The 60,948-nt window shown below is 45.5% G+C and overlaps 3 protein-coding genes and 1 long non-coding RNA gene across 7 annotated transcripts; 1 reads left to right on the forward strand and 3 right to left on the reverse strand.

The window, feature by feature from the left end:
* Nucleotides 1-17,369: 17,369 nt before the first annotated feature.
* TRIM72 (tripartite motif containing 72) lies at nucleotides 17,370-28,643 on the reverse strand. The gene is given in 9 exon segments (XM_042971673.1): nucleotides 17,370-19,445; nucleotides 20,377-20,495; nucleotides 21,273-21,295; nucleotides 21,969-22,174; nucleotides 22,177-22,198; nucleotides 22,286-22,381; nucleotides 25,596-25,992; nucleotides 26,962-27,121; nucleotides 28,604-28,643. Coding segments are annotated over 9 exon segments (1,623 nt in total). The 5' UTR covers nucleotides 28,629-28,643; the 3' UTR covers nucleotides 17,370-18,870.
* Nucleotides 28,644-28,735: 92 nt separating this feature from the next.
* Nucleotides 28,736-32,630, reverse strand: LOC122234604. Its single transcript, XR_006212449.1, has 3 exons — nucleotides 32,410-32,630; nucleotides 31,179-31,272; nucleotides 28,736-28,767 (listed from the first exon to the last, which is right to left on the reverse strand). It is a non-coding gene; the product is annotated as an uncharacterized LOC122234604 (long non-coding RNA).
* Nucleotides 32,631-36,736: 4,106 nt separating this feature from the next.
* LOC102965910 (apoptosis-associated speck-like protein containing a CARD) lies at nucleotides 36,737-38,212 on the forward strand. 2 transcript variants are annotated; one of them, XM_007092182.3, is made up of 3 exons: nucleotides 36,745-37,292; nucleotides 37,552-37,608; nucleotides 37,853-38,212. In XM_007092182.3, exons 1-3 carry the CDS (start codon nucleotides 37,019-37,021, stop codon nucleotides 38,107-38,109), a joined length of 588 nt encoding a protein of 195 aa, XP_007092244.1. In that variant the 5' UTR covers nucleotides 36,745-37,018; the 3' UTR covers nucleotides 38,110-38,212. The 2 variants fall into 2 exon arrangements, with proteins under 2 accessions (XP_042827609.1, XP_007092244.1); XM_042971675.1 differs by lacking the exon at nucleotides 37,552-37,608 and having other exon boundaries at nucleotides 36,737-37,292.
* A 9,360-nt stretch (nucleotides 38,213-47,572) lies between these two features.
* Nucleotides 47,573-57,963, reverse strand: FUS (FUS RNA binding protein). 3 transcript variants are annotated; one of them, XM_007092180.3, is made up of 15 exons: nucleotides 57,857-57,963; nucleotides 56,289-56,313; nucleotides 56,044-56,195; nucleotides 55,222-55,363; nucleotides 54,832-55,022; nucleotides 54,424-54,634; nucleotides 52,787-52,821; nucleotides 51,281-51,313; nucleotides 50,408-50,511; nucleotides 49,875-50,004; nucleotides 49,025-49,126; nucleotides 48,767-48,890; nucleotides 48,334-48,434; nucleotides 48,063-48,210; nucleotides 47,573-47,775 (listed from the first exon to the last, which is right to left on the reverse strand). In XM_007092180.3, the coding sequence occupies exons 1-15, from the start codon at nucleotides 57,867-57,869 to the stop codon at nucleotides 47,736-47,738; spliced, it is 1,551 nt and encodes a 516-aa protein (XP_007092242.2). In that variant the 5' UTR covers nucleotides 57,870-57,963; the 3' UTR covers nucleotides 47,573-47,735. The 3 variants fall into 3 exon arrangements, with proteins under 3 accessions (XP_007092242.2, XP_007092243.2, XP_007092241.2); XM_007092181.3 differs by having other exon boundaries at nucleotides 54,856-55,022; nucleotides 55,222-55,366; XM_007092179.3 differs by having other exon boundaries at nucleotides 55,222-55,366.
* Between the last annotated feature and the right edge of the window lie 2,985 nt (nucleotides 57,964-60,948).

The raw sequence follows: 60,948 nt of genomic DNA on the forward strand, positions 1-60,948 counted from the left end.
GTGCCTTCTTTAAAATCTTTCAATATTTCCTACCACCAACTGTTAAAAGCCAACTCCTTAGCCCCTGATAATTTAGTACATAGGTAACTTTCAGCCTCATTCCTAACCATTTACATAACCCAAGCTCACTGCATCAGTTACATTTAGCATGCCGTATGTGGTAGCCAGCATTCGAGATGTCTCCTGATTTTCCTCTCTTAATATTCACACCCCGTCCATATTGAATTATGGCTGGCCTGGGTAACTAATAAAATGCAAAAGAAGTGAAGGTGTGTGGCTTCCAAGGCATTTAAGCTTCTGCCTTAGTCCCTTGGATTGCTAGCTCTGGACTCTGGAGGAAGCCACCCACCATGCTGTGAAGACATTTAAGCTACCCTGTAAAGAGGCCCTGATGGGGAAGAACTGAGGTCTCCCATCAATAGCCAATACCAACTCACCTTCTATGTGAGTGAGCTACTTTGGAAATAGATCCTTCAACACCAGTCAAGCTTTCAGATATCTGCAGCCCTGGCTAACATCTGACCACAACGTCATGAGAGACACTAAGAACTGCTCAGTCACACAATCCCCAATTTCCTGACCCACATAAATCATGGAATAAATCATTATTTTGGGGGGGGGGGTTTAAAAAGCTTTTATTTTTTAGAGCGGTTTTAAGTTGACAGCAAAATTGACAGGAAGATAGAAAGATTTCCCATACATCTCCTATCTGTACATGAGTATAGCCTCCTCCATTATCAGCATTTTCCACCAAAGTGATATATTTGATGCCTCCATAGATTTGTACTTTCCAAAATGTCATAGAGCTGGGATTATACAGTATGTAACCTTTTCAGACTGGCTTCTTTCACTTAATAACAAATGTTTAAGAAACCTTCATGTGTTTTCATGATTTGATAGTTCATTTCTTTTTAGCACTGAATAATATTCCATTGTCTGGGTGTACCACAGTTTATTTATCCATTCACCTACTGAAGGATATCTCAGTTGTTTCCAAGTTTTGACAGCTATGAATAAAGCTGCTATAAGCATCCATGTTCAGGGTTTTGTGTGGACATAAGCTTTCAGTTCCTTTGGTTAAATATCAAGAAGCATGATTGCTGCATTGTATGGTAAAGTATATTTAATTTTGTAAGAAACCACCAAACTGTCTTCCAAAGTGGCTGGGCCATTTTGCATGTCCACCAGCAATGATTAAGCCACTCAGTTTGGAGTCATTTATTTGGAAGCTTTATGTAACTACAACCTACCATTGAACATATGTAGAATGCCTTCCTTCTGCCTCTCTTTGTTATCCCTATTAACTCTTACTTCTAGAAACTTGCTAGAAACTCCTCCAAAGGTCAATCAAACTGTCACCTCTTCTGAGAAGCTTGCCCTGATTTCCCTATTCAGACCCAGGCTCTCTTGTTCACAGCTCTATTAGCAGTTCTTACACTGTATTCTCATTAAGTGTTTATGAGATTATTTCTCCCACTATAGCTTATTGAAGGCAACAATTTTTTTTACATTTTTAAGAAGTATTTTAATTGTATTTTATATGTACATGTGTGTGTATCATTAGACATAATTCACATAAGATAAGAACTAAAGCTATCTTCCCAAGAAGTATTTGCTGATTGCATTTCCTTGGCAAAGAATCTAGAAAGTAGTGATTTTTAGAAATATTGAAATATGAGCAAGTAAAATTTTTTTCTACTTTATGATTATTATTATTTGAGAGAGAGAGACAGAGAGAATCCCAAGCAAGCTCCACACTCCACGTGGAGCTCTACTTGGGACTGGATCCCAGGACTCTGGGATCATGATCTGAGCAGAAATAAAGATTCTCCCCCTCTGGCCCTCCCCAGCTCGCTTGGGCTCTCTCTTTCTCTCTCAAAATGAATAAATAAACATTTTTTTAAAAAGAAAAAAAGATTTGTTTTCATTTCATAGCACTCCAGTAGAAGACTCATCACTGAGACCTTTGTACAAAAGAGCTATAGACAGACAGAGCAGTAATACCAGCTGCTTTATGTTGATGTCTCTATTGGTTGGATTTTAATTCCTTAAATTCTTTAAAATTCTTAATGACTTTTTAAAATGTTTATTTTGGGAAAGAGAGAGAATCCCAAGCAGGCTCCCTGTGGTCACCGCAGAGCCCAACACGGGGCTCAATCCCACTAACCATGAGATCATGACCCAAGAAGGCAACAATTTTTAATTATCCAAATGTATATACTCAGGACTAAGCATGGTACATGACACATTAAATAGAGCTTAGCAAATGTTGATTGAATAAATAATAACTGAAACTTCAATTCAGGATAAGACAAAGAATGTTGCAAATAAGGAGTAAGAAAAAAGGAAACAGTAAGGAAAAGTACCAAAGATATTGTTGTAGAACTGGTCTCACTCTTAACTCTTTAGCTCACACTGAAAACTCCTTTCCTGGGTCATAAAAATGTCAATGAAGCCTAGATAAGCTGTAGTGGGTGGTTCCATAGTGTCTTCTGCTCTCAAAAAAATTAGTCTGCAGATATAAAAGTGTAAGAACCATTGCAACAGAGAACTGGAGCAATAATGTGGCCAAAAGCTGAATGCCCGGAACAATGTGGGGGGAGGGAAGGAGGCTAAATTTTGACAGCATATAGAAAGGAGGAACATCTGGTTTCAGACACTTCCTGCTCACAGAACAAAAAGAAGTGTGGTTTAACAAGGGGTCCAAAATAAATATATAGATAAAAATAAGAATAAAATGGGGTCCACTAGTGATGCTAGAAAAGCCATAGCTCCAAGTCTTCTTCCAGAATCTTGATAATGAAAGTTATTTTAAGAGTATAGAACACAAAGGTCTTAGAGGTAAAGCACTGAGTCTAGAAACAAACTGGAATTTGAGAAGAAGTTGAAATAATGTCCATTTAGAACCTGGAAGGGAGAGGTGAATCTTGGAAAGATTTAGAAAGTAGAAAAGGTAGAACCAGTTCAGATTTAGTTATAGACATGGAATGAACTGATTGATCTAAATTAATAGGCAGCATTAATAGACATATATTAAAGATTAATTTTCAGAAATAGAATATAGTTTTTTAAACACTGAAGCACATTTTACAAAAACCATTCCAATTTTATGCCACAAAAGAGCAGAAATAATGCCCTATTCTCTGATCATGATACATTAAGGTAAAAATAGAAAATACCAAAAATAGAAAAATGCCAAATTCTGAAAATTGAACATTTTAATAACATAGGACAAATAGTGAACACATATTATAATAACACATTATATTTTAAAATAATAATAATAAAACACCAATTACAACCAACATTGATTGTTTATTCTGTGCCAGTTCTAAGTGTGTTAACTCTTCCAATCTTCATAGAAATCTTATGAAGAAGATATTATAACCCCCATTTTAGAGGTTAAGAAACTGAAGCACATAAAAGTTATATATAATTATATACCAAGTTTTTTGCAACAGTGCTTATGTCTGTCGGGATGCTTTGGACTACAAATAACGGAGATACAAATTCAAACCTTAACCAGTGTATCATATCACAGAACAAAACCAGAGGTGGGTTCCAGAGTTGGGTACTCAGCAGCTCAGTGGCATTATTAAGAACTCAATGGGGCGCCTGGGTGGCTCAGTCGGTTGAGCGTCTGACTTCGGCTCAGGTCATGATCTCTTGGTCTGTGAGTTCAAGCCCGGCATCGGGCCCTGTGCTGCCAGCTTAGAGCGTGGAGCCTGCTTCGGATTCTGTGTCTCCCTCTCGTTCTCTGCCCCTCCCCCGCTCATGCTCTGTCTCTGTCTCTCTCTGTGTCAAAAATAAATAAACATTAAAAAAAAAAAAAGAACTTCAGTGATTCCAGGGTGCCTGGCTGTCTCAGTTAATAGAACATATGACTCTTGATCTCAGGACCATGATAACAAGCCCCACGTTGGATGTCGAAATTATTTAAAAAGTTAGAATAATGATAAAGTTTTTAAATCTTCCTCAACCTTAAAATAAATAAAAATAAAAGTGTAAAAACAAGAACCCAGTGATTTCATGTCATTTTATTTTAATTCCATGGTTATGTTAAACTGAATTATTCTCAAGTTTTCCTCTTTACAAGGATTCCCCTTGCTTCCTCTTTTCCATGTGTATATGAGGCTCATTTGCCTAAAGTGTTTAGCTTCCTCAATATCTACTGCTACAGGTTTTGTTTTGTTTTGTTTTGTTAGTTTATTTTCAGAAAGAGAGCAAAAGGACAGGATCTGAAGTGGGCTCTGCGCTGGCAGCAGCAAGCTTGATGTAGGGCTCGAACTCACAAACCGTGAGATCATGACCTGAGCCGAAGTCAGACACCCAATTGACTGAGCCACACAGGAACCCATCTACTGCTACATTTTTTAGCTTCTTGCTAAACCCTTACAACTGAATCCATGAATTCCTCATTCATTCATGTGTTCATTAAAATTCAGTATCGTGTATTAAGCAACTATTATGTGCCAAACATTAGAGATCTAGAAGTAAGCAAAACATGGAAAATCCCTGCCCTCCTAGACCTTATGTTCTACAGTTGACCCTTGAACAATACACAGGTTGGGGCACTGACTGCCATGCACTCAAAAATCCATGTATAACTTTTCACTTCCCAAAAACTTAATTAGTAATAGCCTACTGTTGACCAGAGGCCTTACTGACAACATAAACAGTCAATTAATACATATTTTGTATGTTATTTGTATTATATACTGTATTCTTACAATACAGTAAACTAGAGAAAATAAAATATTACTAAGAAAATCATAAGGAAGAGGAAATACATTTACAGTACCATATGTATATTTACTGAAAAAAATCTGGGTGTAAGTGGACCCATGTAATTCAAACCTGTGTTGTTCAAGGGTCAGTTGTAGTTGGGGAGTGTAGCAGACACTGTCAGCTCCCTATCCTCAAATCCCTCAGATGCTAACACCCTTCAAACCCACTGGGCAACTTCCAGAAGGCTGCTAGGGCTGCAACCCATTAAGCTGGAAGTGCAGAGAAGTTAATGCCCACCTCACCCCAAAAGCAGCTCTCAACCAATAACTTTCAGAAGTTGGTATATAAATGCCCTCGGTCCTTCATATCTTACGTGGCATAATTCTGAGGTATGTTTTTCATTGTTTCCCAGCATTTCCCCTCTGGATTAAGGTCCAGTCACCCACTAAGGTAACTGACTTAATGCACCCTGTGTACAAAGTTTCAGTTATACAGGATGAATAAATTCTGGAGATTTAATGTACAATAAAGTGAGTATAGTTAATAATACTATATTGTATACCTGAAATCTGCTAAGAGGGTAAATCTTAAATGTTCTCACCACACACACACAAAGATAACTCTGAGGGGTACTCAGTAAGAACAGCATGTGGCTCTTGATCTCAGGGTAATGGTTTGAGTCCTACATTGGGTGTAGAGATTACTTAAATAAGTAAACTTTAGGGGTGCCTGGGTGGCTCAGTTGGTTGGGCATCTGCTTTCAGCTCAGGTCATGATCTCGCAGTTCATGGGTTTGAGCCCCATGTCAGGCTCTCTCTCTCTCCCCTCTCTCTGCCCCTACCCTGCTTGCACTATCTCTCTCTCAAAATAAATAAATAAACTTTAAAAAAATTTTTTTAATAAAAAATAAAAATAAAAATAAACTTAAAAAAGATGACTATGTGAGATGATGAAAATGTTAATTAGCTTGAATGTGATAATCATTTCACAATATACACATATATAAAAGCATCTGTACACTATAAATATATACAATTTTTATTTCTCAATTATACCTCAATAAAGCTGGAGGAAAAAAATCTTAATGTACCCTTTATTATCTGCCTTTCCTCTATGACCCTCTGCGAGTAATCCTTACACCTTTCAAACAAACTCCCTTACCCAAATCTTTCCTCAGGGTCTGCTTCTGGAAGAACACAACACAAGGTAGATACAGATGATAAAATAAAAAAATAAAAAATAAAAAACTGCTTCAAGGAAGTCCAATGTCCAGGGTGTGAAATGCAGCTGAGACATAAAGATGAAAAAGAAAAGTGCCCATCAGATTTAGCAACACAAACCTGACCTTGACAAAGGTCACTGCAGAGCCGTGGGGCATGTGGAAACCAGACTGCTGTGGCTTGAAGAAACAAAACAAAGTAACTATGGTCTCCACACCAGGAAGAGGAAGCAGTGATGGCCTTGGGCATGTGGCCAGGGAAGACAGGGAGATAGATGAGATGCACAGACCACTGAATAGAGTATCTACCTCTAGGACATGTCTGGACGTACCCAAGAGATTTAGACAACTCACAAAGAGGTTGGTAACTGAATTAATAGTAACCACTAAGAAAACAAAGAAAAGAAAAAAGACAATTATTACCTATAGAGAAAACAAAAGTTACACAAGAGAGAAAAACAAATCAGAACATTAGATGGCTTGGCCATGAATAACATGTACACCATCATAATAGATAACAAAGTCGTCAATTTAATCAAAAATAAAGCTTTCACTGTATTGGGAGCATAGAAGAGAGGAGTGGTAAAACAGGAGAAAGCCCACCTTCCATAGCAGGAAATCCTAATAGGTCATGCCTAAAAGTTGAGTAGTCACTTTATATGGATGTTGCTTACAGTTACGAAAATAAATGCCAAAATTATCAAAAGTGATGGCTTGAGGTGGGGGGGGGGGGGTGGGGGGGGTGGAGGGGACCAAAGGACTGTAGCTTTTGTGACAAACCTTGTATAACCATTTGATTCTTAAGCCAAGCTTCTTCAAACATTTCTGAATGTAACTATAGTAAAAAACTGAATTTTACTTTACAACTCAGTCCATACATACAAGTATTAGGGGAGTTGTGAACCAATGGGATCTCTAATACACTGCTGGTTAGTGTGAAAACTGATGGAACAACTTTTGAAGCACAGGCTCAAACACTGCATAACTTGTCCAGCAATTCTACTTTTAGGTATTTGTCAAGGTAAATCTAGCACATACGCACCAGAAGACAAATGTAAGAATATTCATATTCACACTATCTATAATGGCTAAAAAAACGATCCAATGTCTGTGATAAGAGAATGAACAGATGTAATGTATAAATAGAATATATACAGCCAAATGAAACACCATCGATGAATCCTAGAAACATAACGTTAAGTCAAATTATCAGGTCCCTGGTATTGCATGGTGCTAAGGAGTAACTGCTGATTTTGTTAGGTGTGATGATAGTAATACGATTATGTAAAAGCCTCAAAAGTTTTTAGAAATGAGTACTGAAGTATGTATAAGTAACTGTATGTAGAAGTACAATTTTTTATTTATTTTTTAATTCAAGTGTAATTAACATACAGTGTTATATATTAGTTTCAGGCATACAATATAATGATTCAACAATTCTATACATTAGTGTTTACCACAATAAGTTTACTCTTAATCCCCTTCACCTCACCTATTTCACCCATCGCCCTACCCACAGCAAGCACACTTTTTCTGACAGCTGAATTATAGCCTTTATTAAAGTTATTTTTATAAACTTGTGTTTCCTAATATGAGAAGGTAGCTTTTTACTTTAACACATGCCTTGCAAATTTACATCCCCAGTAACAAGGGCTTTGGTGAAACATAATAAGATTTCTAAGATTTGCTTTAAAGTATTCCAGGGAGGGGTGTCTGAGTGGCTCAGTCAGCTTTTTGACTTTGGCTCAGGTCTGATTTCAGGGTTCGTGAGTTCTGCGCTGACTACGGTGAAGCCTGCTTGGGATTCTTTCTCTCTCTCTCTCTCTCTCTCTCTCTCTCTCCCTCCATCAAAATAAATAAATAAACCTTTTCTTTTTAGTATTCCAGGGGCGCCTGGGTGGCTCAGTTGGTTTAGTGTCTGACTTCGGCTCAGGTCATGATCTCACCACAGTCCTTGAGTTCAAGCCCCATGTTGGGCTCTGTGCTGACAGCTCGGAGCCTGGAGCCTGCTTCAAATTCTGTCTCCCTCTCTCTCTGCCCCTCCCCCCATTCGTGCTCTGTCTCTCTCTGTCTCTCAAAAATAAATAAAAACATTAAAAAAAATTTTTTTAAATATTCCAGGGAAAGGGTGCCTGGCTAGTTCAGTCGATAGAGCATGTGGTTCTTGATACACAGGTTGTGAGTTCGAGCCCCATGTTGGGTGTAGAGAATACTTAAAAATAAAATCTCTAAAATAAATACATAAAATATTCCAGGAAAAAGAAAGAAAAATGTGATAGGTGAAGCAAGAGTGGCAAAATCTTGATAATTGTTGAAGTTGAGTGATGAGCATATTGAGGTTCATGATGTTCCTACTCTCTCTGTTTTGTGGGTTTAAAATTTTCACAATAAGAAAAATTTTAATAAACAAGCCAGTTCCCAGAAGACAGAATATTTTCATGCCACATTCATATAGCTCAAAAACAAGTCAAATGAAACTAACAACATATGTGATAATTAAAAGAAGGACCAGGAAAAATGAAAAACAAATCCAGGTGAATTGTCACCTCTGGGGATAGGGGAGAAGTCCATTCATGAGTAAATTCTTTGAAAAAAATCTTGGGTTAGATACTGGATTCATGGTTGCTCAGGTTTTTCAATACATAAGTTACAGAATACAAGAGAGGCATTCATAGACCAACTGATGATAGTGTACAAATGAAGGCTTGCACATAATCCAATTCTGTGTGCACCTGAGGTTTAACCCAAAATAAGTACGGTATATGTTTTCTGTACCAGGGATCTTACACTTCCAAAAGTGGGAGTAGTATCTCAAAAAGATTTCTGAACTAGGAATTGGGAAAGAGAGCTCCTGGCCTTTGTTCTGCCACTAACTTGCCACATTGCTTTGGAAACTAATTCCTGTGGCTAACTCAGTTTCCTCACCTATAGAATGAGCAATTTGGCCAAACCGTTGCTGAAGCTCCTTTTAAGACAGAAAGGATGGTCAGATACTGGGCCAAGAGGCAAAACACAACAGGCTTCTCTGGCAATACGCTTACAGCCCCTCCCCACAGCAGAGAGACCTCACCCCTCACAACCTCCCCCAGGGCCTCACTTCTCCATTTCCAGTCACCTTCCAGGACCCTGGGTCTGGCCTTCATTCTTCCCTGGTTCCTCTCTCTTGTAGAACAAGTGCTGAGTCCATTTCCTGATGTTCCCAAACCCAGCATCTGCCCCTTCAACTTCCCTTCCCCCTCCCCCTTCCTACTTCCCACCCAGAAACCCAGACACCCTGGCCTAGTCTCTAATTATTCTTGGGAAATCCATTCAGCCTTCAGTACCTGTAGAACCAGGGCAAGGCCTGGTGGCTCACAAAGCCACCTACACACCACCTTCCCCAGGCCCAAATGTTTGTTCCCAGGTGCAGGCAGGGTCAGAGTGTAACTTGGCCTCACAGCAGGGGTGACTCAGCCTGAAACAGGAAATACTCAGGGAACCTGCTTTGCTACTGTGTTCCTCCCAAGCCAGTTTCATGTGTCCTCCTGCCTCTCTCCTGTCTTGCTCACATCCAGGAACTGAGCCCACATCCAGCCCTTTCACTGCCTCCATCTTTCTCAGGAGCCTCCAAGCACAGAGACTCTAAGCTAATCAGAGTTGGAGGGTGTGACTGATGCTGGCTGCTGGCTGGGCCCTCACACTTCTCTGTGCTCCAGAACTTGTCACCACCATAGCTGCTTCTCCCTGCCTGAGGACTTTCTCCCAAGTGTCAGAAAATGACCTGCCCTTGTGAAAAGCAGGCTGGAAGTGCAAGGGAATTATCACCCCTTGGGGGCACCCTCCACCAGGACTGACAGGAGTCAGTGTCTAAGTGCCCAAATTCTTTAACCCCATGTGGGATGAGGGGAGTGCTTTTCCCTGTTTCTCAGCAGGAGGGAGCGCCCCTCCCCACAGTGCTAACCTGCTTCATAATGCACCTTCCCTGGCTCCCTGGATGGCTTCCCCACAACCCTTGGGTGTTTCCTGCACTTCATAAATAAGTCTGTTTTCACTAAGATCTTTGCCTTAAGGTCCACTTCTGGGGGAACCCAAATGAAGACAGTTGGATCTCAGAGAATTCTCTAGGCCAGCCCTTTCCCACTACAGATGAGACTGAGACCCGGAGAGGAAAGATGACCTGTTCCCCGGAGAGGAAAGATGACCTGTTCCCCCAACACATAGTCATCACCATGGACTTTCCACCCACATGGCCACCTCTACTTGAAAGAGAACTTGCCAAAATATTTCAAATCCTTTAAGTAGTGTTTTCCAGATTTCATTTATTCACATACTACCTTCACAATTTTTGCCACAAGCCACATGTCCTCTTTATCCTTGTCATACCCACATTACCACCGGTACTATTTAATTAATATACTTTTTAATTTATTTTTTCATACTTTTTTAATGCTATTTAAATCCAAATTATTTAACTTATAGTGTAACAATGGTTTCAGGAATAGAATTTAGTGATTCATCACTTACATATAATACCCAGAGCTCAGCCCAACAAGTGTCCTCCTTAGTACCTATCACCCATTTAGCCCATCCCCCACCCACCTTCTTACTTTTAATTTATTTTTTATTCAAGTATAAATAACATATAGTATTACATTCATGTCAAGAGTACAATATAGGGGCGCCTGGGTGGCTCGGTCGGTTGGGCGACCGACTTCGGCTCAGGTCACGATCTCGCGGTCCGTGAGTTCCAGCCCCGCGTAGGGCTGTGTGCTGACAGCTCAGAGCCTGGAGCCTGTTTCGGATTCTGTGTCTCCCTCTCTCTCTGCCCCTCCCCTGTTCATGCTCTGTCTCTCTCTGTCTCAAAAATAAATGTTAAAAAAAAAAATTTTTTTAAAGAGTACAATATAATGATTCAACAATTCTACACATTACTCAGTGCTCATCATGATAAATGTAAATTAATACATTTTAATAGACTCATTTTTACTTAAATTTCCTTTTTCCATGTTAATTTCTGTTTTTAAACAAAAATTGTATTTTTAGTACATAATATATTCATATCGTTCAAGATTCAAAAGGTACAATAATGTACACAGTGAAAAGTTTCCCTCCCAGTCCTCCCAAAACCATAGTACCAGTTTCCTATATCTCCTTCCCAAGAAAATCTTGGACTATACAAGTGTGCATATGTGTATTTTCTCTAATACATGTTTTTTTAACATTGTATTTTTTAAGTTCATTTATTTATTTTGAACGAGAGAGAGAGAAAGAAAGAGAGAGCAGGTGCATGCAAGCAGGAGAGAGGCAAAGAGAAAGGAAGAGAGAGAATCCCAAGCAGGTTCCATGCTGTCAGCACAGAGCCCAACTCAGGGTTCCTTCTCACAAACTGTGAGATCATGACTTGAGCCAAAATCAAGAATCAAATGCTTAACCGACTGAACCACCCAGGCACCCCTAAGATTTTATTTTTAAGTAATCTCTCTACACCCAACATGGGGCTTGAACTCAACAACCCTGGGATCAAGAATCACATGCTCTACAGACTGAGCCAGCCAGGTACCCCTCTAATACATATATTTAGAAGTTAATGTTATATCAAAACTATAACTAAAAACCAGTATCACTTGTTTAAGAATAGAAGGTAATGGTAAAACATAAATATAATAAATACAAAAAAATTAAATTCCTAGAAGATTTTGCTTTTAAAGGGTCTGAGCCTAAGATGTGTTCTTTCTCTGTTACAAAAATGAGTGTCAGAGAAGTGCTAAGGTGTAAGAGAGTGTCAGAGAGGTGCTAAATCCCAAATGGAGACTTTTTCTGTCCTGAATCAGCAGGATTATGGAAGCACCAAAAAGAAAATAACATTCTCATGTGTCAGTCACTGATGAATGCCAAGTTTGTCCCAGTAAAACCAACTTATAATTGGTAGACCACCCCTACCAGAGACAGAACTTACTTCATATCCTTGAGCAGTAAACCAGCTCTGAGTTCGAATCAGCTTTGCCACTTGCTATCTGTGTTACCTTCTCTGAGTATCAGTATCTTCATTGGTTTGAAAGAGAAAACAACACTGGTAGTCCCCACCTAACAAACAATGCTCCTAAGAGAGCAGTCCCATTGTTCTCTCTCTGAGCCCTCATCCCTCCACCTCGTAGACATTCAGATGGCACCTGCTCACTAACAAAAATGGAGAGACTGCAGAGAAATAAAAAGAAGAAAAATCAAAGGCGCCTGGGTGGCTTAGTCGGTTGAGCGTCCACCTTCAGCTTAGGTCATGATCTCATGGTGAGTTTGAGCCCCACGTCATCTCTGTGTTGACAGCTCAGAGCCTGGAGCCTGCTTCAGATTCTGTGTCTCCCTCTCTCTGTCCCTCCCCCTCTCACACTCTGTCTGTCTCAGTTAAAAAATAAATAAACATTAAAATAAATAAATAAATAAATAAATAATAAAAATAAAAAGAAGAAAAACTAAATCACCAAGAATGTTTTGGTATTTCTTTCATCTTTTTGTTTGTTTGTTTGTTTGTTTGTTTGTTTTTCAGAGAAATTTTTTCTCATAATTGCAACCATGGTGGTTACATAGTTTGATACAATGTTTTATTTCTCATTGCTCACTCGTAACATGAATATTTCCCATTTCATTAAAAACTCCTCACTATTATATCTCACAAAGTTTCACAATTATTTGAAGGCAAAGGATATATTTACACCATGGAGCTGTTTCTATTCAGCCAGGCTTTGGGCAACTAAGCAAGAGGTGCTTCCTAGCTCTCAAGTCCTTTCCTAAAAGGGCCAGCTCCACCCAGCCTTGCTAAATTCTCTACTCAGCATCTCCTCTCAGGAAAAAGCTAGAAAAACAATAGCAACAACTTAGATTGTCTATGATGACCTTCAATTTTACTAACACAGTATTCCTTCTGAGAATCTCAAAGTACCTATCACATCCTCCTGGCAAATTCTTCAGAATTCTTTTAAGATGGGGATTAAATAATGGCTGTGTAGGAGACCATGCCAAAAGAGGCCACAGTTTGGAAGGAACAGACTAGGGCTTCAGGCTTGGCAGCATGATTCAATTACCATTGGGAACTACTGAGAGCTTCAGTTTTCTCACAATGGAGACATAATTCCAGCCCTCCAAGAGGATCAGATAATATTATAGATTTGAAAGCACTCTGTAATTAAATTACTAAATTTAATAAATTAAACTAATAAATTCTAAAGCACTCCCTTTGTAACAAAAATTAGGAATTGAGATGCTCTAAATAAGTTAGGCTTCAAAGTTTAAACTCTAGTTAGAAATATTTTAGGTACAAGGGGGCACCTGGGTGGCTCAGTCGGTTAAGCGTCTGACTTTACCTGCAGTCATGATCTAACGGTTGGTGAGTTCGAGCCCCACATCAGGCTCTCTACTGTCAACACACAGCCCACTTCGGATCATCTGTCCCCCTCTCTCCCTGTCCCTCCTCTGCTTGTGCCTTTGCTCTCTTGCTCTCTCTCTCTCTCTCTCTCTTTCTCTCAAATATAAACAAACATGAAAAAAAGAAAGAGATATTTTAGGTACAAGGAATCTTTCTACCAGACAGAGTGGTAGAGCACATGTTGGGAAACTCAAAATTCATAAGCCTTGACCCAAGAGAAGAACTCATAGAACACAGAGAAGCATGTGTCATCATTCAGGCACTTAGAGGGCCTGAACAAAAATGCCCTGTTCAGATGACACTTAGGCCACAGATTTTTTAACTTTTCCTCTAAAAAAAAAAAAAAAAGAAAGAAAGAAAGAAAGAAAGAAAAGGGGCACCTGGGTGGCTCAGTCATTTAAGTGTCTAACTCTTGATATTAGCTCAGGTCATGATCTCACAGATTATGAGTTTGAGTCCCATGTTAGGCTCTACACTGACAGCATGGAGTCTGCTTAGGATTCTCTGTCTCCCTCTCTATCTGCCTCTCTCCTCTCAAAAATAAATAAATAAATAAACATTAAAACACACACACACACACACACACACACACACACACACACGAAAAAGAACTCCATAAAGGATAAGCTGTCAGATTAGGAGACAATACTTACTATACATGTCTGTAGTAGACAAAGGATAAATATGCAGAATACACAAAAAGTCACTATAACTCATTAATAAAAATAAGCAAGTGATATGAACAGGCAATGTTTTAAGTTTATTTATTTTGAGAGAGAGAGAGAGCACAAGTTGGGGGGGGGAGGGGGCAAAGAGAGAGGGAGACAGTGAACCCCAAGCAGGCTCCACACGATCAGGGCAAAGCCCAAGGTGAGGCTCCAACTCATTAACTGCAAGATCATGACCTGAGCTGAAATCAAGAGTTGGATGTTTAACTGAGCCACCCAGGCACCCTGAATAGGCAATTTGTAAGAGAAACTATAACTGGTCAAAAAGTGGATATAATGAGAAATATGTAAATTAGAGTAAAAGAAAAACGGGATACTATTTATTTATCTATTTCCCATCACATTGGCAAAAAACAAAAAAGAATTTGAGTTTGAGAATATTGAGTGCTGGAGAAAATTTAGGGAAATTTTCATCTCACATGATGCTGTTTAGAGTGTAAATTAGTAGAGTTTTTGTTTAAAGCCCCAAAGCTAAGGACAGCATGTGTTTGAAACACTGCCCCACATTCTAAAAATAGCTGCAGACATGGGGCACCTGGGTGACTCAGTCAGTTGAGCATATGACTCTTGATTTCAGCTCAGGTCATGATCCTAGGGTCATGGGATCGAGCCCCAAATTGGTCTCCGTGCTGAGTATGGAGCCTGCTAAAGATTCTCTCTCTCTCTCTGCCCTTCTCCCCTGTTTGTGCTCTCATTCTCTCTAAAATTAAAAAAATGTCATATTCATGTAGAATATAACATCATTTATATAGAAAGAATAGCATAATACTGTATATTTTCTGTGAAACATATATACATACAGGAAATCCTAGAAAACTACTCACCAAATTGACAACAGACATTATTTCTAATGAGGGAGGAAGAGAAGAAATTAGGAATGGGGAGGGGAGGGGAACATGGTTGAAGAAATTTCCCCTTGTCTGTAAGATACTCTTAAGTATATTTGTGCATTATTTTTTTTAATTTTTAAAAATAATTTTAAGAATTCACATCCCTGAGGATCTAGATCCCAACAGCCAATACAAATGCAAAAGTTTGTGAACATCTCTTATTTAATCTCAAAAATTCATGTCAATTCTGTACTCCATAATATGTTTGTTTTATTTGAGAAACTTAACAGGTGAGCATAGGGGAAGGGAAGGAAAAATAAGATAAAAACAGAGAGGGAGGCAAAACATAAAAGACTCGTAAATACAGAGGACAAACTGAGGGTTGATGGTGGAGAAATTGGATGATGGGCATTAAGGAGGGCACTTCTTGGGTGCTCACTTCGGCAGCACATATACTAAACAAAAAAAGGGGGGGTACTTGTTGGGATGAGCACTGGGTGTTGTATGTAAGTGATGAATCACTGGATCCTATTCCTGAAGCCAAGACTATACTGTATGTTAACTAACTTGAGAATAGAAGTATATATATGTTTGTTTTAATACGAACCTGATGTCTGCAATGTTTACTTATTGGTTAAATTACACAACTTTCTCACCACCACCATACCAAGAATAATAATAATCTTGGCGCACTTGGGTGGCTTAGTCGATTAAGCGTCGGACTTCGGCTCAGGTCACGATCTCACCATCCGTGAGTTCAAGCCCTGTGTCAGGCTCTGTGCTGACAGCTGGGAGCCTGGAGCTTACTTCAGATTGTGTCTCCCTCTCTCTCTGCCTCTCTCCCACTCACACTCTGTCTGTCTGTCTGTCTCTCTCTCTCTCTCTCTCTCTCTCTCAAAAATAAACATTTTTTTAAAAAAAGAATAATAATCTTGGTGTAAAGTTGATACTCTAAGATTCATCATGTACCTGTGGATTTGGGTCTTTCATGGTATATCATCATGTTCTCAGGGGTTACTTGAACTTCGGGGAAAGAGGCAACAGAGCCTGGTCAGGCATTTGTCATTGTGAAGCCTAGTGCTGTGAGGACACATATCAAATAACAAGCTCTTGATAAAGGGTTTTCCTTGCAGTCTAGCATGGCCTTGATGGGTGCCAGTTTGTTCTTGTACACAAGGAAGTCACGAGGCTCAGGAAACCTCTCAGCAGCCAGTTGCTCTGGATTTCCAGAGTCTCCATGAGCGGGGAGTACTAAAGGAGAAGATTCTGATCTTTTGAGACACAAGTGCGGGGGGGACCCAGTTCTGGTTTCCCATTTTACCTTCCAACATCACCAGGGAGATTCTGGATGGGTCAGGTGGCCACCACTCAAAAAGGAACGTTCTAACTAGGCAAAGTTTCCCACAAACTTGCCCCATCATGACAGCCTTTGCCTCAGGGACCCCCTCTCTCACTCAGGCAGCCACAGACCATGTCACAACGTCACTTCCCTCAATGCACAAGCTCAAGCCAGGGTAACCTTATGTAGAAGGAACCTGTGGAGGGTGTGAGAAGAAATTTTCCTGATAGAACTCCAACAAAGGGGAGCAAAGACTGAGGGCAGCAGCTGAAGAGCTGTGACAGCCATCCCATAGGCTGCTCCCGGCAGTAACAGAGCATGGCAGGGACACAAAGGCAGGCCCCTTCTGAGCACACGCAGGCTCCTTGCACAGGTAGCTTGTAGAGAAACCCCCACAACTACTGAGGACACTGCCACCCAACCTTCCTGCTGTCTCTCCTTCACTCAGGGCCAGACTGGCATTACAATCTGACAGCCCCATTTGCTCCCACATGGGCATCTTCCTTCATAAAATCCTTGCACATTTAATGCTGTCTTGACATCTGTTTCTCAAAGTACCCAATTCCTCAGAAAGTAGCTTTGGGCTCTTGGACATCACCAGCTCATGACAGGGAGTGCAATGGAATACACCTTGCAAAGACGTGCTGAGGTCAAGAGAGGATAGGAGAAGGTGGTTTGGGGGAAATTCCTGTAGGGTGAGTGAGAGGCAAAAGGCATTCCTAACAGATAGTTGTGTGCTTTGGTGCTGCAGGGACCCCAGGAGTTCAGTAGGGCCAGAGTGAAGATGTATGCAGGAAAGTGGCACAAGATGAGGCTGGAGAATAGCAGGGTATCTCAGATGCTGGGCCAAATATCTAGGGCTTTTTCTTGCAGGCAGCAAGGAGTTTTTGAAAGTTTTGAGCAACTGGATCATAGGACAACATTTGTGTTTTTAGAAAGATTAAATGGGTCGGGGCGCCTGGGTGACTCAGTCGGTTGGGCGTCCGACTTCGGCTCAGGTCATGATCTCATGGTCCATGAGTTCGAGCCCCGTGTCAGGCTCTGTGCTGACAGCTCAGAGCCTGGAGCCTGCTTCAGATTCTGTGTGTCTCTCTCTCTGACCCTCCCCGTTCATGCTCTGTCTCTCTCTGCCTCAAAAATAAATAAACGTTAAAAAAAATTAAAGAAATATTAAATGGGTCAAGAATGAAAGCCAGGTGGACAATAGGCGATAGGTCATTTGTCTTTCACACAGATTTAATGGGGAAAGAGTCTGAATATAATCATCTCTATTAATGCCACTGGATTTCACAGCCAACTAACCCTTTTATTTTACTTTCTATCATGAAACAACTTCTCAAATTAATCCTTTCTCCCCAGACCTATTCCTCTGGGAGACACAGCCAGAACTGAGGCCTCCCTTATCCTACCCACTTTCTTTTCTCTCTAACCCCCAAGAAAATTCCCATATTGGCACCAGTTTCCAGGACTCCCCAGGCCCTTTCACACATCAGCAGCAGCATCCCTGACCTGGGAGAGCAAATGGCCCCACACCATCATCTTCTCTCATGACAGGAGGGGCAGTAGCCTCTAATCCCACGTGCCTGAGTCCCCCAAGGCCCCTCCAAGTAAGAGGGACTCTCTGGGTGTCAGTGGTTACTCCAGAGTCCAAGAAATGGGCCTTTGAGCTAAAACCAAAGAATGTGTGAACCAGGAAGTAAGCAGTGAGGGGCCAATGGGTGGAGGGATAGGGGAATAGCTTTCTATTCTCCACAAGCAGCAGGGCCCAGGCTGGAGTTAACATCAGGCTTTTCCTCTTGGTTGGCAACTTGGGGTATTTCTTCAACGTCCAAGACACTCAGTAAATATATTCCAGAGGCAGAGAGAAATAGTTGGGGGTCAGTTTATTCACTCAGCATGGGCTCTGGCAGTTTTCAAATGGCTGTCGATCTCCAGAGGAATATATTGTGGTTTTCTATGCCTGAGAGCTGATAGTTATCGATAACTGACTCCGTATAACGGAAGCTGATTGAACAGACCAGTGTCTTAAGTCAGCAGTTCTCCAGGTGACCCCACTTGTAACCTGCAGCAAGAGCATCACCCTAGGAACTTGTTACAAAAACTAAATTTTGGTCTGCCGCCAGACCTAGTGAACCAGAAACTCAACACTCTGCTTTAACAAGTCACTGTTACATGCTTTGAAAATGTGGTTTTGATGCCTGGCCAAGTTGGAGAACCACTAAGTGAAAGATCTTTCTGTATGGTGAATCTGGAACCCCTGCCCCAAGGCCACCAAGAAGGAGGGGAATGTGAGGTGAATGTGAGGGGTTCCTTGCTCTACAGAGTTCTTCAGTCCCCCTTCCCCCATATTCCTGCCCTTTTCACTCCTCCCCTGAACTTCAATTTCTTCCTGGAATCCTTGGGCTTCCTGGTTCCCAAACTGGAATTTCCTCACTGACCTGACTTTAGATCTTCCTTCCCCACAGCCACCCAGCCCGTGAAACCCTTAACTTCTCAGAAATTTTGGAGTCCCGAGTTCCCAGTCCCCAACCCCCTTGGCCCTGCCTTCAGCCCTCGCAACCTGTCCCCTGCCCACCCGTCTCCTTCCAGGCCTGCAGGACCCTGCGCCCCTCCCCAATCGGGCAGGCAGCTCAGGCCTCCTCACCATCAGGCCCCACAAGCAGCAGCGGCTGAGCATTTTTGCCCTTGTCGTGCCAGCACACGTCAAAGAAGGGGTACACAGGCCCCGGCAGGCGCTCGTGGAAAGCAAAGAGCTGCTCGAGGGCGTCAGCGTTGCTGGCATCATAAAAGGAGAGGATGCCATCGCCAAAGCTCAGGTAGATCCCAATGCGCAACGGCCGCCTCTCCGGGGTGCGCAGCGCGCGCGGTTCCTTGGCTTCGACATGCGCCTCCAGGATCTTGCCTTCGCGTAGCCCCAGCAGCCAGAGGCCCTGCGAGGGCACAGCGTGCAGCCGGCCTCGGCGGCTGGCCTGGGCCGAGATCACGCCTAGTGCCCAGCGTGGCTTATCGCCCACTTCCACCTCCCAGTAGTGCTCGCCATCAGACAGCAGCTGGTGTGCCACCACCGCCACGGCCTTGTCGAACTGGCACGGGTCCTCTCCGGCCAGGGGCGCCTTCTGGTCCAAGCACTCCACGCGGCGGCCGGAGGGAGACACCACCAAGCTCGGGTGGGCTGTGCTCGGGTCAAAGGTCAGTTCCTTCATAGCTGCCAGGGGAAGAGTGGTCAGACCCCTACATGTTTGCCTCCTGTGAGCTTCTCCCAACCAATTTAGGGGCCTGTCTGCTCTAATCCCCCCAATATCTTTGGTTAGTGAGCCCCTTCCTCGCTGCTTCTGGCCCGGGCCAAAGACTGTACCTCTCTGAGCTTCAGTCTGCTCAGCTGAAAAACAAAGCCATAACTGACTTCCTCCACAGTAGGAAGGCATTTAAGTCAGTATCTGAGGCCCAGGTCACAAAGCAGGAGAGAGTCAGGAAGCCTGGTCCTAGGTCAGTCCCCACCTCACCCAGCTGTGTGACTTCAGTCAGTCTTGAGCCAGTCTCTGGGCCTTAGTCTTGCCTTGGATAAAACAGAACCCGCCTCCATTCCCACTTCCCCTCAAGGCAGTTAGGGCTGAACCAGCCATGTATATGAGTCCTGGAGTTCTACAATCTATGGCACCTCACAGCAATCTGGCTCTCACGGAAAGGAAGCAGAGAGCCCTTGGGCCTCCCCAGCCACAGGCCACCAGAGTCAGTGTCTGGCCCTAGCCAGTCCCCCAGGGTGCCAGCAATGCAGATCCTCAGCCTCCAACTAGCAGGGATTATCATCTCCACTGTCCAGAAGGGGCAGGAACTGACCAGGGATCACCAAGGCTCAACCCCCAGCCCTAGCCTCCCCTCCTTGCCAGCAGCAGCAGCTTTTTAGTAGGCAGAGTCCTCCCCATGTCAGTCACCCACCCATAAACCCCATGCCCTCAAAGTTCTTTCTCTGAGCACATGTTACAAGGGTTCAGGGGAAACCCCAGAAGTAACGGGGCAATGGGTACCTTCTTTGATGACTTCCCCAAGTTGGGACTGAGGCTTCTCTGTGTGTAGCTGGAGCCTCCCCTCAACCACACAGTTACAAACAGAAACCCGGAGATAGCACCTCCCAGTACCTGGCATCAGAGCCCGGAACATCTTCCTCCACACCTGGAATTTGAAGTCGTCTGAGATGACAGGAAGCTGGATGTCCAGCCGGGCAGGCGGTGGTGATTCTGCCAGGATCTTCTGTAGCCTGGAGCGGGGAGGGAAAGGTGGGGGGAGGTGTCTGTGGGGGGACTTCCTGGAGGAGGCATGGGGTGGGGGTGGGGGGGACAAGAGATGTTATCCCAAAGAGAGGAGGACAGGGGCCATGGTGTGGAGTCCCAGGATCTCTCCTGCATCATACCCTGCCCTAACACTCTGTCAGAGTTTCAGTTTGGAAAGACAAAAATGTTCTGGAGAGAGGTGGTGGCAACATACTTAATGCCGCTGAAACTAAAATGTACACTAAAAAGAAAAAATAGTTAAAATGGAAAATTTTATATCATGCATATTATACCGTAATTTTTTTTTAAGAAGAACCTTTTGTTGGGATAAGGTCCACACTCCTCAGCCCTTCAGTCTGCTCCCATCTACCACACCGACTTTGTCTTCTCTCCCTCTTACCAGTCTTGTCACCTGCTGTTCCCTCTGCCTGTAGCACCTCTTCCCCCAGCTCTTCACCTCTCCTTGTCATTCCTCCAGTGGCCCATCAAATGTGCACTCTACTGGGAAGCCTGCCCCGGCCACCCCTTTCCTGCCACACAGCACTAAGCTGTGTCCCTGCCCACATCTGTCCCCAGCGCCAGTCTGGGAGGTGCCTGAGGAGAAGGCCCAGGTCAGGTTCCTTTCTGTGCTCAACGCAAATGCAGGGAGATCAAGGTGGACAGAATGGAGGTGTGTGAGCTTCCTGTGGTTAGAGGGTGGGCCGGCCAGTGTCCCTGAAGACTAGGGCAATTTGGGAAAAGGGGAAGGGCCAAGTTGGTCTCACCTGCTGGTCACCAGGCAGTATTTCTAGAAAGAGAGAAAAAGAGAATGGAGGTGAAGCAGGCAGGGGAGACACTGGGGACTTCGAGAATGGGTGGACCAGCAGGAATGCTGAGTGTGGTGTCAGGAAGACTCAGAAAAGCCCAAAGAAACCCAGAATTCAAAGCCAACCCTAGCCCTTTACCTCTGTGTGAATTAAAAAAATGTACCCCGCCTTCTTCAAGAAACCAATTCCCGGGCGCCTGAGTGGCTCAGTTGGTTAGGCGACCAACTTCGGCTCAGGTCATGATCTCACAATTCGTGAGTTTGAGCCCCGCGTCGGGCTCTGTGCTGACAGCTCAGAGACTGGAGCCTGCTTCGGATTCTGTGTCTCCCTCTCTTTCTGTGCCTCCTCTCTCTCTCTCTCTCTCTCTCTCTCTCTCTCTCTCTCAAAAATAAATAAACATTAAAAATTTTAAAAAAGAAGAAACCGATTCCACCTGGTAGAAGATTGTCCAAATAAATACACAAACCTCCAATGTCTATGACAGGAATGGTGCCCACCAAGATTCAGTGTCTGTGCAGCATCTAGCCTAAACAACCATGACAGCAGTCCCGGGGCCCACCCCTCCTTGATGCATGACCCTGACTCTGTCCCTGTCCCTCTCTGGGTCCTGAACTCTGGTTGAGAGGCAGAAAGGGAAGGTCATCCAGTGCTCACCATGAGGAACTCAGTCTGTGGCTTGTCCGCCACCTCCTCCAGCACCTTCTCCATCTGCCGTAACTGCTCCAGGTAGGAGTTCAGGCTCCCCAGCTCCCGCCGCAAGGCAACCCCTGCCTCACCCCGCACGCGCTCTGCCTCACGGTCCAAGGAGCCCTCCAGTGCAGCCAGGAACACCCGCATCTTGCCCAGCTGCTCCCCGACAGCCCCCGGAACTGACGCACCGTCTCCTGTGGGAGCGGACAGGCAAAACCCGTTGGCTGGGACCCCCAGCCTGGATGCCCAGTCCCCAGGGCCTGCCATGCTGAGCCCCTCACCTCCACCTCCAACAGCTGATGTTCCAGCACAGCCACACTCTTCTCCTTGCGCATACACGCCTCCTGCAACTGCATCTTCTGCTGTGGCAGCTGCGTCTGGGGGGGATGAGGCATAAAGAAGTGATGCTGCTGTCGCCCCCCCCCAACCAAACCCTCACCTCCCACCCTAAACCTGCCATCTCTGGCTCAGCCTCAATGCCAGCTCCTCCTCCAGCCAGGCTAACATCTTACCATTCCCCAAACTCATGTGCAGATCTTGCCAACGTCTAGAATGCTTACCCTCCCATTGTGTATTTAAGGAAGTCCCCCATGGCCTTGCCTTCCCTGATCCCACCCCTCAGCAGTCAGCACCCCTAGCACAGGTCTTTGTGAGAGTGCAAACACAAACGCGGGGTCCTCCACCAAACAGGGGTACAGTGGTGGCACACAGCAGGCTTCACAGGGTGAGTGTAGGTTGTATGAAGAAGAAATACGGCCTCCCCCTCTCCCTGGGCTTTACCCTATCCTTAAAAGCAGAACATTAGCAAAACACCCCAATCGGCCTTCCTGCACACCTGAGGGCTGTGGCAATTTAATAAAAATGTCTGCTGCGTTGGGGCACCTGGCTGTCTCAGTCAATAGATCATGAGACTCTTGGATCTCCAGGGTCGTGAGGTCCAGCCCCACCTTGGGGGATAAATGTTACAAAAAAAAAAAAAAAAAAAAAGTCTGCTGTATCAGCCAATTAAACACATCTGTAGGTCTGTCAGTTGGTGAGTGCTGAAACGCAAGTGTAGGGAAACTCCTAATAGCTCCAGCCAAAGTCACTCTTCTCCACAAGGAGAATCTGATGGCTCCAGTCCTGCTTCCATGGCTTCCAGCCTCAGTTTCCTCTTTTGCAGAATGTGAGCAGTCACCCTCACCTCACCTGTGGTTATGACAAATTGGCGGCCTTCTCCCCACTCCCCCTAAGGGAAACTGAGAGACTTTCTAGGCTCTATCTGCGCATGAGTCCACGGCTGGCGGTAGCCCCAGGATTGGACCATGGAGACCATGGTCACCCGGCCAGGCGCCAGGTCCGTCTCCTTCCTGGGACGCCCTCCTGGGCAACGGCCCTGCCTGCACAGGACAGAGAGGGCCTGGTGGCTCTCAGCATGGAGCCGTCAGAGGTTCAGAGGCGGCAGGGCTAAGCCATGAGGCAGAAGTGCGACCAGAACCCCTGACTCCCGATGTGCTCAAGAAGTTCAAACTGAAGCGAGGGGAGGAGCCGCTCCCGGAAGGCTTTCAGAACATCCCGCCCGGGTCGCTGGGCCGCTGGGCCTCGACGTGCTGTGATCTCACCTACAAGCTGGACACCCTCTGCCACGAGGACTATGAGCTCAAGGCAGTCCTGCTGCGCGACATCGGTATACAAGAAGAGACCGCAAGGTTTCAGGGGATGGCGTGAGTCCCGGCAGATCCCATTCGACCACTCTTGAGTCCTGAGGACACATGGTCTGTGGACCCAGTCCCTCTTCGTCGCCAGGGACCCAGGCATTCAGCCATGCCCCAGCCTTCCTGTCTCCCTCCTCCTTCAGACTTCTTCCTGGCGTCCCTTCTTCAGAATTCCTGCCAGCCCCTCCACGCGGCCAGGGCATACCCTGGCAGGAATGTATCCTGCCCCACCTGCCCCTTCGAGGCTCCTGGGTCACCTGGTGCTCTGTTCCATTTCGCAGACTCTATTCTCTCTTTGCAGATCTCTCTCTCCCTCTCTCTCTTTCGACCAGATTGGGAGTTCTGGGGTTAACAGCAAAGGTGAGCCTGGATTAGGAAGGCTCCTGGGAAGAGGAAGTTCCTGAACTGATCTAGGGGACCACCAGTCAGCACTGAACAGAACTGGGCAAGGCAGGAGCTGGAAGAATGGTGAGGCTGGTTCCCTGGAGGAGTCTGGAAGCCTCGAATATCAGCCTGAGGAGGTGGTCTACCCTTTTTAGAAGTCTGGGGGCCTGGGGTGCATGAGTGGCTCAGTCAGTTAAGCGTTAGACTTCTGCTCAGGTCATGATCTCAGGTTTATGGGTTGAGTCCTGCACGAGGCACTCTACTGTCAGCACAGAGCCCGCCAGCTTCGGATACTGTGCCCACCCCCACCCTCACCCCACCCCCCTGCTTCTCTCTCTCTCTCTCTCTCTGTCTGAAAAATAAACATAGAAGGAGGAGGAGGAGGAAGAGGAGGAGGAGGAGGGGGAGGAGGAGGAGGGGGAGGAGGAGGAGGAGGAAGAAGAAGAAGAAGAAGAAGAAGAAGAAGAAGAAGAAGGAGGAGGAGGAGGAGGGGGAGGAGGAGAGGAGAAGGAGGAGGAGGAAGAGGAAGTCGTCATCTGGGGACCAAACAGAATCCATGCAGTGCAATGCTGATGTTTGTGGGCAAAGATAATCCGCAGAATCCCACCCAACTCCTCATTCAGGAGAAGACAATGGCAGCTTCACTGCGGGGGAGTAAGGACCGCTGCCTGCCTCCAGAACCCGCCTCTTCCAGCTCCCCACAGCTGTCCTTTATTCTTCCACAGCCCAACAAATGCTTCATGACACCTTGGGGGGCCTGTGTAGACACATACTCTCCCTCAGCTACATGCCCTCAGATGTGGCACACGTCTGACATGGACGAACCAGCGTGAGCCTGCGTCTCTGTTTGCTAATGTCTGGGTGTCTTTTCTGGGCACCCGTGGCAATTGCAAACCTTGGGGTGCCCACAATTGTGTGTGGGCTCTGGAAGCGTTCAAGACTTCCAGCTCCATCTAGAAAAACAACCTGGTTTGGGGTCTCGGTGCCAAAGGGGGCCTGCGCACAGACCTGCGTTGCCCTCCCCGCCAGATATTGTGACCCTTAGGCCCACACAAGTTTTGCAGCTCCGAGGAGAACGTGGGCGAAGTAGCCTAGCCGCCTCAGCCGGAGGCCCCCAGCCGCCTGACCTGGCCCCAAGCCCCGCCCATCTAGTCATTTCCTCCCGGGCCTCCACCCAACTCGGCTTGGAGGCGGTGGCCCCCGCGTCTCTGGGCGCGCTCCAGTAGCTAAACCCGGAAAATCTACGTTTGGGCCGCAGCCCCTGAGCGCCTCCTCCAGGCTCCTGGCTCGGCCCCGGCAGGCTCCGCCTTCAGCTCCTCAGCCCGCATTCCCGAGCGGCCTCGCCCCGCCCGCGTCCCCCGAAACTCCAGGCGCCCAAGGCCCTGAAGCTCAGAATCCAGGTCAATGCAGTGACCTCCAGATCGGCCAAACTCCGCTCCAGCCAACAACCTCGTCCCACCCCGGTCCCCGCCACCGCCCCCCACTGCCGCCTGAGGCCTCCCGAGCCCCGCACCTTGAGGCGCGCATGGGCTTCGGCGGCGGGGAGCAGGCGGTGGCCGCGGTGCGAACCGAGCGAGGCGCACACGCCGCACACGAGCGCGCGGTCCTGCTCGCAGTAGATGCTGAGCGGGTCTAGGTGCTCCTCGCAGTGGCCCTGCGGCACCTGCGCCAGCCCCTCCACCAGGCGCGCCAGCTGCAGGTTGGTGCTGAGCGCCTGTGGCCGCGTGAGTGCCTGGCAGCACGGGCAGGGCACAGTGCCGTCCGCCGCCGGCTCCCCTGCCACGCGGCTCAGGCAGGCTCGGCAGAAGCTGTGGCCACACTCGGCCGTCACAGGCGCGTCAAACAGCTGCAGGCACAGCGGGCAGGACAGCTCCTGGTGCAGGAGACCGGGCGCGGCCGACATGACGGACCTGAGGAGAGGAGGGGTCAGTCAGGGAGGCTCCGCGGAGCCGCGAGCTAGGCCCGGCCCCAGACCCAGACAGGGGGGATCCCCAGCCTATAAAGACCCCACATCTCATACACAAAAGGACTCTAGTTCTGGGCAAGGGGGAAGAGGGACTCAGTTTCAATCCCCAAAGCAGCCTCAGCTGCATTTCTCAGCTTCAGTCCCCAAAATTGCTTCTAAGAGGGACCTTGTCTCAATCCCAGGTCCTAAACCCGAGTTCCGGTTGCAGTCTTACCCACTGTCCTTCCCTGTCTTAACCCCAGGCCTCAGCCCCAGCCCCAAATTCCCCAGAGCCCCCAGGCCCTACCATTCTTTCACTCACCTCTCCAGAACCCCCAGCCCTCCCCTCCCCCACATCTCCAGGCCTCCCGAGGACCCATAGGACTCACAGGTCTGGATGGAGATCTTGGGCAAAAAGAGACTCCCAGGAGGCCCGGTCAAGGTCAGGCCTAACCTTACAGGGAGTCAAAGCTGTGTCTGAAGACAAGCAAGGGGCAAGCCGCAAACTCAGAGCAAGGACGGGAACTCACAGGGGCAGCTAACAGTGGACACCACCGGGAAGGCACACAGTGAAAAATGGACAGACCGTCCCAGACTGAGCCCTGGCCCCAGGACTATATTTAGCTGCCCTGCCCACCCCTTCCCATCACTTCTGGAAACCGTTCTAAAAGTGAGGACTGAGTGGTCAGGGGACAAGCATCACATGTCAAGGCCACCTGTCCTGGCCCATCCCACTGTCCCTTCCCCGGCTCAGCCTGGAGCCAGAAATCACAACCAGCAGGGAGGCAGGGCCTGTCATACCACAGAAAAAAAAAAAAAAAAACCAGGAACATGTTTGGGAGGAGTCTCTCCTTTCTCCTCCACCCCCACCTCCACACTCTCTAGCCTCCCCCTTCCCTGCCTGTGGTCCCTCCCCAGTTTGTCACCCACTTACTCCCCAAGTTTATGGCTCTCCAAGATCACACTGCAGGAGGACAGGACTTCAGCCCACCGTGAAAGCTTTTCTTCCTCCAGACTTGAGGAGAAAGGCTTTTCCCTGCTGGCCTTTCCAGTGCCCAGCAGAATCCCTGGGGCAAAGCCGGCTTCCCTAAGTGCTTGGAAAATGAATGTTAGAGGGACAGTTGAATAAATTAATGAACTGAATCCAGGGCCTGCAGCCGAGAAGTTGATTCTGCCCTGAGAGCTTCAGGCCTTTACATGCTTAGCCTTCGATTCTCAGTTTACGTATCATTCAGAATGAAAACCAAAGTCCTCACTGTGCCCTTCAAGGCCCTATGTTACTCTTCTCTCACCCCTCCCCACCTGCTCACTCCAGCCTTGGCCTTTGGGCTTGCTGTCCCCTCTGCCTGGAACACTCTTTCAAACCCCTGTACAGCTGGTTTCTTTCCTGTTCTGCCTCAGTTCATTACCTGGTGTCACCTTTTCAGTGAGGCTTTTCCTAACTCCTTGATTTTAAATCTCACATTTCCCTTGCCTGTTCTATTTTCCCCCATAAAATTTATTACCATCTGACAAGCAACATTTTACTTATTGGCTCTTGAAAGTCTGATTCCTCCTACTGGAATATAAATTTTTTACACTGCTTGTCTCCAACCTAGAATAAAGTGTGTACACACTGCACGTACACAATAAATACTCAATGAATGAATAAACACACAAGCTCACTGGGTCCTTTTCTTTTGGCCTCGCAGTCACTTTCTCTCAGCTTTTCCCTGTATTTGTTCATTTCTCCCTCAATGGCATTCTGTCTTAATCTGAATTCCTGCTTATGTTTCAGTCTTAATCTCCCCTTTGGACTCTCTTTTTGCCTCTTGGGTTTTTAATGTTCATTTTTATTAATTTTATCCCAAATGTGCACATGAGGTGTTCTTTAATAAGAAGAGACAGAGTTATTAAATATCTCCCAGCAAGCAGTAAATGTCCTGTGCCATAGGATGATGGGATGAGAGCCAGGTCAATTTTCCCATGAGGGTAGCCAGACACCTTATAGGTGAGCAACAAGGAAGAATTCCTTTCAAGGAGTAGAAATCAACTGTTCCCCTACCCTCCTTGAAGATCTTTTTATTGCAACTCTTTGCCAAGTAAATAAATCTCCCCAGAAGCCAGGTAGATCCCTGCCCATCTCAGCTCATCTTTTGTTTGATTGTTTTTATTTACTTATTTTTAATTTCAAGAATATATTTTATTTAACCTAATGTATCCAAGATACTATCATTTGACATGTAACCAATTTGAAAATTATTAATGTGGGGCATCCTACTGACATAGACCATGCAACTCTTGATTTCAGGGTAGTGAGTTTAAGCCCTATATTGGGCATAGAGCTAACTTTAAAAAAAATTTATTGGAGTGCCTGGATGGCTCAATCAGTTAAGCGTCCGACCCTTGATTTCAGCTCAGGTCATGATCTCATGGTTCATGAGTTCAAGCCCCACGTCTCTGTGCTAACAGCTTGGAGCCTGCTTGGGATTCTCTCTCTGCCCCTCCCCTACTCTGTCTCTCTCTCTCTCTCTCTCTCTCTCTCTCTCTCTCTCAAAAATAAATAAATTTTTAAAAAATATATTAATGAAGAGTACCTGGGTGGCTCAGTAGGTTAAGCATCTGACTTCAGCTCAGGTCATGATCTCACAGCTCATGGGTTCGAGCCCCATGTCGGGCTCTATGCTGACAGCTCAGAGCCTGGAGACTGCTTCAGATTCTGTGCCCCCCTCTCTCTCTGTACCTTTCCCGCTCACACTCTCTCAAAAAATAAACATTAAAAAAAATTAATTAACGAAATATTTTACATTCTCTTTTTCATACTAAGTCTTTGAAATCAAGTGTGTATATTACACGTAGGGCAAATCTCATTTCAGAATAGCCTCATTTCAGGTGCTCAAGAGCCACATGTTTATAGTGGCTATCAAATGGGATAGCACAGCTCTATAATCTCAATGATCTTATAATAGATGAATATTAAAGATTATCTTATTAAGCCTTGTTGATTAACTATAGATTTGTGCTTATGTGCTTGATCAAAATCCTAGGAAAATGCAGAATTTAGGGAGAAAAAAGAACTCTGTTATTTAAGCAGGGCATTCTTGTATTTGTCACCCTACAAAAGTTTTATTTATGAACTGAAACTCCCATTCCTTTTAATAATTTGTTAAATCCCAAAGCAGTGTCCAGATAAACAATGAATTGCAGTCTCAAAAGCATAAGTAAACCTTAAATATGACAAGTCTTTGAACTTGTCTCCAAGCTCTGAGGCTCATTTTTTCTTGAATACTTGAAGTGCTTGCATGTTACATGCTGGCCCACTTAGGAACATACCCCAGGCTTCCTGGCACCTCAGAGGCTTAACCTAGGAACATTATACAGGCTATAATCATTTAGGCCTCTCAGAAAGAGATAAGTTTTATTATCTTTTGGATCATAGCAATTGACTACACAGATGACTACAGATTTTACCCTCAGGGTATTGAAAAGTCTCAAGAAGCTACCAGGGCTTTTTATGAGAATGCTGAGAAACCCAGGGAAGTTTGATTTCCCCAAACAGGGGCAGGGGGGGAGGGGGGGGTGGAACAAGAGCATATCTGGAGCTGGTCTCTAAAACCACAAACCACTTTACTTCCACTCAAAAGTCAAGAGGCCCCTGCATGGCTCAGTCGGTTAGGTATTCGACTCTGGCTCAGGTCATGATCACTCAGCTCGTGAGTTCAAGCCCTGCATCCGGCTCTGTGTTGACAGCTCAGAGCCTGGGGCCTGCTTCAGATTCTGGGTCTCCCTCTCTCTCTCCCCCTCCCCCATTCACACTCTGTCTGTTTCTCAAAAATAAAAATAAAAAGTCAACATACTGAATATAGATCTCACCTGGAGTTTTCAACACTGCCAGGCTGAGGCTAAAGGTTTTGGTCAATAGGAGTTGGTGCCCAGGACAAGGAGGACAGTCAACTCAATCCCTCTTCATAAATGGGCCAGATTTGACAATGTACACATTGGTTGTCTACAGCAGTTTGGAGGATAAGAAGGGGCCAGGAACAAACAATATCTAGAGGAGGAAGAAGTAAGGACTTGTATGGCTAACCCTAAGAAGCTCTGTGAGGTCCCTGGGGCCCAGAGCTCAGAGGGGACAGATTTCAGCTTGCCCTAAGGGGGAGCTTCCCAATAGCTGAAGTCATAAATGCCATCGGAGGTAAGACCTCCTTGTATTGGATAAATGCAGAAAGAAGGCAGAAATCCCCCAATCAGGGCCAGAGCAGAAGCAGGTCCTGAATGCTGATATCACAGACTCATGCTGGGCGTCCCCAGGAAGATCGCCTGCCTCTCTGGGCTCCAACACCTTCAGCCACAATGTAAGGATACATAGGATAATAATACCATCCCTGTAGGGTTGTTATGAGGATTAAACCAGATATTATATTAAAACGCCAGGGACAGTATGCTGGCACCCAGGGGCTTAGGAGGCAGTGACTGCCACCACCAGGCTCAAATCTTGACTCTGCTCTTTCCTCATGTGACTTTGGGCAAGTCATTTAACCTGATTTTCTCATTTATAAAATGGGAATCATGTAAGGATTTTTATTAAGACTCTTGGATTGTTATGAAGATTCAACAAGCTAATTCATATAAAGCGCTCAGAACGATGTCAGGCCCATAGGAAATGTTCAGTAAACATTGGCTATTGATATTACAATTATTATTACTAAGTATTCCAATGAATCTTCCCTACAACACTGTAAGGCCAATAACATCATCCCTACTCCAGAGACTGGGGGAAGTGAGGCTCAGAAACCTTAACAATGACAAAATCACGCCATTTGCAACTATATGGATGGAACTGGAGGGTATTGTGCTAAGCGAAATTAGTCAGAGAAAGACAAATATCATATGACTTCACTCATGTGAGGACTTTAAGATACAAAACAGATGAATATAAGGGAAGGGAAGCAAAAATAATATAAAAACAGGGAGGGGACAAAACATAAGAGACTCTTAAATATGGAGAACAAACAAAGGGTTACTGGGGAGGTTGTGGGAAAGGGGGTGGGCTAAATGGGTAAGGGGCAGTAAGGAATCCACTCCTGAAATCATTGTTGCACTATATGCTAACTAACTTGGATGTAAATTTTAAAAAATAAATTAAAAAAAAAAAATGACAAAATCACCTACCATGTGCCAGGCCTGTTCCAAGTACTTTACCATTCTTAATCCATTTATAACCTCATAACTTCATTTATAACCTTGCAACACCCCAGCATTGTTCCTATTTTACAAGGAGGCAATGAGGCACAAGATTAATAATGTTCTAGCAGTCTATGGTCCTTCTGGCTGCAGAAGAAGCAATCTGGTTCCAGCAATCAAAGGTCACTTTTGTTGGGGGGGGGGGGGGGGGGGGGGAGCACACCCAGGAGGCACCTTACCAGTACCAATAGCTCTGGCTCTAGTCCAGGGGGCAAGGGTGGGCCTGAGGTAAGACCTGGAGGTTCTTTCCTGCCAGAGATCAAAGCTCAGAGCTCTCTTTGAGCACTTCCCCCAGAAAAGGAGGTATTGAGGGAGAAGAGATTATCATGGCTTCCCAGAGAAATCCTCACCTATTCCTCACCTCCCCAGATGGAAATCACCCTGACAAGTAGGCTCTGCCTTTATCTCCGTGGGGGACCCTGGCCAGGTCATTGCCCTACTTCAGGGTCCTGATTCCCTATGGGCTGATGAGGTGAATGCATTAATGTTACAGATCGCAGACCTCAGAGAAGGGCTGTGACCTCCCTAAGTCACACAGCTAAGAGAGGATCTGGGAATTGAATCTGAGTGGGTCTGACACCACTCATTTCCTGCTTTTCCCACTATTCCACTATCTTTTGAATGTACTAGTTCTAGAGCTTTCTGCAAAAAGGAGGAAGTTAATATCATTATTATAACATCTGCCCTCCATATTTGTGGACAGTCCAAAGGAGGAATAAATTTCCATATACATAATCTCTCCAAGCCATTTATCAATTTTTGAGGAGAGTGAGACTTTTAGGACTTTTAGGTGGTTGGAATTTGGGCCTATGGGTCAGATGGTTCAATCTGTGTTTCCTCGTTTACTACCACTGTCAGCTTCCAGAGTAATTTTATTATTTCTTAATTCTTAAATTTTAATTAATTAATTTCTTAATTAAAATTTCTAAATTAAAAAATTAATTTCTTAAATTTTATTATTTCTTGGAAAAAGTGACTACTCTGAAAAATTCAGTTTTCTCCTCCGTAAAGCAGGATAAATATACACAGCTCACAGGACTGTTTGGAGGTTTAAATGATATCATGTATGTTAAGTGCTTAGCACAATGCCTAGAACATAGTAAATTCCAAAGAATGGAAGTTGTTATTACAATTATTACTGCCTCCCACCAGCACTTACCATGTGGTTGTACATCTAGTAGATGCTTAATACATCTTAGAGTAAAATAGATTCTCCAAAAACTTTGTTCCTTTCTGAGTTCACATCCACCTGCCAAAAAGTGTCCTTATTCTCACTGAGCTCCAGCCTGAAACCACTGGAAGGAGCGAGACTTCCAGTTCTAGGAGAGGAATAGTTGTTTTTCCAGCCCCTCCTCTCCTTCCCTATGACATCACACCAAAAGGCTAGTTGTTTTTCCAGCCCCTCCTCTCCTTCCCTATGACATCACACCAAAAGGCTAACACTTGCTCTGAGACGTTGGGTGAAAATCACAGCCTGGATCTTCTGTGTCCCAGTCAGAATGTGTGTGCAAGCAAAAACATGACTGGGGTTGGACACCAAGAACAAGCTGGGCTCAAAAGGGTCCTGGGTAGTCACATGTAGGAACAAGGGAAGGACAAAATGTCACACCACCATGACACACATCCTCAATCTGATCACCTCCAAAAAAGCCAGTTGTGAGAAGCCCACCCTCTACTCCTAGTCACAACTCATACTCCCCCAGAAGCAATTTCCTGCAGCCACACAGTTTCCATTGAAATATGTTACATGGAGGGGGCACCTGGGTGGCTCAGTCAGTTAAGGTCTGACTTCAGCTCAGGTCATGATCTCAAGGTTCATGAGTCTGAGCCCTGCATGGGGCTCTCTCTGCTGTCAACGCAGAGCCTGCTTCGGATCCTCTGTGTCCCTCTCTATCTGCCCCTCCCCATCCCTGGGCTCACCTGCGCACTCTCTCTCTCAAAAATAAAATAAACACTAAAAAAAAAAAAAGGAATATGTTACATTAAGTTTACTTAAAGCCAAGGCCATCCCATCCAAACAGGGGTTTAAGAGATACAGTCAAATGGCCATGTGGTCAAGAGGATCCCTGCTCTATGTAGGGGTTGAATCAGGCAATCGTTTTTAAAATTCCATGGTTCAAAAATCCAAAGCATTAAAGATTCTAACAAATGTGAAAGGAGCAGGTTTCTATGATTCTAGATTCCAGAATTCTTTTGTCATTCTATAAAAGCGTATAATGGCTAGAACTATGCCAAGCCCTGTGGTAGGTACCAGGGACCACAGAGGGTCCTCAAGGAGCTCTCACTCTGGTGGAAAAACAGAGTGAACAGACACACTGTATGATAAAGGCATCATAAAGGCATCCTGCAGATACGTAAAGGAATAATTAGTTTTGTGCAGAGACGACAGAAAAAACAGGGAAGAGTAGACAGAGGACAAATTCAGAAGCTAGACAGACAAGCTATATGATCCCCTCAGCTATATGACTTTGGGCAAGTCCTTCGACCTCTCTGAGCTTCAGTCTTCTCACCTGTAAAATGGAGCTACTAGCCCCTGTCCCAAGGGGATTGTTGTCAGGATTAGAAATAACGTATGATGATGGGGCACCTGGGTGGCGCAGTCGGTTAAGCGTCCGACTTCAGCCAGGTCACGATCTCGCGGTCCGTGAGTTCGAGCCCCGCGTCAGGCTCTGGGCTGATGGCTCGGAGCCTGGAGCCTGGAGCCTGTTTCCGATTCTGTGTCTCCCTCTCTCTCTGCCCCTCCCCCGTTCATGCTCTGTCTCTCTCTGTCCCAAAAATAAATAAAAAATGTTGAAAAAAAAAATTAAAAAAAAAAAAAAAAAAAAAAGAAATAACGTATGATCACAACCTAAAGCGGTTCTCAAAATTTTATTATTTCTTTGAAAAAGTGACTACTGATGAATGTTGGGACAAGCAGGAACTCATCAAGCAGACCAGATGGGAAAAGAGGCCAAGCAGAGAACAGGTGCTGCATGTGGAGAGAAGTCCAGAGGCCAAAAAGATAGAAGGTACAGCTGAGGAGGTTAGCAAGGGCCTTGAAGGCCAAGCTGAGGAGCTTGGACTTGATTCTGAGGACACTAGGGAGTCACAGAGTTCTGAGCAAGAGGGGTAAGATCAGTGTGTAGGCTGGGAAGATGTAGCCTTTGGGCCACAGTGTACAAAATGAGTTGGAGGGGCGCCTAGGTAACTCAGTCGGTCAAGCCTCCAACTCTGACTCTTGATTTCAACTCAGGTCATGATCTCACAGTCCTGAGATCAAGCCCCAAATAGGGCTCCTCATTGAGCATGGTGCCTGTTTGGGATTCTCTCTCTCCCTCTATCTGCCCCTCCCCCACTCTCTCCCATGCTCGTACTCTCAAAATAAACATTTTTTAAAAATGAGTTGGATATTCTGAAAAGATAAAGACCAGTGAGGAAGAACAATAATAAACAGCCATAAGTCAGGTGGCTCAGTCAGACTCTTGATTTTGACTCAGGTCATGACCTCACTACTCGTGAGATGGAGCCCCATGCTGCATTGAGGAACCTGCTTGGGATTGTCTCTCTCCCTCTCTCTGCCCGTCCCCTGCTCACTTTGCTCACTTCCTCTCTCTCTCTCTCTCTCTCTCTCTCTCTCTCTCTCTCTCAAAATAAATAAAATTAAACTTTAAAAAATAAAAAATAGGGGCAACTGAGTGGTTCAGTCATTTAAGCATCTGACTTCAGGTCATGATCTCGTGGCTTATGGGTTCTAGCTTCAGGTCGGGTTCTGTGCTGACCACTCGAAGCCTGGAGCCTGCTTCAGATTCTGTGTCTCCCTCTCCCTCTGCCCCTCCCCCATTAACACTCTATCTCCCTCTCTCTCTCTCTCAAAAATAAATATTTAAAAAATACAATACAATAAATAAAATAAACAGCCATCAGCCAAGGAACACTGGCTATTGGGCCACAAGTGCCAGCCATGGCACATAATAATGGCACATAATACACCCAGACCATGTGAGTGCAACATGCACAAGGATGGAGAATGGACCCTGCTACTGTGCTGGAAGGTCTTGAACACAACGTGTTGCAGGTAACAATGGCCTCATTTATCCCTTCATTCAGCGAGTCATCACTGAGCGTCTACTAGGTACTCTTGATGCTGGGGATTCGGCAATGAACAAGACAGACAAGGTCCCTGACCTCACTGAGCTCACATTCTGATGGGGAGATGGATGTCCAATAAATGAATAAATGTACATGTCAGGGTCACATCAGTAAAAGGAAAGGTGATTGTTACAACCCAATTGAAATGGAAAAATGAAGGATTCCAACATCCACCTAAGAAGGAGAGCCAGGATTCAAACTAGGAACTGTACAGCTTCAAGTCCATGGTCTTTTAGCTCCTAGCAGCTGCCTCCCTTTGAACATTTAGATGCAAAGCACACCCTCCAGTTACCAGTATCCTCCTTTTAGCCACAAGGCCCTTCATTCATTACTGATTCCACAAAGATTTATCGAACAACCATCATAGGCCAAGCGCTGTCTTAGACGCTGTGGATATAAGTGTCTGCACAAGCATGATTTACAGACTGGCAAAGAAGACTGATGCTAAACAAATCCACATAATTACAATTTAGTCACAATTGCTATGAGAGCAGGTGTTATGAACTAGTCTGGGAGGGATTCCAAACCTGGCCTTCCAGAGGAAGTGACATTTAACTGGAGTCCTAAAGTCTCAAGAATTTATAAGGCAAAGAGTGAAGAAAGACTTCCAGAGACAGGGAACAACACATGAAAGGCTTGTAGAAGCAAAGGAGTCTGGCACATTTGAAGAACTGAGGGGCCAATACGGTTGAAACTCAGAGATGGAGGGAGAGCAGGGTGTGACACAAGACAAGGCTAGTGAGGTCTGCGGGCACCAGACCAGAAGGGCCTTCCCAGACACAGTAAAGGCAACTTAAAGATTTGGGGCATAGCTTGGGCTCCAATGCCTATCCATGCCACCTTTCATTTGCTCTTCTAGATCAAGCCCCCTGGGCCCAGAGTGGCTCTCCACCTAGGACTTTCCCTCATGAATTTTCTCAACTATTCATCACAAGTGTCTCATCATCACTTCCCTAGAAATTCAGCTCCTGAGACCAAATCCTGGCTGCCCCAGCATTTGGCAAGGTTTGAGAGGGCATCAGGTAGCCCATGTTACGCTGGAATACTTACTAAGTGGATGCGTGTTATCCCATTTTACAGATAAGGAAACTGAGGCACATACAGAAAAAGCACACACAGCTATTCTCTACCCCTTTTTTTACATCTCATTTCTCCCCAGCATGTGGGATTTGGTAAGCTACATGGTTCTGGATGTTAGGGTTCTATGATTCTAAAGATTCTATGACACGTAAGAGAGGATGTTAAGATTCAGGGAAACGTGGAGATTTTAGCGTTCTAGAATTCCAAGATTCTAAGACTTGGTGCTTCAAAAACCCAGGTTCCTGGTCGGTGCTAGCTACTGCAAACCTGGAGATGCAGGCGCTACCCCATGAGCCCCTCTCTTTGCCAGTCTCCGGGGTCTCACCTCGCGAATCAGCTGGAGGATGCGATCCTGACGCCCCCCAATGGCCAGGCTACAGTCTGCAGGCCTTGGTGTGTAGGAACCAATGGGGTAGTCCGGCACTCTGTGCCCCAGGGTATCGGGCTGGGGCAAAGGCGGTTATTGGGAGAAGGCGGGGAGTTCCAGGTCCCGCCCCGGAGCAGACTTCCTGGTCCGCAGACAATCCAGGAGAGCGACTGCAGCAGGGGACCCGGGAGCCATGGGGTGCACTCGCGACGCCATCCTGGACGCACTGGAGAACCTGACCGCAGAGGAGTTCAAGAAGTTCAAGCTGAAGCTGCTTTCAGTGCCCCTGCGCGAAGGCTATGGGCGCATCCCGCGGGGGCCCCTGCTGTCCATGGACGCCATGGACCTCACAGACAAGCTGGTCTCTTCCTATCTGGAAGAGTACGGCGCAGAGCTCACGGCGCTTGTGCTGCGCGACATTGGCATGAAAGAGCTATCAGAGCGGCTGCAGCAGATCACGCGCAAAGGTGAGCACTCTCCCTCCACGCTCTGGAGGGGCCCCAATCGCTGGGCCTCCTACATGCCCACACTACACCACCCCACTCGAACGTTTGCCCCTTTGGGTTCTTTCGCTTTCTGTTCCTCCTACGGACTAAAATTGCAAAAACTCCTCCTCCTGACGACCTGTGCTTGGCCCTGATCTTGGCTTCTTGACCAAGGGGCCCCTGCCAGAGACTGGAGATAAGGTAGGAGGCAAAGGGGACCACTTGACTAATTTCCTTACAGACCAGGCAGCCGCACCTGCTGGGATCCAGGATTCTCACCTGAAGGCAGCCAAGCCAGGTGAGGCCTCCACACCCAACCTTTTCAGCCACACCCCACCACACACCCCACCCCTGCAGGCCTGCAGCTGTATCCCACAGCCAGGAACACTGAAGAAGGCTGGGCCCTACCCTTCCCACTCACCTACATGCCCCTTTGGCCACCTCTGGTGGGAGGGGGTTCAGGGGAGGGAGAGATCAACAAAACAGGCCCCAGTATCTGCCCTGGGAACTGGCTCATCTTTTTTCCTCCATCCTGCCCCCAGCAATGCACTTTGTGGACCAGCACCGGATGGCCCTTATCACACGGGTCACAGATGTGGACGGGGTGCTGGATGCCCTGTACGGAAAGGTCCTGACAGAGGAGCTGTACCAGGCAGTGCGAGCAGAGCCCACCAATGCACTGAAGATGAGGAAACTCTTCAGCTTCACTCCAGCCTGGAACGTGACCTGCAAAGATCTGCTCCTTCAGGCTCTGAGGGACACCCAGCCCTACCTGGTGCTTGACCTGGAGCAAAGCTGAGGTATCTTCGCCAGCAGTGGCCCCATGTACAACCCCTGGCAGTTCCAGCCAACTTACCCCATATGATTTTTCTTATGCATAATAGAGGAAAATCCAGCTCGTACTTGTGTGTTTTTCCTACTCCCAGCCTGAAGGTACATGCAGAGCTAAGCTACTTTATAAATGCCACAGAGGCCAAGTGAAGGCCTGTTCCTAGGGCAGCCGGCTCCCCAAACACTTCATCCTTCCTGCCTCAGTCACCATGAAATACCCCCTCATTTACCATTTGGTAGCTCCTCCAGTGCTCTTCAGAGTCTGTCCTTGAGGTCATAGTTAGCCCTGCAGCCAAGGTCTAAAAGTTAAGAGAGGTGTGTACAAAGGGTCTGGAACTGAAACGGGTTGGCCTTGTCAGAGACATTTATCAGCAGACTAGCCTACAATAGCTTCTTTCATGTTTTCCTTTGGGGAAAAAAATACTGTAAAATTAGAGCACTTTACAAGGGCAGAGATAGAGTATCCTCTAAACAGGATAGAATGGGGCACCTGGGTGACTCAGTTAAGCATCTAACTCTTGATTTTGGCTCAGGTAACGATCTTACAGTTCATGAGTTTTGAGCCCCATGTTACTCTGCACTGACTGCATGAAGCCTGCTTAGGATTCTGTCTCCTTCTGTCTGCCCCTCCCCTGCACACACACACTCAGGCACTCTCTCTCTCAAAAATAAACATTTAAAAAAAAAAAAAACAGAAGAGCACAAGAAATCAAGCATAATTCTAGGGTTCCTTCTGGGACTGGCACGGCCTTCAGCAGGCTTAATTGCCCCCTCTGTTCCCTCCCCACCTTGGAGGAAGGGGTTAAAGATTACACTTTGCCCAGAAAACATGCCAACCACAAAAGCAAGACTTTGGAAGTGAGTTCTAGTAGCCATTTCTTCTCTTCATTGAATTTTTGCCTACAGAGGAACATATATTTTTCTCTAGGAAACCGCACTTAAGGAGCCTTCTTCAAAGGCTGTCAGGGAACCAGGATCCTAGAACTACACCCTAAGTACACATTGCACCCAAATTCTGGCTTTGAGACAGGATGGGGGAGGTTAAGCACAACAACAGGCTGGCACACCAGCCCAGTATCCCATTCTTAGGGGTTAGATCATCAGACACAGGATCCAGATATGCGGGTACAATGTGGCTGCTTCTGTACCACTCACAATGATACACGAGTTCACAATGAAAAGCTGTGCAGACTTCACTCTGAATACCCTCACCTAGAGGACACAAGAACTCCCTCAGAGGTGTGTGCACAATATCCTGAACAGTCTGTATTAACATGTCCCTATCCTGATCTACTGGATCACCAGAGCAACAAGAGAAAGCAAGTACATAGTTGGCTATAAGAAGCTACCAAGCTAAGATGTGGCCTCTGTCAGGGCCACCCAGTCACATGGGACTGACTGTTCCTAATGCTACTTGGGACTCCAGAAGGGCAGAGTTTTCCCAAAGCAGCAATCAGCCCTAACACTGTTTCCTGTGGGCTCATCATTCTTAAGCCAGCTACCCCATACAATAAATGTTAATGGTCCCCATTCCATACTCAACCCTGAGATGTGTTCACTTATGTTCTGCAAGGACCTCACCATGTTCAAACTGAAGTGGTCTTCCTTTCACCATCCCTGGATCTTGACATAAGGTGGTATCAGCGTAAAAAAACAAGAAATCCTAGCATGTTCCATAAAAGTCCAGATTTAGTCTTGCTTGATGCTACTAGCTCTTCCAAGACTAACACCCAGGTGTGCAAGGCTGGCTCAGTCATTGGAGCATGCGACTCTTGATCTCAAGGTAATGAGTTCAAGCCCTATGTTGGGCATGGAGACTACGTTAAAAAAAAAAAAAAAAAAAAAAAAAAAGACTAACATCCAAGACTAACTTACATCCATCCAACCGCCTTCTTTCTCAACCTCACTGCTGCCACCTGGCTTATGCCTAACATCTCACCTGCGACAGGCTCTCTACCTCTAGTCTACCTTCAAGGGCTGGAATGATTAAAACTGATCATGGAGACAATGGCTTCACTTCTAACATTAGGACACCTAAACTCTTCCAGCCTGGCCCTTCAAGACTCCATCCAACCTCTATCTCCCTTTCACATATCCCATGATCCCAAAAATACTTATTTGCTCACCCCAATCCCCAGAACACGCTGGTCCCTTAACTATAACACCTTGAAACTTCTACCTGTCCTAGCATGCCCACAGGCATGCCTTTGTCTGCGTCCCAGTAGCTCTTCCATGTCACTATGGTAAAGCAAACCATGTTAGTTTGTTCTTACATAAGATCCTCCCATTAGACTTACCCCCCCATAAAAAAGACACCTTTCCAACAAGTGCCTTGCATACAGGAAGTAATAAATGGTAGCTTATCTCTAGAGGGTTTGTTCTAAACTCCACATGAACCTAAGGAGTCTCAGCAGATGGGAGCATAGGTAGCATTTGCTTGCACAACAGAGATCCTTAAAAACAAGTTACAAAAACTAGCACAGGGGTGCCTACGTGGTTCAGTTAAGTGACCAACTTTTGGTTTTCAGCTCAGGTCATAACCTCACGGTTTGAGTTTGAGCCCTGTGTGGGGTTGTGTGTGGACTTGAGTCTGCTTGGGATTCTCTCCCTCCCCTCCCCCACACTTGCTCTCTACTCAAATAGTAAAAAGAAAAAAAACTGCAAGCCTGAGACAAAAGAAATGGTTGTAAGAAACTGCTCCTGAAGTCAAAATTTCTCCAGAGCTTTTTTTCCCCTTGGGGTGCCAGGGAGAAGCATGGGAGAACTGAATCCTGCCTTAAGTCTTGTTTTTTAATGCTTTTAATACTTACTTTTGAGGTGGGGAATGGCAGAGAGGGAGACAGAATCCCAAGCAGACTCCATGGTCTCAGGTACAGCTCAGTTTGGGGCTCGAACTTGTAAACCACGAGGTCATGACCTAGGCCGAGATCAAGAATCTGCCGCCTAACCAACTGAGGCACCCAAGGCACCCCCTGCCTGAAGTCTTTAAGCACGGTACAACATAGTAGTCAAAGACACAAGTTCTACAGCCAAAGGACATAAACTCAAACCCCTGTTCCACTTCATATCAAGTTATGAGACTTTAGGCCAGTTTGTGCCTCAGCATCCCCATCTCTCAAATAGGGATATAGGAATGGAACAGTAACTGGCCCACAGTTAGTACAAATTAGCATTAGCAAAGATCTCCACTGGAGTGTTTTGGTTCCTGGAGTGGCTCAGTCGGTTAAGCATCCAATTTCAGCTCTGTGCTTCAGATTCTGGGTCTCCCTCTCCCCCCCTCCCTCGAACATGCTCTCCCAAAAATAAAACATTTTTAAAAATTAAAAAAGGATGTTTTTGTTCCTAAGCTACCCAATGACTTAACATAAATAGCACCGGAAACAATCAACTTTTGCTTTAATCTCCAAGCATCCCAAGACTGAAAAAAGAACAGAGACGCCTAGCTGGCTCAGTTGGCAGAACACGTGAATCTCGATCTCAGGACTTTTAAGTTCAAACCCCACACTGGGTGTAGATTATTTAAAAGATCTTAGGAGCACCTGGGTGGCTCAATCGGTTAAGGGTCTGACTTTAGCCCAGGTCATGATCTCATGGTCGGTGGGTTCAAGCCCCATGTCGGGCTCTGTTCTGACAGCTCAGAGCCTGGAACCAGCTTGATTCTGGGTCTCCCTATCTCGTGCACTTTCAAAAATAAAAATAATAAAAACATTTAAAAAAAAAAAAAAGCTTAAAGGAAAACAAGAAACACAGTATTACACCCTTGCAGATCTGAATATACCCCTACCTAGTACCGTGACTGTTATTCCATCCCCAGGATAGTTGTTTTAAAATAAGAACAGGGGCGCCTGGGTGGCTCAGTCAGTTAAGCATCCAACTTCGGTTCCGGTCATGATCTCACACCCCACTTATGGCTCCACACTTTCTCCCTCTCCCTCTCATAGGATTCTCCTTCTGCCCCTCGCTCACTCATGCTCTCAAAACTAAATAGCTAAAAAGCATAAAATTTTTCAAAATAAAATAAAAATTGTAATAAAATTCTGTAAGCTGGACTCAACCTTCTATGAATGACATTTAGCTTAGTTCCTAGCTAACACCATTTATGTAGAATGTTTTACACACAATGTCAAGTTCCTCTTCACAGGTGGAAAGTGCAATGAACTAGCATAAAAGGAATCTCTGCAAAAGTTTTTATAGGGTATAGATCTGAGTGTGCAGTTGAACCAGCAACATCAACATTGCCAGAGAATCCATGCCCCACTTGGACCTACACAATCAGAATCCACATGCAAACAAAATCCCCAAATGATTCAATGGGTTCAACTTAAGACACTGCTGTAGAGGAACTGGCTCCACCATCTCAGTCTGAGGTTTGCAGAGGCCTCCCCCTGGATGTGCTTTTTCACTCGGAGACAGTAAACAGGGTAGGCCAGTTTTCTCTCAAGCTCTGGAAAAAAAATAGTTATAAAAGCCCTGTCAGTCTAGATCTAACAGACAAGTCCCCACTCCCTACAGGGCCTGCAGGACACTGATGAAAAGCTACAGGGAATGCGTACAACGGTGTAACACTGCCACCCTGAGGTGTGTGTGCAGGACGCTACCCGGAAGGCTTGGCTCCTGCTCCCCTCAATGTTTATTCTTCCCATGCCCATCCCACTCACCCTCCTTGGGGGGTTCTCTACTTAGGCATCTAATTTGGTTCCCACTACAGCACAGGAAATCCCAAATTCTTAATCCAGCAGTCCCAACTCCACTCGTCTGCACTCCTCACACTAGTGGCTCAATTGTCCTGTTAAAGGAACCCTTCTCTCTGGCACTACAGCCCCAAGATTTAGGACTAAAGCCATTGTCCAAAGAGCTGAGAGAGCACTATCCATCAGCAAGGTGCCTGATTTCCAGACCCAAACTCCTGCTCATGAGGCAAATATTTTCCTCACTTATTCCTGCCTCAATACCAGGATTTTAAAAAAATATATTTTTTAATGTTTATTCATTTTTGAGAGAGACAGAAAGCAAGTGGGTTAGGGGCAGAGAAAGAGAGGGAGACACAGAATCCAAAGCAGGCTCCAGGCTCCGAGCTGCCAGCACAGAGCCCAACGCGGGGCTCGAATTTACAAGCTATAAAATTATAATCTGAGCCGAAGTCAGACGCTCAACCAACTGAGCCACCCAGGAGCCCCAACACCAGGATTTTAGATTGAACAGCATCCACAAGCTTTTCTAACTACTAACACCATGGGATTACGGGCCCAATAATTTCAACAAGCCAAGCCCTAAAGTCAAATGTGCTGGCAAGATCCGCTTGACATTACTTCTTCAGCTCTTATGTGTCAGTACCATAAAGATTGTTATTTCATGGAAAGGTAAAACAGACGATTTTAATAAACTTAATAAGTAATTCTAAGTCTGAAAGTATTTCAAGATAAGGGGCGCCTGGGTGGTTCAGTTGGTTAAGATCCAACTTCGGTTCAGGTCATGATCTCACAGTTTGAGTTCAAGCCTCACGTCAGGCTCTGTGCTGACAGCTTGGAGCCTGGAGCCTGCTTCAGATTCTGTGTCTCCCTCTCTCTGCCCCTCCCCCCCCTCTCAAAAATAGATAAACATTTTTTAAAAATTTTAAGTATTTCAAAATAAAAACTAAAGACGAGCAGGGGCACCTGGCTGGCTCAGTTAAACGTCTGACTCATGATTTCAGTTGTCATGATCTCCACATTCGTGAGATGGAGCCCTGCATCTGGCTCTGCACAGACAGCAGATTCTCTGTTCCCCTCTCTCAAAATAAACATTAAAAAAAATTTTTTTTAATAACAAAGATGAAAGGAAAAAGGCTAAGTACTGAGGGCTCCAAGGTAGGAAACAATTTGAGTTCTGGAAAACTGGGGCAGGAATGGTTGCAGATAAGACCCCACAGCTCACACTGGAGTCTAGCCTCCCTTGCAGACTAGTGTGGAAGTGAGATCTGGTGACAAAACCCATGATGGATGATCAAGGGACAACAGAATGGAGTGGGCTGGGAAGAAACACGCATAAAGATGTAATGTGTTGTCTCATAGGGTTGCACCCTAGACCTTAATTCCCGGTCTACCTACCCATCAATGACTTCACCCCATACCAAAGGTACTCAAACCTGGACAGATGCAGCATATGATGACAAAAAATACCTCAGAAGACTAACACAGAACTAAATCAAAAGGCAGCAAACAGATCTGCAGCACACCTTTCCGCACTCACCACCTACCCTTCTCCCTTCCTTCCTAGTTAGCCTGCCCCAATCTCAATCCAAAAACTGCCAGACACCTAATGCTTCCAGACAGCAGATTGTTTTCAATACTTCAGTATGTATTCTTTAGGAGAAAGAAAAAGGACTAGCCTAAAATCCTCACCAGAGAAACACGACTAGCTATTGCTGGCCATACTTTTACAAGGGAATGCAGCAAAGAACAGAAGGTCCAAATTCCAAAACCCCGGTCTCATCTTCTCACCAATGCACTTGCAATCAGAACAAGCTGCTCAGGGGGCAGCTGGATGGCTCAGTCGGTTTAGCACCAGACCCTTGATTTCAGCTCAGGTCATGATCTCAGGGTTTGTGGCTCTCTGAGCCCCACGGGACACTGCAGAGCCTGCTTGGAGTTCTCTCTCCTCTCTCTGCCCTTGACCCTACCCCCACATACTTTCTCTCAAAATAAGCTGAAAAAAAGAACAAGATGTTCAGAACCAACATTCTATTTCCATCTTCATCCATTGTCCTGGGAAAGCCTCCAAATTGGATCTACCTACTAACCAGACATCTGAGACACCTGGGACCCTATTTCCTTTAAGAGCAATGCCAATCGCTAAAGCCCTTTAAGGGATAGAAGACCTGGGTGGCTCTGTCGGTTTAAGCTTCCAGCTTCGACTCAGGTCCTGATCTCGCGGTTCATAAGCTCCAGCCCCCCATCGGATCCCCTCTGTCTCCCTCTTTCTGCCCCTCTCCGACCTCTCTCACAAAAACAAATGAAATGAAACTTGAATGTTTATTTTTGAGAGCGCGTGAACATGGAAGGGGCAAAGAGAGACGGAGACACAGAATCCGAAGCAGGCTCTAGGCTCTGAGCTGTCAGCACAAAGCCCGATGCAGGGTTCAAACTCACGAACCATGGGATCATGACGTGAGCTTTAGTCAGAAGCTTAACCAACTGAGCCACCCAGGTGCCCCATGTAGCATTTTTAAAAAATACTAATAAAGGATATAAGATAGTAATACTAGCAGACCCAGTCAGTAATCAAGTTCACAAAAAACTCCAACCTCCTTCACTCCTTGCAGCAGGATCAAGGAACCACAACTGAACCCTAACACCAGAACCCTAGTAGTTGAAGCAGAAACAAACTTTTTATAAACATGAATCAGTCTTTTTTTTTTTCCTTTGGAATAAGACTATTCAAATCAATCACTTAAGCAGATTCAAAAAACAGATCAAAGAAATAATAAAGGCAGCCCAATCACACCAAAGAGAACTACCACATCCTTGGCTCTAAATGAAGGCTTCTCACATGTACCAAGTTCCATAGTCAAACCAAAGGATTGCCTGGGAGAACCTCAGCCAATCTCAACCTACTCTTAGTTACTGAGCACCCCCCACTCAGTAGGGAGAGTAAAGCAATTATTTATTACTTCCAAGGCCACCACTTCCGTCTTCGAAATTTGGTGAAGCAACCGTCTATAGAAGGCCTTAAGCATACTCGACAACTCTCAACAAAGAGGAAAACACTTCCAAACTAAGAGTCCCTGGAACTCCAATCTATGTTTCTGACAGCAATATACCTTTTTCTACTGGCTGTGATTTTCTGTCCTATATTAACTAAAATTCATACTCACCAACTCATTGGCAGGTACAGGCAAGTTTTCTAAACTCCCATTTGAGAGTTGAAAAAAATGGAGAGGCACCTGGGTGGCCCAAGTTAAGTGTACCACTTCGGCTCAGGTCACAATCTAGCGGTTGGGGAGTTCGAGCCCCGTGTCAGGTTCTGGGCTGACAGCTCAGAGCCTGGAGCCTACTTCAGATTCTGTCTCTGTCTCTGACTCTCTCTGCCCCTCCCCCCACTCACACTGTCTCTCTCAAAAGTAAACATTAAAAAGTTTTTCAAGGGGCACCTGGGTGGCTCAGTCGGTTAAGCAGCCGACTTCGGCTCAGGTCATGATCTCACAGTCCACAAGTTCAAGCCCCACGTCGGGCTCTGTGCTGACAGCTCAGAGCCTGGAGCCCGTTTCAGATTCTGTGTCTCCCTCTCTCTCTGCCCCTCCCCTGTTCATGCTGTCTCAAAAATAAATAAACATTAAAAAATTTAAAAAAAAAAAAAGTTTTTCAAAAAAAACCCCAGAAAACAAAGGGTTTGAGGGGTCAGGAAATGCATACGGTAAAGTCGAGAACTACCTGAGGTTTCAACTCATTACCCCTACTCCTTTCCTATCTCCAACACACCCCCTGGAAAAGGGAGGGCTTTCCACCACCAGTCATTAAGGTTCAAGCCTAAAATCTCAAAATACCCAAGATCTCAGCCCTCTAAGTGCAGGCAGGATACAAAAGTGACACCCTGTCTCCTATCTACCCAAGCCCCACCTTCAGGAAAACTAGGGTGGGGGAGGCCCCACTCACCTTGAAAATATAATAAGGAGCTACTTCTACCTTCCTTTCCCAGCCAACCTTCCCTCTTCCCTCAAATTTAGCATCCTCCTAAGACCTAAGCAAACAAAAAGCTTTAGTTTATCCCCTTGAGAACAATGATTTCAAAATGAAAATGCTAAGAAATGAAAATGAAGTTCCAAGAACTAGGCCTCAATCTTGGCTCTACCATGTTCTGATTCTGAGAGCCACATAACCCCATGCACGTCATCATCTGCCTATAGAGTGAGTGAGGCCACAGAAGCTCTGACATAAGCAGGTACACACTCCTTCCTACAAAAGACCCAATTTGGCTGGCTATGTGCTCTCCATCATGGTTACTTTGAATACTGCCCCCAAAACCAATCTAATTTGTTTGAGCCCACCTTAGAAAAGTGTCAACAGAGCCAAAAGTCCTTAAAAAGGGTAAAACGGATAGAATAGTAAACCAAGACCAACACATAAATAAATGTGGTATAAGGTGGTAAAAGAAAAACCCCCACATAGTGGGGCATATTTTGGGGCCACAGTCATGACATCACAAGTTTCGCTTATCCCATTTATACATCCAACTTTTGCCATGACAGAAAAGTTTGAATCTCTACTTTCAAGGATGCCACTTAACTTTTTCTCCCCTGGACTAAGTAGCACACACTTTATTCCAGTTCCTGCTAAACAGGAACAGATTATTCCAGTTCCTGCTAAGCAGGACGATCTGAAAGAGAAAAACTCCCCACATTCTTGACCCAGGCAGGTATCAATCCTCCAGTAGAGTGAAGAGGAGGAAGGAAAAAATTTTAACTAAAATGATGGTTTTTAATGGGAACCAGAGGTATGGTTACAATTACATAGTCCGACACAAAAAACCCATGAGTGATCAGGAGTTGGAAGGTTACAAAATAATGAGGGTAACACTGGGTACAAGAAGAAAAGCTGTTGCAGAACCTCAGGAGCCACGCTAATACGGCCTCTCCCTGCGATCCTGTCTGTGCTCACCCCTGCAAGAAAGAGTATCCATTAGGTCTGAATTACCAACCTCTCCACCCATCCAACCCCCCAAATCCTATCTGCCCCTGCTACCTACCACCAAGAAAGGTCTCTTCTCTACAAGTATAGAGTATAAATAAATGTGGTCTATAGATTAGTTCTCCAAGATAATATAACCCTCCTGCTCTCCTTCCATTCCCCCACTATGGTTATAATCTCAGCTTTCCAATCTAGCTCTCAAAATGAAACCTTCCTATCATATGACCTCCCTTCAATTACTTTTATTTAAGAGTCTTACCTGGAGTCCATCTTGCCAGGGCCAAAGCCACCTCTGTCCCCACCACCCCGGCCCCCTCGGAAGCCCCCACGGTCCCCGCCTCGGCCTCGGTAGCCGCCCCGATCATAGCCTCCTCTGCCACCACGACGATCGTCTCCATAGTTACCCCCTAGGACAAAAGAAATAGGATAGATCATACACCCCCAAATCCCTACCTTCCCTCTAACCTCCCTGCTTAAAATTAAGGGCCCTGTGATCCCAACTCCTTATTACCAGTTCTGCCCCTTCTTACCCATATGAGAGCCTCCTGGTCCTCCTCCTGGGCCATCTGGTTTAGGGGCCTTACACTGGTTGCATTCATTCCTCCAAGAGAAGTTCATGTTCTCACATATACTGAGAAAAAGACAAACAATTAGTTTGGAAAAGTGGGAGTAAACAAGACCCAAGAATTAGGAAAAGATTCTATTGACTTTAGAGATACAGCGAGGAAACAGAGGCCTCAGAAAAGCAAAAAGTCTTCTCAGGAACAGAACCAGGAAGAAAAAGTACAGATTACTAAATCCAGTGCAGTATCTTTCCCACTATAACAACCTTAATTAGGTAAGCTCTCAACCAAATTCTGTCCCCATCACTGTACCCTTGACATCTGTCCAGAAAATATCCAACTCTGCCATAGTATCAAAAGACACACATTTAACAGGACTGAGGAAAAAAGTTTCACTCACGGATTAGGACACTTCCAATCACCAGCTCGCTGCTGTCCACCGCCACCACCACCTCCACTGGGGAATCCTCCCCGGCCACCGCCACCACTACCACCACCTCCATAGCCTCCACGGCCCATGGGTCCTAGTGTAGATAAAAGTAGGAGTCTGCTCCCCTTCCAAGTTTCATTAACCTAACCTTCTTTTCCTATGCAAGCCCTTACCGCCCTCTCCACTCTACCTATCTCTTTATACCACCAGCAGGGAGTAGCTCCTCACCTCCTCGCCCTCGGCCTCCACGACCATTGCCACCACCCCGATTGAAGTCTGCTCGCCGAGTAGCAAATGATACCTTAATGGGATTCCCGGAGAATTCTTTACCTGAAGAAATAAAGGTTTACAATGAGACTTTTTATTAAGACCTATGAATCCAAAAGCAAGTTTGGTACAATCAAAAGATTCTACACCTTCCTAACAAAGGTTTATCATCAGATGTGATAGAAGCCAAAGACTACAGTTTACCCTTGAACATGGGTCAGAACTGCACAGACCCACTTATACATGTATTTCTTCAATAAACACAGTACAGTACATTGAATGTATCTTCTCTTTACACTTGTCTTAGTAACATATAATGTACAAAATATGTGTTTATCAACTTATCAGTAAGGCTTCCAGTCAACAGTAGGCAACTGATAATTAAGTTTTGGGGAAGTAAAGTTATACGTATATTTGTAATTGCACAAGAGGTCAGCAGTCCTAAATCCCCAGAATGTTGAAGAGTCAACTGTATATATGCTAAAGCACCAGGTAAAAAGCATTGAAGACATGGGGCACGTGGGTGGCTCAGTCGGTTGAGCATCCAACTTCAGCTCAGGTCATGATCTCAAGGTTCATTATTAGTTCAAGCCCCACACTGGGCTCACTGCTTGCTATCAGCACAGAACCAGCTTCAGATCTTCTGTCCCCTTCTCTGTACCTGTCCCCCCACTTACCCTCTCAAAAACGAATAAACATTACAAGAAAAAAAAAATAGCATTGAAGATGTAAAAGGAAACATTAAAATGTAACTTATCTCCCAAGGCTAGCTGTCCTATCCCACACACTCCACCAGCCTCCTCATACATACCATCAAACCAGTCAATAGCTGCTTTAGCAGAAGGTGGGTCATCAAAGGATACCGTTGCCTCTCCCTTCAGCTTGCCTGTTTCTCTGTCTGTGTACAGATTAATCATGGGCTGTCCTGTTTTCTTATTTGTCTGAAAAAAGCAACATGAGATAACATCTTACAAGACAGCATTACCCACCTTCCACCTTTCTTCAAGAATCTGAGGCTGATCAGAACCATATTTCAGCTCCTCTCTTCCCAGTTACAATTTCCTATCTCATGTAAATTGAATTAAAGTCACTGACTACAATTATGTCTCACTTCAATACTGAAAGATCATAAACTGCAAATTCAAAAGTTTAGGACACTCCCCCTCTTTTTTCAATTGTGCCTTTCTGCGTGAAGATATATTCTTTCAGAAAATGGCAACAGCTAATGTTTTTTCCTCAAAAAATTGAGCTGGCAACCATTAAGACTTTTATTTTTACTAATGTGTGAAATCCAAAAACTTCCAACACTGACAGAAAAGACAGCACTACTATGCTCCACAGTACCTTAATAATACCAATCTGCTTGAAGTAATCAGCCACAGACTCAATTGTAACATTTTCGCCCAAGCCTTGCACGAAGATGGTGTTGTTGTCTGAATTATCCTGTTCTGCTTGAACAAAAAAAGAAATGTGAATATGGAGAACACCAGCAAAGGTTAAAAAAAAAAAAAAAAAAAAGGTGACAGTGACTCTTAACCCAACTTTAATACTTGTTATTAAGCTTTCAAAGAAAAAAAATCCCAAAGAAACCAATCTGACTTAAGGTCAGACAAAAGACAGAAGTCTACCTCCCTTCCAGTATTTGAGTGCCTATATGCTAGCCATTTCACAAATTTAGTTTTACAACTATCCTTTGAAACATGTTAATAGGCATTAAAGAAACCAGGGCTCAGGAGTTTACTGCCCAAGATCACACAGTAAGTATACAGTGTTTGTCCATTTTCAAAGTAAGAAAAGCTTTTTTACACTACAATCCAACACACAGCCAACAGAGACTAAATCCTTCCCTTTATGGGTCTTTTTCATTTACTAATTTAGTCATGATCCACATATGTAAAAACCACTGCTTTAAATCAGCAGTACCAGAGTATGATCTACACACAGATGCATCACCATCTCCTCAGACTTATTGGAAATGCAGATTATCAGGCTCCCCCCAGACCTACTAAATTGCTGGGGAATTAAACCACTCATGAAGGTATTTCTGATATATGCTCATTTATTTACAGGTAACTGCTAACTACAACTATGCCTAAATTCCCTTCATTTTCCTTCTTCTCTACCCCTGACCTTTTTCAGACTCCTTTAAGTATCAAAGAACAACCAATAAAAGTTCTGACACCACATTAGCCACTCTTTCATGCCAACTGGACTCACCAGAGTCATGACGTGATCCTTGGTCCCGAGGGCCTTAAGTGACATGAAAAAAAAAAAAAAACAAACAAGGAAAGAGAGGCTGTTAGTCAACAGGGAGAGACAGACAAGGAACAAAATTAACACCAATCCAAACTCTTGCAAAATTATCAGGTTAAGTGCTCCCAGCCTCATCCAAACCCTGTCCTGGGTTACCTACCCAGAGAAAACCCTAGACAGGGCTGGGGAAGACACACATACATAAGATCTGTATGTAACTTGAGTCCCCACAGGGACAACTCCACACTTCAGAAAATTCTGCCTCCCCCAGCTCAGGCTGGGAAATGTCCTCAGCACAGACTGGGGGGGGGCCAGGAATGAGACCCATTGCAGTTAACAAAACCAACTCATAGCTTGGCCCTGTTCTCTCACACCAGAGAGAAATGGGCTCACCACCAGCAATGTGATATGCATTCATCCAGTTTCTCCAAACTTTAACACCAAAGACACTTATCCCTTGTGGAACAATTTTTAATTTCATCTTTAGAAAACCATTCTTAAAACCATGTTGTTTCCCCAACCACATGAAGATAAAAAGCATACATAACAGCTATTGTATTTTTAAAGCATGTCCCAGGGAACAGACCAGAAATCTTATTTCCATAATGCAGCCTCTATTTTTTTTCCAGAGACCATCTTTGACCAAAGTTTATCTGAATTCACCATATATAAATATTGTACCCACACTCAATGACACCTAAATCATGAACCCAAGCCTTTGGCTTTAAATGTTGAGACAAATCAAGAAACCTTTTGTTAGTTAACCAAACCAGAAAAGTTCCTTCCAGCTTACTGGGAGACTTCTCAAATTTGCCATTTTTCCATGAATTCAGTTTGTGCTGTTAAGACCTGGTTATTTCCCATGAGCCACACATGCTCCCAACCTTTCTTGTAGTAGTCCACACCTTCCTTCCCAGAGCTAGTTTCTATTTGCTCATCTGAATTGAGTTTAAGTACATATATGTAGAAATGCATTGACACCATTCAGTATTTAATATATAAACATATACCAACTTCACCATCTTCAGAGCAGGGCAATATTTCACATCCCCCTTCCAGAATTAAAACATTTGGAGATTGTTACACACACACACTAGCCTTGGACACACTGATCAAAAGGATCCTAAAGCCAAGTTGGCACCACGTGTTCCAGCACACACTCTCCAGTTTCACATAACGGTGGTCACTAAGTGCCAGGTGTGGCAACAGTCCTGTCAGAGGCCTACTAAACACCTCTTATTAACCTGGGTCAAACCAATTTGGCACCAGATGACTGCTGAGTCTTACCCCGCCTGCCTCCAAGTTAGCACCCATCTGGCAGCAGGTGGCATTCTACCCCACCCCTTTCTGGAGGTGGTTCTGGACACTTCCAATACCTTTGACATTTAAAACACGCTAAGACATCTGCAAATGAACAATCAGACAAAGCATTGCTGGGATTTGGGAATTTTGGAAACTCTGTTCACTTACCACCAAATTTATTGAAGCCACCACGGTCACTTCCGCTGGAGAAGACAAGTTAGAAGAAAGGACATGAAGCTTCCAACGGCTACAAAAGGGCGTTTTTTGATTTTGTTTAACATTCCCCAAACGTGAGTTGGTGTTTTGGGAAAAAGATACAAGTGGCTACTAAAATCCATTCCCCTTCCTGACCACCCCTTGTCTGACCTTTGAGCATGTCACACACTCGTGTGCAATTTCTCAGACACAGTTTTTAAGGATTTTGCTTTAAAAGGTTATGTATCTATTTCCTCTGGAAAAAAAAAATGACCCATTTTCCTTGGTCGTTCTTCCGATGTAGCAGATGTTTTTTCCTCTTGTCGCGAGTGGTTGACAACCCAGTAGTTCGTTTAAAAACCCTACCCCCCAATTCACCCAGAAGACATTTCACACCAGGCTGGGGTAGCCCTGAACACATTTTTGTGGTTTTTGCTTTGAAAGCAGCAAGCAGACCCAACCCCATTCCATAAAAAGTCAAAACCAAAGGCAATTTCCCCTTAAAGCAAGACAAACTTCGCTAAGCCCTATCCTAACTACTGAGCTCTTTTTGATCTCCCCCCACCCCCGGGGTCACCCCTTCTACACTGCGAGAAGAGCGGAGTATTTTGCAATGTCACCTTTCATACCTGTGGCACATAAAATGCAGAGCAAGTTAACAGTCACATAACAGTTGTTTTTCTTTTCAAAGTTTTGCATTAAACACACGCACACAACAGAGTTTTCCTTATTTTTGTAAGGTTTTTGAGATTGCCCCCACCCACCTCTGAATACTTACCACACGCAAACTCTCATTTAAAAACCCTACTTTTCCAAAAAAGGAGTTAACACACTGACATTCCTCCCCTTTTCAAAGGGAGACAGAGGAAGGTCCTTCAAACATATTTACCAACAGATTTGACCAATGCTTTAACATCAAATCTAAGGTTTTATACTTCAACTACAGCGGGAAGGGGAAGAAAGAGAAGGTCCAGCTGGACAAGTACCAGGAGGAGGGGGGACAGTGGAGCAAATAGATGGGATACCACTGTCAAGCGTATTTTGTCCAAAAGGTCTGCACACTTCAGACAGCTCCATGAACCAAGTCACACACAGAATCATTACTGCCAGTCAAATTACTGCCATCAAGCGCATGGATTCAAATAACTACAAAATGCGGGAAGAGTAGCCAATTCCTGGAAGCTAAAGTCATCAGGTTAAGCATTAACAACTCCTTTAGAGGACACATGGGAATACATTTAACAAGTTTCCCTACTACCAGGAGTGGGATCATCGGTTTCCCTTGCAAAGAAGACTTTACTTGCATGTTTCTTGCCTAGGATATCAATGACTCCAATCCATATACACCCACATATTTTTTCCTTTTTCTTTGAAAATAAAACGTCAGTACTCAAATCTCTATTCAAAGGTGTGGGTGAGAGTTCAGCCTCCCAAATTCTCACCAAAAAATGGGGATGTACGAAGAAACCATCAACGTCCCCAACTCCAAGCCCTCACAAATCCCTAGAATAAAACTAATCATGCACTAAGGAACTGGGCTTCAAGGGATATTCATGCAATCCTCCACAGTCCCCAAGAGAGGTTACTCCCTGGCTCACAAGAACACCTACCCCATGCCGCCTCTGCCTCCACGGCCACCTCCACGACCTCTGGGTTCATAGCCACCACTGCTGCGGTTGTAACCACCGCCACCGCCCCGGCCGCGGCCCCCACGGTCCTGCTGGCCTCCCCCGTAGCCACCGCCACCACCACTCTGGTCCTGACCGCCATAACCGCCGCCGCCGCCTCCACTCATGGAGGACTGATCTTGGCCATAGTTACCTGTCAGAAGTGAAAGAATTTTTTAAAGAAAAAACTGAAGTGGGAAAAAACAGTGCCAACACTTAGACGACAGAAATAAAAAGACAGCTAAGGAACAAGAAAACAAAATGTTAAGAACCTTTTAGGATAAGGGGCCAAACAGCAGAACAGAAGTCTCTACAGAAAACAGGCATGAGACAAAACTGAAGACACCTCACCTCCACCACCCCCTCCACCACCACCTCCAGTGCTACTGTTGTACTGGTTCTGCTGTCCATAGCCTTGAGGGGGATTATAGGAGCTTTGCTGCTGTCCATAGCCTTGCTGCTGTCCACCATAGCCAGACTGCTGGCCATAGCCCCCACTTTGGGGCTGCCCATAGCTGCTGCTCTGAGAACTACCACCGTAACTAAGGAGAAAGAAAAAAACAGAATCATAATGCCAGTATGTCCAAAACTTCATTTTTGGCACATTCCATTCCCTGTACCCACCCCCGTTACAAAGTCTCCTTCCCCCAACATTACTCCTAGTTGCTCCTAGGGAGAAATGAATTCTTATCAATTCACACCTAACCATAGTCCAGGCCTCCCCCTCCCCAAACACCTTACCTTCCCGAGGTGCTGCTAGGAGCTGGCTGCTGGCCATAGCCAGGATAAGAGGACTGTTGCCCATAAGATGACTGAGAACTCTGGCTACTGCCATAGCCACCAGCTGAGCCATATCCTTGGGGAGCTGACTGAGTGCCATAGCCTGCTAACAAGGAAAAGAAAGGAAGTCACAAATACTATGAGAAAAAAGACAGGTAATAGGTTGAAGAATCATTATGTACCACTTAATGCTACCCATACTTGAAAAGTCAGCCTCTTAGAAGCTGCTTGCAAATCTTTTAAATCAAAGATGCCCTTCCCCTTCTACCCTAAGGCTTATAACTCTAACTTCTACCAGCTTCAGAGTTCCAATCTCATCCCACCTACCCCAAAGCCAGTTTCCAGGACCACTACTAATCACAACCCACAACCCAAGAGATCCCTATTCATTAACAGTGTTTTTAATATTTTCTCCCTGTATGAAAAGCTTAAAACTTTCTCCCTTTAGGAAATCCTCGCCCCCACATTTCACTGTCGTGCTGAGGGAAAACAGGGAAAAGTAGACCATGAACAGAAAAATAAGTCAAAAAAAGAAACCAGAATTACAAACTAGTATTTGTTTGAAAAGACTGGACTCTGAATAAATAAAGATTCAGACTCCAAGAAAGAAAAACAGAAAAGAAAGAAGAAAAGATTCGGACTCCAAAATGTTTTCAGGGTTACAGACTGGTTAAGGGAAAAAAACATATGACAATTCCAACATTAGAGCACCGCTTAAGTTTAAGAAAAGCAACATTCAGGAAGAGCAGGAAGAGGCAGGGTAACCCACTCAAAGAGACTCACTGTTCTGGGTCTGTCCATAAGAAGAACCATAGCTGCTCTGGCCATAGCCTGAAGTGTCTGACTGGCCATAACCACTGTAACTCTGCTGTCCATAGGGCTGATTGCTCTGCTGGGAATAGCCCTGCCCAGGCTGGGTGGGGTACGCCCCATAGCTGGAGAAAAAGAAAAACACTGCAATCAGGAAAAGATACCTTAGCCTCCCCTGCCCCTGTACAAATTCCTGAAAGCCCTGAAATGACACTCACCTTTGGGTTGCTTGTTGGGTATAGTCTGCAAAAGAAAAATATAGTTACATTACCTCAGCCATCCCTACACGAGTGGAAAGGAATTAAATCTCTTAACTCAAACCCTAGGACCTCCAGATAATATCAACTATGTTTAGAAAAAAGCAGAAATTCCCTCATGAAACACTAGTTGAGCGGAAGGACAAGGTGGCAGGTCATAATCAAGTTTACTTACAATAAAGAAAAGAAAGGGGGGGGAAAAAGCAAATTTTTACAGACACCACTAAGTCTTGACTACTGGAATAAACTAGAATCTTGGTGGAAAACTACAATTTTCTGCAAATTCAATTGATGCCAGGAACTGCACAAACCTACACACGTTTTCTTTTCATACCCACTCTAAGAGGAAGGGATCACCAGTAGTCAAACTAAAGTCACAGATCTACCTAAGTGGGACAGGTTTTAACGCAAGCGGGAGACAGCAATGATCAGGATGGGCCTCCCCACTCTCTCGACCAAGGCCAAGCTTCACCCTTTGCCCAATTTTGGAGAATGGCAAAGTTGGCTCTTAGAGGAAAACCAGGTAACCAAGAGAACGCTTTGACCCCAAATGACAGAGATCATCAGAGTTCTCCCTGGGAGCCCAATCTGGGTACCCAAGTCCCCAGTCCCGTGGCTCCGACTCGGTTTTTTCATCTACCTTGCTTTCCTCGGGGCTGTGAGGAGACTCGAAAACCAAAGACAGCGAAAGCGCTTTTAAATCGCCAACCGAACGCGCAGATCAACTCATCTCCTCAGTACAGGAAACGAGGCCGCTTCCCCCGCAGGAAAAGGGTAAAGGACCGGGAGAGGGTGTGGCCTCAAGCAGTCATTCCTTTGGTTCCCACCATAGAAAGCGGAAATTTAGGCGGGAAAACCCTCGGCCAGGTCCCAAGTCCGTTAGACGACCCCCTCCCCCAGGCCTTCCCCCAAACCGTTAAGCGGGTGCACTGCCCCGATCCCCAGCCTCCGCCCCCGGCCGCGTGGCAACCGAGGCGGGAACCAGGCGGTCCCGCCCCTTCCCAAGGGACCCCGGGGGCGAGGCCCACACCGGACGCGCGCCGCGGAGTCTCCAGCGGAGGGTATCGCGACAAAAAGCAGGGCTAACACGAGGAGGGAGGGGGTTCGCGCCGCGAAAAAGGGGGGAGGGGCCAGCAGAGCGCGTGCGCGCACCAAATGCCCGGATGCAGCACTGCGACAAAGCGGGGCCGAGCTCGGGGCTGGGAATGAGAGGAAAAAAAGCTTCGAGGACCGAGCATTTCCATCCGTGTCTCACGTTTCAAATCACCAAAAAACGTCCCTCTCAAATCTCACCTCAAGTAAAGGGACTACGAAGGGAAAATCCCCTGCCCCGCGCAAGGCGCCAGAGGAGCGAAACAAAATGGCGACATCGGCCTCCCCCTTCCACCCCTCTCGCTGCTTCCCGCCACAGTGGTGCGAGAAGACCCTACATGCGATCGCCGCCCGGGTCCCACCGAAAAACAAAAGCCCAACTGGAGGGAACGAAGCCCCACGCCGGCGCGCCACCGCCGCCTCCCGCCCTTACATACCGTTTGAGGCCATGTCCGCGCACGCGCGCACAGGCCAACAAGCAACAGGATTCCAACACCACAGAGCACCGACGCCTCGAGGACTGAGCAGCCCCGCCTCCTGCGTCGAGGCTTATGTAGTCCTCCCCGCCTACGTACCGCGGAGGAATGTACCAAATGCTGGAAAGAAAGGGGGGAGCGTGGCCGGATTCCTACCAGTCTTCAGGGAGTATAAAGAGCCCGAACAGACAGAGAAGAGGCATATTAACTAAGAAACTTGCAAATAACGTATCTAATCCTATTTTTTTCTGGCAAAGCACTTCGACTCGCCCTGTGGAACTAGCCACTATCCACCTTCACCCCTATAAATGTATAATGATACGGTCTGATTACCCTCTGGGGGCGGGGCAAGGGGCCTAGGGCGACTGCGGACCCAACTGTAGTCGTAGCCGGGAGTCGTGGGGCGGGAACCGAAATTCTTCTGGCTGGCCCATTTCACTGGGCCCCACTTTCACTCAGGATGGCAAGCTCTTGCGCTCTATTGCCCATCCACTGCCCCAGGAGCTTGGTAACTCCGGCGCTAACCTTCTCTGGCTCAAACATTCCTCCCCCGAAACACACACCGAACCTCTCCCTTCCTGTATCTCGATTTCATCGTCTTTCGGGGTCGCATTTCCTTAGTCCTTGCCAGGATTTGTGGATTGTGACGGCTGACCTGAAAGAAGGAATAGAGTTGTCCTAATCTGGTCCAGCACTGGTACCCCACCAAACCCTCAGGGTTTTGCCCTTGACTAGCGGTAGGACCAGAAAGCCCAGGCCCTCTGGACCTCAGAGAGCGTTGGGATTAGTTTCCGGTCTCCCAGCCTTCTACTGATACGGAGCTTTTTATTTTCTTGAAGCCCTAGCAAGGAACCAATGTGAATATCCAGTAATAACTGATATTTAGATAGAGCTTAAGTGGTTTCAAAATGTACAATCAGGGGCGCCTGGCTGGCTCAGTTGGTGAAGCCTGCCACTCTTGATCTTAGGGTTGTGAGTTCCAGCCCCATACTGGTGTACAGATTATTTAAAAATAAAATCTTAAAAAAAAAAGTGTAATCAACTGCTTTTCCATCACAATCTTATGAAGAAGGTAAAGGTGTCTCCATTTTATAGACAAGAAAGGAAACTAAGACCAAGTGCAATACAGATTATAGAGTGGCTAAAGGTTTAACCTGATTGGAGTAGAGGTCTTCGTAGCCACAAAACACTGCTTTAGTTGGTTAAATGAACACTTTGCAGTGCTCTGAAGCCTGTTCACTCCCTGTGAGTACAAGGACAAAAAGTGAAATTCAAATTAACTTGCAACTTGAATTTTAAGCAGCCTTGCCTAAAGAAGTAAATTTTAAAGTATTAAATAAAACAAGACAGGGGCGCCTGGGTGGCTCAGTCTGTTAAGCATCTAACTCTTGATTTCAGCTCAGGTTGTGATCTCATGGTTGGTGGGATCCAGCCGGTGTGGGGCTCTGAGCTGACGGGGAGGAGCCTATTTGGGATTCTCTCTCTCCTTCTGCACTCCCCCCAGCCCCCACATGCTCTATAAGTAAATAAATAAATTTTTTTAACATTTATTTCTTTTTGAGACAGAGAGAGACAGAGCATGAACGGGGGAGGGTCAGAGAGAGGGAGACACAGAATCTGAAACAGGCTCCAGGCTCTGAGCTATCAGCACAGAGCCGGACGCGGGGCTGGAACTCACCAACGGCGAGCTCATGACCTGAGCCGAAGTCGGCAGCTTAACCGACTGAGCCACCCAGGCGCCCCTATAAGTAAATAAATAGATAGAGGGGCACCTGGGTGGCTCAGTTAGTTAAGCAACTCTTGATTTTGGCTCAGGTCATGAGCTCACAGTTTGTGAGTTTGATCCGGAGTGCTTGGGATTCTCTCTCCCTCTCTCCCTCTCTCTCTGACCCTTCCCTGCTCTCTCTCTAGCATGCGCACATGCATGCTCTTTCTCTCTCTTTCTCAAAATATGTAAATTAACTGTTAAAAAATAGGGGGGGGGAGAAAAAAAGTAAAACACTTTAAAAATATGGGTAGAGGCCAGGAATGCTGCTAAATATCCCTACAATATGCAGAGTAGTTCCCCCACAACAAGGCCCAAGATGCCAATAGTGCTGAGATTGAGACACCTTGCCATATAATAAAGATGACCAGATTTCCTATGGATAGGTACTTAGATGACTTATAATATTTTTATATATAGACCATCCTGTAATGACAGTGATATAAATTGGGAGTTCTTTATTGCAGATGACATAATCCACTTTAGTTTAAGCAGAAAAAAAAATGTGATAGGCAGTTACCACATTTCTGATAGAGTCAAAATCAAGCCTGGATGCTTCCTAGCCAATAACACATAGCAGTCCAAAGGTCCAATGACACCACAGAGACCTTTTCTGGTAGAAATAAATTCCAGTGCTGTCACCTCATGCCATTGACGTAAATTATACTAGGGATGTTATAACCTCCATAAGAGCTACTTGTGACAGACCAAAAGCTTGAGATACTATGCTGGCCAGAATATCTGAACTTCCCACAAATGGTTGCTGTCTCCAATCTTGTGTGATGCATCTGCTTGACAAAATTGGACAGGAGATGATTAAGAGACACACATGGAACTTGAGAGGGTCATGGCTGGACATACACATCCGGGAGCTGAAGGCATAATGTGGATAAGATTGTCTAGACCTAGTTTTTAACCTGGAGTCCCCACTAGGGGTTTGAAAATAGCATCCAGGGAATAACAAATTTGGACAGAAAAATATTACTTTTTTTTTTTTTTTTTTACTAACCTCCAATTGGCATTTAGCATTTTTCTCAATATGGTGTCTATAGACAACAAATCATAGTAGCTCAACCGATTGAGCCATCCAGGTGCCCCCACAAAGATGTTTTTAAGAAATATGTTGGGGCGCCTGGGTGGCTCAGTCGGTTGAGCGTCCAACTTCGGCTCAGGTCATGATCCCATGGCTCGTGAGTTTGAGCCCCGTGTCAGGCTCTGGGCTGACAGCTCGGAGCCTGGAGCCTGCTTCTGATTCGGTGTCTCCCTCTCTCTCTGCCCCTAACCCACT

This window comes from Panthera tigris, chromosome E3 (genome assembly GCF_018350195.1).
Source record: "Panthera tigris isolate Pti1 chromosome E3, P.tigris_Pti1_mat1.1, whole genome shotgun sequence".
NCBI classification, from domain to species: domain Eukaryota; kingdom Metazoa; phylum Chordata; class Mammalia; order Carnivora; family Felidae; genus Panthera; species Panthera tigris.

Excerpts from the sequence above, each read along its gene's own strand:
- LOC102965910 (XM_007092182.3), top strand. The coding sequence starts at position 37,019 with ATGGGGTGCACTCGCGACGCCATCCTGGACGCACTGGAGAACCTGACC. Across the intron at positions 37,293-37,551 it reads GCAGCAGATCACGCGCAAAG|ACCAGGCAGCCGCACCTGCT; the intron begins GTGAGCACTCTC and ends ATTTCCTTACAG. Across the intron at positions 37,609-37,852 it reads CCTGAAGGCAGCCAAGCCAG|CAATGCACTTTGTGGACCAG; the intron begins GTGAGGCCTCCA and ends TCCTGCCCCCAG.
- FUS (XM_007092179.3), bottom strand. Across the intron at positions 52,822-54,423 it reads GGAGGCAGAGGCGGCATGGG|CGGAAGTGACCGTGGTGGCT; the intron begins GTAGGTGTTCTT and ends TGTCTTCTCCAG. Across the intron at positions 50,005-50,407 it reads AGCAGATTGGTATTATTAAG|ACAAATAAGAAAACAGGACA; the intron begins GTACTGTGGAGC and ends TGCTTTTTTCAG.